The following is a 72,089-nucleotide window of genomic DNA, read 5'->3' as shown; positions in this document are numbered from 1 at the left end:
CATCCCGTACAGGTAAGACTCAATGATCTACCACAGCGCTCCACAGGGTTTGTAGTTAATTCAGATACATAGAGCTCTGTGTAGGAATTGCGTTGTTTTCAAACAGACAGCTAGTAAGGGGAACTTCTCCCTTTACTGCTGTCACAATAGTAGGTAGTGGGCTGCAGCAGCACTGGGAAGAACATGTTCCACCCTAAAATCAGGTGTACCATGTTCCCAAAGGTGAACTAGGCTGGGTTCGCACTATCCCCGCATACGACTCGCAGCAGGGGTACCGTGTGTCCTGGTTCACAGTTTCAGGTCCAAATTCGGACCTGAAATTGACCAAAAGACACACAGGGCTCCTGTGCAAAATTGCATCGGAGCCACATCTATTTCGCAATAGTGTGAGCCCAGCCTCAAAGTTGTAACAGAATTCTGAATGTTGTGTTATTTTGAAACGTGCCTGTTTTATAGTTGGTTGTTTTTCCACTAGGTGGCAACAGATGTCTTATGAATGTAAAATATAAGCTCTTCACCTCTATAGGAAGGGAACCCCATTATCTGATAAAGATGTGTTAGATTTGGAAAGCGAAGACCAGCAGTATTGCAGTGAGGCCTACTAAACGAGGGGATATATAAACGTTATGACATAATAGTAGTGAATGTGACGGTCACAGCATACTCGCCTGTGAATCATTCATCAAATGTATAGAACACATGAACAGCATAATGCAACATTGACCAACATCTCTTTTTTTTTCATGCCAATTGTATTATTTTCCATATATATAACCAGACAAATGAGACTTTCACTGTATATTAGCTGAAAACCTTTAAAACCAGACTTTAGACTTGTTAATGCGCTATGTAAAGGATTACGTACAATACGTTTGGTACAATATGTCTTTTAAAGTGGAACTTTATAACAACTTGATAAAAATAATGTTCTTTAGCAAGCAACATGCGTTCTACATTTGTAATTATGCTACCAAACTAGTGGGGGTTATTTATGAAAGGCAAATCCACTTTGCACTACAAGTGAGCTTTGAAGTGCAGTCGCTGTAAATCTGAGGGGTAGATCTGAAATGAGGGGATTTTGCAGATTTGATTACCAATTATGTGCAAGCTAAAATGCTGTTTTTTTTACATTTTCCTTGCATGTCCCACAGCGACTCTACAGCGACTGCACTTTCAGTGCAATTTCAAGTGCACTTTACACTTGTAGTGCGAAGTGAATTTGCCTTTCGTAAATAACCTCCAGTGTGTGCTGTAAATTGACTCCAGCATTGCCCATGTTTATTCTTGATGGAAGCTGCTGTTTTGCTGAAGCCCAGAGCCCCTAAGCAGCAGTAAATCTTTAGGCTGTTAGCAGATCGGCCTCATTTGACACAGTGCTGAAAAATAGAGCGCAACTGAGTATGTGCAGAGCAGGGTGAGACAGTGGGGGTTATTTACTAAAGGAAAATCCACTTTGCACTGCAAGTGCACCTGGAAGTACAGTCGCTGTAGATCCAAGGGGGGCATGCAAGGAAAATAAAAAACAGCATTTTAGCTTGTACATGAATGGATGATAAAATCAGCAGAGCTTCCACTCATTTCAGATCTACCCCTTTGATTTACAGCGACTGCACTTCCAAGTGCACTTGCAGTGCAAAGTGGATTTGCCTTTCGTAAATCACCCCCAGTGTATTACGGGATTTTTAACATCATGGGAACTTACTGTATTTTTAATGTTTTGCTTGGCTATACCTGCAAAAGGGGTCAGCATGAATGAAACCCAGGAGGACTTAATTCCCTGACTAAAGTTCCATTTTAAAGTGAACCTGCGCTCTGTCATGCACACTAAAGTATTTACATAGAACAAGTCCTAAAAGCACTTTCAGGGCCCATGCATGCTTAAGGGTGTATTTATAAAAAAAACAATTGCCTAGCTCAGTGATGGCGAACCTTGGCACCCCAGATGTTTTGGAACTACATTTCCCATGATGCTAATGCACTCTGCAGTGTAGATGAGTATCCTGGGAATTGTAGTTCCAAAACATCTGGAGTGCCAAGGTTCGCCATCACTGGCCTAGCTACTCATCCTGTGAAATGTTCTCATCTCGTGTACACAGCCAGGAGGAGGAGAAGCCATGGAGGAGAGACATGACTGCACTGCAAGAGCTGCACTACTGTTCTGAGGTCTGTGTATTGCTTACAGTGGAGGGGGACAAAGTAATCGGGGGGGGGGGGTTCAGATAACACTGATGCACACATGTATTGATGTGGGGGTAAGGGGATATGTGTTTGGGGGTTCTTTGGGAGGGGGGGTTCTGAGCCTCCCCCCACTAGCACATGTCCTCTTCCCTCCCAAAGAACCCCCTAGCATATATCCCTTTATCCCGCCCTCTCTCCAAAATCAATCTTTTTTCCTCATGCGTCCCTCTCTTTTTTTCCTCATGGCGTCCCTCTCTGTCCCCCTCTCACGGCATCCCGCTTCCACTGCATCCCTCTCTGTCCCCCTCCCATGGCGTCCCTCTGTCCTCCTCCCATGACTTTCTTCTGCCCCTCCGGCGTTGTCCCTCTCTGTCCTCCTCCGGCGTTGTCCCTCTCTGTCCTCCTCCGGCGTTGTCCCTCTCTGTCCTCCTCCGGCGTTGTCCCTCTCTGTCCTCCTCCGGCGTTGTCCCTCTCTGTCCTCCTCCGGCGTTGTCCCTCTCTGTCCTCCTCCGGCGGCGTCCGTCTCTGTCCTCCTCCGGCGGCGTCCGTCTCTGTCCTCCTCCGGCGGCGTCCCTCTCTGTCCTCCTCTCATGAAGATGACAGGGCATGTCTTAAAGAGGAAGGGATGTGGCCTTGACAGGAAGAGGTGGGTCATATTTAAGTTAAGGGGTGCGCGAGTGTAGTCAGGCCTAGGGCAGCGCAAAAGGAAGGGCCCCATTACACTGGTGATGATTGGAGAATGGCCCATTTGATTGGCAGAAAAGGACCTCCTTAACTTGGTGTAGAAAAAGGACCTCCTTACATTGGTTGGCAATTTAGGAAGGACACCATTACACTTGTGGTCATTAGTAAGAATGCTCTTAACTTTGATGGTGAGTGGAAAGAATGCCTTTTATAGATAGCGAAAAAAAATCATTAGTGTCAGTGGTCACTTATTTGAGAGGCAGAGGTTGCTCATTTTACAGGAAATCCCAAGGAACCTTTGAAGGAACTCTAGTCTTCCACAGAACCCTGGTCGGAGAAGGCCACTTTAAAGTATGCAGTGTCAAGCAATAGCTTTGTTGAATGCAGGCAGTGGTGTATTTTGGTTTTTCGCTGCCCTAGGCAAGACTAAAACTAAATTTATCTCAACCTAGCGTTGGTATGCTGTTCTTGTCTCAGGATCTGATGAGAAAGCTGCAGCCGTTTACATTGAGATATGATTTGTCCAAGTGTCATATATAGAATTACTGCTCATGATCTGACGTTCGCGGTGATACCTCACATGTGTGGGACGATCGCTGTTTGCATGCGTGCCCGACCAACACAAGCATTTGCCTTTGTGCGCAAGGACGGGAGGATGGGGGCACTTTAATTTTTTATTTTTTTCCATCTATTCATTTATTCGGGTCTTGAAGTGGGATGGAGGAGCCAGAGCTGCGGATGGCCACGGGTGGGGGCATCCCCTCCCGCAGCTTGTAATAGCAATCGAGCAGCTAGTAAGCTGATCTGATTGCTATTACAAGAGAGCAGACTGCCGGCTCTAAAAACTATACAGCTATGGAAAGGATTGGATGTGGTTAAAGAGCTGCCTCTGCCCTTCAGACACAATTTCACAACCACCTTTGCCAAAACGACAATTTTACACATCAAAAATCAAATGATGGTGTCCTCTATCTCTCAATGACCCCAAGTAGAACATAACTCCACCAACAAATCCAACTTATACAGAGTTTATTTTACAAACTTTAACAAAGATTCTACAAAGTAAAGTTAAGATGTCAAACTCTCATGATAAGGATATTACAAATAAGTGGGGAGTTGATGTCATTACAGTCTTGTGGAGGTGGTGGAGACACATATCGCCAGGAGGACTTGTTGCCAGCAGAATCTTCAAAAGGACATCAGAAGCTGTTAGGGGATTTAAACTCACTGAAAACTGAAATATTAGTTCACCTTTAAGCCCCCCGTTCACACCAGAGCGACTTGTGATGCGATTTAACAGGTAAAATTGCATGACAAGTCGCAACCTATTGTCGGCAATGGCAGCGTTCACATCGGTGTGATGCCGACTTTGCGGTGCCGCATTGATATGAAAACGTAGCCCATTTTAGGCCATTTCTGATGCGACTTTCATAGACATCTGTGCATGAACCCGCACACATGTCTTCCAAGCCACAGTAACATACGGCTTTCAAATTGTGCAATTTCAGGTGAAGTTGCAGGATTTCAATGTGAATGAGGGCTAACAGTTCTCTAAGTAATGAATGAGCAGTCTTAGCCAGAGATATTTTAAAAACGTGGGTGTTTATTCATTTTAATTGTAGCGGTACCCCCACAGGGGCTGCTGAAAATGTATGTTTGTCTGTCACCCTGCCCAGCCCAACATTCGATCTCTGGCACATCAAGACACAAAACAGTCAGTAAACTTTGTTTTTTATTGAGGGGTATAACTTGGATGTGGATAGGAGATATGGGATGCCCAGCGTGAATCAAAAGCAATTCATCTTGGGACAAACTATGTACTCCCTCTACATACTCCTTCAGCTTCCTCCTGTATAGGCTTGCTAGAAGCTTATTACTCCCAACTCCTCCAGCACATCCCTTGCTGCAGACTGTTACTCTTATGCCGCGTACACACGTAGCGGACTATCCGGCGGATTTCCCGCCGGACTTTCCGAACGGGCTACTTGCCCACACATGGCACTTTTTCAGCGGACTAATACGGCGTACTAAGTCCGCCGGACTATCTGCCGTACTTTTGAAATGAACGGACTCGCCCACACACGCGGAGGAAAGTGCACTCATTTTGAGCGCGTCTCCAGGTAGGCGGGGCCCGCAAAGGAGGCGTCGCTGGCCCCGCCACCTGGTGTGAACATAAAGGGGAACCCCAGCGCCGAAAAAATCGGCGTGGGGGTCCCCCCCAGGTCAACATCAGACCCTTGTCGGAGTACGCTACCCGGCCGGCCAGGAAAGGGGGGGGACGAGCGAGCCCTCCTGAGCTGTACCAGGCTGCGTGCCCTCAACATGGGGGGTGCCTTGGGGAAGGGGGGCCGCGCACCCCCCCACCCCAAAACACCTTGTCCCCATGTTGATGAGGACAATGGCCTCTTCCAGACAGCCCTGGCCATTGGTTGTTGGGGTCTGCGGGCGGAGGGCTTATCGGAATCCGGAAGCCCCTTTTAATAAGGGGGCCCCTGGATACCGGCCCCCCACCCTATGTGAATGAGTATAGGGTACAATGTACCCCTACCTATTCACCTGTGGAAAAAAGTAAAAATAAAACACAACACCCAAGGGTTAAAATAGTTTATTGCACAGCTCCGGGGGTCTTCCGTCTTCGGGGGTCTTCTCGCCGGACTCTCCGCTATCTTCTGCTAGCTCTTTTGCTAGCAGAGGAGCCCGGCTTTCTTCTTCGCCGCCGCCGCCCTCTTCTTCAGACTTCGGGGGTCTTGTCCCCCGAGCAGCACCAGAAGTAAATCAGCACAGCACAGGGATGGTGTGAGCCCCTCATAATAAGCAGCCCCAGGAGTAAGTCAGCACAGCACAGGGATGGTGTGAGCCCCTCATAATAAGCAGCACCAGGAGTAAATCAACACAGCACAGGGATGGTGTGAGCCCCTCATAATAAGCAGCCCCAGGAGTAAGTCAGCACAGCACAGGGATGGTGTGAGCCCCTCATAATAAGCAGCACCAGGAGTAAGTCAGCACAGCACAGGGATGGTGTGAGCCCCTCATATTAAGCAGCCCCAGGAGGATGTCAGCACAGCACAGGGATGGTGTGAGCCCCTCATAATAAGCAGCACCAGGAGTAAGTCAGCACAGCACAGGGATGGTGTGAGCCCCTCATATTAAGCAGCCCCAGGAGGATGTCAGCACTGCACAGGGATGGTGTGAGCCCCCCATAGTAAGCAGCACCAGGAGTAAGTCAGCACAGCACAGGGATGGTGTGAGTCCCTTATAATAAGCAGCACCAGGAGTAAGTCAGCACAGCATAGGGATGGTGTGAGCCCCTTATATTAAGCAGTACCAGGAGTAAGTCAGCACAGCACAGAGATGGTGTGAGCCCCTCATAATAAGCAGCACCAGGAGTAAATCAGCACAGCACAGGGATGGTGTGAGACCCTCATAATAAGCAGCCCCAGGAGTAAGTCAGCACAGTACAGGGATGGTGTGAGCCCCTCATAATAAGCAGCACCAGGAGTAAGTCAGCACAGCACAGGGATGGTGTGAGCCCCTCATATTAAGCAGCCCCAGGAGGATGTCAGCACAGCACAGGGATGGTGTGAGCCCCTCATAGTAAGCAGCACCAGGAGTAAGTCAGCACAGCACAGGGATGGTGTGAGCCCCTCATATTAAGCAGCCCCAGGAGGATGTCAGCACAGCACAGGGATGGTGTGAGCCCCTCATAATAAGCAGCACCAGGAGTAAATCCGCACAGCACAGGGATGGTGTGAGCCCCTCATAATAAGCAGCCCCAGGAGTAAGTCAGCACAGCACAGGGATGGTGTGAGCCCCTCATAATAAGCAGCACCAGGAGTAAGTCAGCACAGCACAGGGATGGTGTGAGCCCCTCATATTAAGCAGCCCCAGGAGGATGTCAGCACAGCACAGGGATGTTGTGAGCCCCTCATAGTAAGCAGCACCAGGAGTAAGTCAGCACAGCACAGGGATGGTGTGAGCCCCTCATATTAAGCAGCCCCAGGAGGATGTCAGCACAGCACAGGGATGGTGTGAGCCCCTCATAGTAAGCAGCACCAGGAGTAAGTCAGCACAGCACAGGGATGGTGTGAGCCCCTCATAATAAGCACTGACTGATTAGCAGACTGTACGTCAGTCCCTATACTGCTGAAGGACTGCTGCAGTATAGGGCAGCGGTCAGCAGTAGTGCACCTCAACCCTATGTATTGTGGACCGATACCAGTCCTTATAGAACAGCAGACTGTACCTCACTCAACCCTATGTACTGTAGCACCCTAAACCAAGTTACCAGTCCTGATAAAGACCTTTGTGGACCAAGTAGGTTGTGTGTGACTGATTAGCAGACTGTACGTCAGTCCCTATACTGCTGAAGGACTGCTGCAGTATAGGGCAGCGGTCAGCAGTAGTGCACCTCAACCCTATGTATTGTGGACCGATACCAGTCCTTACAGAATAGCAGACTGTACCTCACTGAACCCTATGTACTGTAGCACCCTAGGCAGACCAAGTTACCAGTCCTGATAAAGAGCTTTGTGGAACAAGTGAGTTGTGACTGAATGGCAGACTGCAGCAGAAGGGCAGCAGTCAAGTATAATATTCTTTCTATATTTGGAAGAAAGAATATTATACGTGTACAAGCCTATTACCATACCAGTCCTGAAAAGAACCTTTGTGGAACTAATAGTAACAGCTACTGTTTAAACTGACCCTCACTGCCTGACACACTGCTTCCTGCCTGTCCCTATATAAACTGGCAAAACAGAGGCTGCTGGAACAATAACTGGTTACTGGGATAGCACTTTTGTGGACCTGATAGTAACAGCTAATGATGATGATGACTAATCTGGCTGTCCCGTCAACAGCAGCACACAGCGCCCTGTCCCTTTCACTAAACTGACAAAAGACACTCAGGCTGCTGCAACAATCAGTAGCACAGCAAACCTATATACACCTAACACCTATACCAGTCCTGAAAATAACTTTTGTGTACCAAATAGCTAGCGTTTTGTCTCTCCCTACTCCACACAGCAACCTTTCCCTATAGTGACAGAAGAAAGAATGTAAAATGGCCGCCGGATCGGGTGTATTTATAAATTAGGGGGAATGTCCAAGTGTCCATGTGCTGTAATGTCTCAATTGGCTGTCCTGTACCCCCATGATGGATGACTCATCAGGTCAAAGTTCCTTTACACAGTAAAAACACGGAAGTCCGCCGGGCGAACGGCGCCAATAGTCCGCTGAATTGGCGGACCGCGAACAGCCGAAATTCGCCGCGAAACGACCGCCGGGCGAACTGTTCGGCCATCACTAGTAGACAGTACAATGCAATACAATTCAAGACAAGGGAAATCAGAGGGCCCAGCTCGTTAGAGCTTACAATCTAAGATTATAATGTTTTTTAACGTTTTTGCATTAGCGTTTATTAGCGTGTTTCATGTTTTCCCGTATTAGCGGGGTTTTTTTTTTTTAAAACATTTTCAACGGATCAAACGTTTTTGAGCATTTAAGAATGTTTATCAGCGTTTATGAGCATTTGCCATTTTTTGTGGTCAAAAAACGACCCCTGAACGCAATTTTATGGCGTTCAGAAAACAGACCATAAACTCCACTGCTGATAAACATCCAAAAACCAGGAAACACTGCGAATCCTGTGTGTTTCCCACATCGCATTGCAATCACATGGTGTCCATGTGTTCTGCGGCTGTGTTAATATTATCTTAGCAACAGCCCAAAACAGATCACAAAATGCAGTGCGGTTGCCAGAATCGCATTGCATGGGTGTGAACACCCATACAATGCAATTCAGGTGCAGGGAAAGAAAGGGTCCTGCACCATTTTGGTGCGAATGTGATGCAATTTCAGCCATACAAACCGTATGGCTGAAATCGCACAGACATCGCATTTGATTTGCACAGGAATGCGTTGCGAATCACATGCAATGTCTGCAATGGCACCAGTGTGAATCTAGCCTTATACCTGTGTGTGGCCAGCAGAGTTCTGCTCACCTTTCAGGGTGCAGAGCCGCAGGGCAGAAGCCAGGAGGCAGAGAAAGTCTGTACAGAGAAAGTCCTCTCCTCCTATAAATGCTGTGGGCAGGGCAGCATGTTATTAGTGGCTAGGATTCTGGTTATACTACCGATCATGTGACAGATGTGCATGCCATGGGCATGGCGATCATGTGACCATTGTGATTAGCAGTCACAGTGGTCACATGATTGGGAAGTTCCTAATCGCAAGTATTCATTGGGAGCTTTACGATACCCATTTTATACAGTGCTTTGAGCACTCTGGGTAGAGCCCATCCGCTCAGAGCCCTCATACGTGCACCAGGTTGGTGGGAAGGGGTTAAAGGATAAGTTCACTTTAAAAAAAAAAAATGAATGCCCATGTTATTGGAGGTAAAAAAAATAAAAATACACATTTACTATTTATTTTTTGTGTAGGAACCTGGAAAGCATTGCATCTGCAATAAGCAGGTCGTGCATGTAATGTAGGACTCCTACAGACGGTCAGAATAATGCCGCGTACACACGACCGGACTTTCCGGCAGACTAGGTCCGACGGTCTTCCTGACGGACTTTCCGTTCGTTTAGCCCACACATGATCAGATTGTCCGACGGACTGATTCCGTCTGACCTAGTCTGCTGGAAGGTCCGGTCATGTGCACCCCTGCACTCCTTTCAGCTTTGGGTTCACAGGCAGATCAGTGGCTAACACCGCTCAATTTGACAGTTGGTAAAGTGGTGTGTAACAACGGTGCCAATCTGCTTAGCGTATTGAAACAGGACAAAATTACACACGTGCCATGCATGGCACACGTCTTAAACTTGGTCGTGAAGAGATTCGTTGGCAAATACCTTGGGGTCCAGAACATCTTGCGGCAGGCAGGGAAAATCTTGGCCCATTTCAGAAGATCTTGCATGGCCATTTCTTGCCTTGCTGACATTCAGCGGAGACACAATCTGCTGGTCAGACGTCTTATTTGCGATTGCCCGACGCGATGGAACTCAACCTTCTATATGCTTGATAGGCTGCTCCAGCAGAAACGTGCAGTTAATGACTACCTGTACGAACTCTGCGGCAGAAGAACAGGTTCTGGAAGCTTGTTTTTTTTCACCGCTCCAGTGGCTGCTCATGTGCGACGCATGCAGACTTCTGAGGCCATTTGATGAGATCACCAAACTGGTCAGTCGCAGCCATGGCGCCATCAGCGCCACCTTATGCCTTCTTTATGGAGCGTGCATTGCGTTGTGTCATTGATCAAGCTGCGGAGGAGCAGGAGCAGGAAGATGAGGAAGTAGCAATGCTGGATGAATTCCAGGGGGGGGGGGTGGGTGGCTACTCTATCTGAGACAAGTCAACAGTCTGAAGAGGACTCAGAGGAGGATGGTGCAGGGGCGGATGAGGAGGAGCAAGAAGAGCATGCTTTAAACCTTTCTGGGATCCCTGTTGTTGTCCGTGGATGGGGAGAGGAGAACAAGGAGGATGACATTATCCTGGATGATGAGCAGGAGCCAGGCCACCACACCACTTCCAGTTTAGTGCAAATGGGGGCCTTCGGGCTCCAGTGTTTAACAGGGAACCCCGTATAAAAAGCATAAAGGTCAAGGACCAGTACTGGGTGGCAACGTACTTAGACCCCGGTACAAACACAAAATGGCGGAAATGTTACCATCATCACAGAGGGCTGTCAGAATGGAGCACTTACAGGCCTTGCTTCGAGAAATGTTGCATTCTGCTTTTGCATGCGCTGGCAGAGGAATTCCCACTCCCAGAGAAGGAGTTGCGGGTACCAATCCAACAGCGCCTGCAAGAAGAGGGCGGTTTGAAGATGTGTTGGTCACTTCTGATATGAGATCATTCTTCCAGCCGACCCATCGACAGGTCTCATCCAGATCCAGCATCAGGGAACGCCTAGACCGACAGATGTCTGACTACATCAGGTTAACGGCTCTGAGAAGTGATGAACCCCTTGACTACTGGGTGGGCAGGCTTGACCTCTGGCCAGAGCTTGCCCAATTTGCACTGGAACTGTTGGCTTGTCTCTCGTCCAGTGTCCTGTCCGAAAGGACGTTCAGCGCAGCAGGGGGGGATTGTGACCGATAAGCGCACTTGCCTAGCTCACGACAGTGTTGACTACCTCACATTTATAAAAATGAATGAGGCATGGATCTCGGAGGAATTCAACACATGTGACCAGTAGACCATGTATATGCATAACTCTATAAACGATTTATATAATCTAGCACACAGACCTTTTTTCTACCTTTGGCTCACTTCCTTGTACAAAAAAAGCACACCATACTATATGCCCATACCCTGTTGTTTGAAGAGGTTGAGCGGTGTCATATTTTTGGGTCCCGCAGCGAGTTGCTGCTATCAGTGCTGGTGTCAGTGCTCTCTATCTCGGTGCTGGTATGGTGTCAGTGCTCTCTATCACGGTGCTAGTGCGGTGTCAGTGCTCTCTATCTCGGTACTGGTGTGGTCTCAATGCTCTCTATCACGGTGCTGGTGTCAGTGCTCTCTCTCTATTTTGGTGCTGGTGTCAGTGGTCTCTCTCTATCTCTGTGCTGGTGTCAGTGCTCTCTCTCTATCTCGGTGCTGGTGCTGGTGTCAGTGCTCTCTATCACGGTGCTGTGTCAGTGCTCTCTATCACGGTGCTGTGTCAGTGCTCTCTATCACGGTGCTGTGTCAGTGCTCTCTATCACGGTGCTGGTGTCAGTGCTCAGTCTCTATCGTGGAGCTGGTTTCAGACAGTGAGGGAGATAGCTGCAGAGAAGCCAATCAGCTGGCAGTGCCAGCACCATGGCTGAGGATAAGCACTGCACTGGCACCTCCGGACCACCGCAGTGGGGCCCTGCATAAGTGGGGGTAAGGGCCGGGCAGAGGGAGGGGCTCAAGCACAGGTTGGTACACTGGGACACTGGCACAGGACTGCGCTGCCCTGACTGTGGCACTGATCATCTCCTACACCCCCTTCATAGCCTGCCCTGACCTTGCCTCTCCTCCATGGCCTTCATGCGCTCCTGAAATGTCAAAATTTCACAGATAAAAAAAGAATGCTTGTTGTTGGCGATCCCAGATTCACTTAATACTTTTGTTATGTCAGTGTCCATGTTGTGGGACTATGTGTGCAAAGCTAGTAAGTATTTTGTGGCTGAAAATATCACCTGGAGGTTTTTAAGGTTCACCTGCCATTGAAGTCAGTGGGGCCCATAACGAACCTTGTGGTTCGCAAATTTTTGGCCACGTTCGCGGTTCGCGTTCGGAAGTTCGTCCACCACTAGTGATTGACTGCCACATGATCGAATGGCTACTTTCTGTTAACTGTTCCGGTAACTGTGCTAGGAGTGGGCAGGGCTTGTGTTGGCAAACTGGTATGCAAAGAGGCAGGGGCGTAACTATAGGGGGTGCAGCAGTCGCAACCGCAACTGGGCCCTGTGATGCAGGGGGCCCATGCAGCCCCCTCTACATATGGCCAGCAGCAGCATAGGCAGCTAGCACACACTATTACATACCCCCTCCATATCCCCCTGGGGACAGGGATCCCTTCTCATGTGGGGATAGGGACCCCTTCTCACCTGGGGGTAGTAACTTCATCTGCCTTGGAGAAAAGGACCTCATCTCTTCTGGGGACGGGGACCCAATCCTGCCTAGGGACAGTCCCCCAATGGGGCACCTAAAAATGTAAAAAAAAAATGTAAAAAAAAAAAAAAAACTACTGATACCAGTGGTGGAACTACAGGGCTCACAAAGGTCATACCTGTGACCACGCCCTGGAGTTCCACCGACGGACTCGGAGGGAAGGGCCCTGGCTGGGGTTCAGGGGGGCCCTTCATGGTTTCTTGCATCGGGGCCCTGAGGGTTCTAGTTACGCCACTGCAAAGAGGGACCAAGGTCCAAATAGTCGTAAAGGTCTTGCAAGCTACCAAATCAAAGATCCCCTATCTTATAATAGTATGATGACAGCTGCTAGCACTAATCATGTCCCATACTAATGTGTGAGAATCACTGATAAACAAAAAAATCTAAAAAAATCATGTGCTGCCCTATCCCCTTAATGATCTGCTGAATCTGCACCAAAAAACCTAAAAAACGAAATTAACTATAATTATGTGCCTATAAATTCAATCCCAAGAATAACAAATATATATATATATATATATATATATATATATATATATATATATATATATATATATATATATATATATATATATATATATATATATATATAAGCGACTGTTGACGTCATACAGCTTACAACATCATAGAATAAAAAAAATATATATAAAAAAAATGGATTCCAGGTCAGGTTGCACGGTCCAAATACTGCTCAAAGTTGTGGCATCCTCATATATAAATATCAAAAAGAGACTTCCATAGTGTAATAATGCATTAAAAGATTTTATTTAATGCAAACAAAGCCCTATTATAGGGTAGTCACATGGGTCTGGTGCGTTAGTGCACCGCTCTATACTAACTGCTAAAACCAACAGCCAGTACTCCATACTCCTACTACTTGACCTCTCTGTGGCCTTTGATACTGTTGACCACCCACTCAATAAGCTACATTCCCTTGGCCTCCGAGATTCTGCTCTATCATGGTTTTCTGCCTATTTATCACAGCGCTCATTCAGTGTCACCTACGACTCTGTCTCCTCCTCTTCATTGCCCCTTTCTGTGGGGGTCCCCCATGGCTTTGTTCTTGGACCCCTTCTCTTCTCTATCTACACCTCCTCCCTTGGTCACTTGTTAACCGCCCACGGCTTCCAATACCACTTATATGCCAATGACACCCAAATCTATCTGTCTTCTCCTCACCTCACTCCATCAGTCTCCTCTCACATTACTAACTAACTAACTGACATATCAGCATGGATGTAACACCCCTCCCTAAACAAAATCTCTCTAAAACTAAGCTATTAATATCCCCCCCCCGCCCCTCCCTCCCTGACTTTTCCATCAAAAATCAACAATGCAACCATCAGACCCTCCCCTCACGCCAGGGTACTCAGTGTAATCCTAGACTCTGACTTGTCATTTCAGCCTCAGGTCCAATCGTTGCCAAAAGTTTGTAGAATTCACCTCCGTAACATCTCTAAAATTCGCCCCTTTTTAACAAATGAAACCACCAAGCTCCTCATTCACTCCCTCGTTCGCCTTGACTATTGCAACTCCCTTCTCATTGGCCTGCCTCTCCATAGGCTATCCTCTCTTCAGTCTATCATGAATGCTGCTGCCAGACTTATCCACCTTACCAACTGCTCAGTATCTGCCAACCCTCTCTGCCAATCCCTACACTGGCTCCCAATCACCCAGCGAATTAAATTCAAAATACTAACCACCACATACAAAGCCATTCACAACTCTGCCCCGAGCTACATCACCAATCTTGTCTCCAAATATCACCCAAATCGTCCCCTCCGCTCTCCTGAAGTCCTCCTACTCTCAAGCTCTCTCGTCTTCTCCTCTCATGCTCATCTCCAGGATTTCTCCAGAGCCTCTACCATCCTCTGGAACTCGTTACCTCAACTGGTCTGGCTATCCCCTACTCTTGCTACCTTCAGACAATCCCTGAAAACTCATCTCTTCAGGAAAACCTATCACGTCAATCTTTTACCACTTCCATGATCTTGTTCCCCACAGTTACAACCTTTTGTACCATCTGACCCACCCTATTAGATTGTAAGCTCTTCTGAGCAGGGCCCTCTTAATCCTCTTGTATTTTATTGTATTATAACTGTATTTTTTCCCTTTTATATTGTAAAGCACTGCGTAGACTGTTGGCGCTATATAACTCCTGTATAATAATAATATAGTATGCCTTAATAGCGCCAAGCCGTTGATGAGATTGTGTTCTCCTACTCCATAAGACAGACCAGCTGCCTCCTGCGCCGTCCAGTCCCTTCCCCTTGTCATATGGAGTAGAAGAACACGATCTCATCCACGGCTTGGCGCTATTACGGCATACTATAGAGCGGTGGACTAACGCACCAGACCCATGTAAGTACCCAATAATAGGGCTTCGTTTGCACTAAATAAAATCTTTTAAAGAGTTATTACACTATTGAAGTCTCTTTTTGATATTTATATATGAGGATGCCACGTCTTTAAGCAGTGTTTGGACCTTGCAACCTGACCTGGAATCCATTTTGATGATTCAAAAGTGGGTACTGACCAAACTTAATTGCAAGGTCACACGCTCTGAGGTGAGCGGCCATTACCTTGGGGTGGGGGGCACTTGAGTGTAATCACTGCTGAAGATCGCTATATTCACGGTCACCTATCAAGTTTATTATCTTTAGATTAAGGATGCTGAAAACTGACCCTGGATGGTCAGAGCATCACGGACCTATATGCACCTGAGCACTTTAAGGATCACTTTTGTATCAATATTTATATTTTATGAAATGTGTATTCACACTATATGATGTAAGCTGTGTGACAACAGTCGCTTATATATATATTTTTTATTCTTGGGATTGAATTTATATATATAGGCACATCACTTTAGTTAATAATTTAGTTAATAAGACTGCATATTTGCGTCCTGTCTGCACAATGGGGTTAAAGAAGAAGCATTCAAATGTACAGTGTCTAAATCCAAAACTCTTGCTAGGTTTTCATAGCTCCCAACTGTTCCTGCAGTGCATACTAGCTCATTATGCCTTTTACCTTGCAGGTCTAAAAAAAAAAGAAAAAAATGTCAGCGGGTTTACTCCCGCTACCGTTAACCAATAAATTTTTTGGAACAATGCTCCTTTAAGAGGGGCATGGTGGGGGTGTGTCCTATACTGACCTTAGAACGAGCCCCGACATCTCGCCTGCTCCAGGAGATTTCTTTCTGGCAAAGTCCGGCGTCTGCCGGGCTTTCAGCCGAAAATCTCCTGTGTGCATGCGCCGCTGCAGTCAGCGGCTCATTGCGAGGGGAATATCTCCTAAACCATACAGGTTTAGGAGATATTTTTTTACCTACAGGTAGGCCTTATTATAGGCTTACCTTTAGATAAAAGTAAAAAAAAAACCTATACAACTGCTTTAACCGCTTGCCAACCAGCCGCTGTCGTTATACAGCAACAGGTCGCTGTATGGCGGCGACCTGATGCATGTGGCCGCGATGTTAGCTGGTCACCCGCGATCAATGTAAACAGACAGATTCTGACAGGGGAGTTAGAAAGAGATCTGCTGTTCCTAGTGATTAGGAACAGCGATCTCTCTCCTCCTCCAGTCAGCCCAGCCCCCATACAGTTAGAAACACCTCCCAGGGAACACACTTAACCTAAGGTGACCAGCTTTTTAAAATGAAATACGGGGACATTGTTTTTTTACTAGTAATGGCAACAATCAGCGACTCTCTGCCCATCGCCGCCGCCTAGGGTTGCCACCTTTTCTTCAAGCCAAACCCGAACACTTTAGCGGCGCATGGCAAATTTTTTTGTGCTATACTCTATAGGATTTTAAAGACCAGGAGGAGAGCAATAATGCGTTGCACGTAACACTCCGCGGCGAACAGTTTGTGTGGCCAATTTTATCAGGTGGCAACGGATTGGTGTCCAACTATCTTGGTAACTTGCAAAGCCACAGTCCCATCTGAATAATGTGACTGGGTCTTAGGCAGAAATTCAGACACGATTGAAAACCTGAGCTATTCAAGTGGACCCCACACAGGTGGCAATCCTAGGCGACATAATACAGGGGTCAGTATCACCCCCCCTTTTCAAGACAGGGGTCAGTGTTAACCCCCATAACACAGGGTCAGTGTCACACACTTAATATAGGGGTCAGTATTACACCCTCCATAATACAGGGACCCCCATAGAGGAACCCATTAGATCAGAATCCCTTTATATCAGTCCTCACCTTAGAGACCCAAACATTTTTTAAATTGAAACAAAATGCAGCACAGCCTCAATAATTGTGAATGATGGTGGAAACCCCCAAGGATAATCCAAGTATTAATACACTCCAATCTTTAAAAAAAAAAAAACATACGTATTGTTCATTTCCACACACATACAATAGTGTATGAATAATGGTGTAAATCCATTCCACAATGTGTTGTGCTAATATCCAATTTATAAACACCTTTTGAATTGGATACGTTGGATATTAGCACAACACCTTGTGGAATGGATTTACACCACTATTCATACACTATTGTATGTGTGTGGAAATTGAACAATATGTATGTTTAAATAAGATTGGAGTGTATTAATACTTGGATTATCCTGGGGGGTTTCCACCATCATTTACAATTTATTTTTTCACATTTGAATTAATATAATTATAAGGGGAGGTTGCACTGCATGTTTTATTATTATTTTTTTTTTTTAGATCAGGGTCCCCTATATCAGATTCCCTTTAGAGACCAGTCTCAGAGGAGAGGGGGGTCTGGCAGAGAAGAGAGGGGGGTCTGAGAGAGAAGAGAGGGGGGTCTGGCAGAGAAGAGAAGGGGGTCTGGCAGAGAAGAGAGGGGGGGGTCTGGCAGAGAAGAGAGGGGGGGTCTGGCAGAGAGGAGACCAGTCTCTAAAAAGGAGGTTGATATAAGGACACACTGATCCTTATATCATAATGTGGGTCTCTAAAGGGGGTGCTTATATAAAGAGAGTTCCCCTTATCTAATAGAGGTCTCCAAGTAGGGGGAGGGGGTGCTAATATAATAGGGGGTCTCTAAGTGGTCAACAGCAGTCAGAACCCCCCTCCCCACAGACTCCCCCCATTAGCTCAGATTCCCCTTCCCTTATATCGGTCCCCCCCTTGATAGATCAGGGATCCCCACATCAGTGTCCCCTGCCCTTAAAGACCCCCATTAGACTGCCTTACCGAGAGCTGCTTCGAGCCAGGAAGTGTGGGAGCTGGAGCATTCACTCACAGGCTGCTGTTAGAAATGATTAGGGCCCCCATCACCTGAGGAGGGAAAGAGGTGGGGGGAGGGAGGTAAAAAAGGGTCAGGAGAGAGATAGAGATACAGGAGAGAGGGGGGTCTGGCAGAGAAGAGAGGGGGGTCTGGCAGAAAGGAGAGAGAGACAGGAGAGAGGAGAGGCGGGTCTGGCAGAGAAGAGAGGGGGGTCTGGCAGAGAAGAGAGGGGGGTCTGGCAGAGAAGAGAGGGGGGTCTGGCAGAGAAGAGAGGGGGGTCTGGCAGAGAGAGAAGAGAAAGAGACAGGAGAGGGGGATCTGGCAGAGAGGAGAGGGGGTCTGGCAGAGAGAGAGAGAGACACACACACATACACACACACAGGAGAGGGGGGTCTGGCAGAGAGGAGAGGGGGGTCTGGCAGAGAGGAGAGGGGGGTCTGGCAGAGAGGAGAGGGGGGGGGTCTGGCAGATAGACAAGAGAGGGGGGACTGGCAGAGAGGAGAGGGGGGGTCTGGCAGATAGAGAGCCAGGAGAGGGGGGACTGGCAGAGAGGAGAGGGGGGTCTGGCAGAGAGGAGAGGGGGGGTCTGGCAGAGAGGGGAGGGGGGTCTGGCAGAGAGGGGAGGGGGGTCTGGCAGAGAGGGGAGGGGGGTCTGGCAGAGAGGAGAGGGGGGGTCGGGCAGAGAGGAGAGGGGGGTCGGGCAGAGAGGAGAGGGGGGGTCTGGCAGATAGAGAGACAGGAGAGGGGGGACTGGCAGAGAGGAGGGGGGGTCTGGCAGAGAGGGGAGGGGGGTCTGGCAGAGAGAGAAGAGAAAGAGACAGGAGAGGGGGATCTGGCAGAGAGGAGAGGGGGTCTGGCAGAGAGAGAGAGAGACACACACATACACACACACAGGAGAGGGGGGTCTGGCAGAGAGGAGAGGGGGGTCTGGCAGAGAGGAGAGGGGGGGGGGTCTGGCAGATAGACAAGAGAGGGGGGACTGGCAGAGAGGAGAGGGGGGGTCTGGCAGATAGAGAGCCAGGAGAGGGGGGACTGGCAGAGAGGAGAGGGGGGTCTGGCAGAGAGGAGAGGGGGGGTCTGGCAGAGAGGGGAGGGGGGTCTGGCAGAGAGGGGGGAGGTCTGGCAGAGAGGGGAGGGGGGTCTGGCAGAGAGGAGAGGGGGGTCGGGCAGAGAGGAGAGGGGGGTCGGGCAGAGAGGAGAGGGGGGGTCTGGCAGATAGAGAGACAGGAGAGGGGGGACTGGCAGAGAGGAGGGGGGGTCTGGCAGAGAGGGGAGGGGGGTCTGGCAGAGAGGAGAGGGGGGTCTGGCAGAGAGGAGAGGGGAGACTGGCAGAGAGGAGAGGGTGGTCTGGCAGAGAGAGAAGAGAAAGAGACAGGAGAGGGGGATCTGGCAGAGAGGAGAGGGGGTCTGGCAGAGAGAGAGAGAGACACACACACATACACACACACAGGAGAGGGGGGTCTGGCAGAGAGGAGAGGGGGGTCTGGCAGAGAGGAGAGGGGGGTCTGGCAGAGAGGAGAGGGGGGGGGGGTCTGGCAGATAGACAAGAGAGGGGGGACTGGCAGAGAGGAGAGGGGGGGTCTGGCAGATAGAGAGCCAGGAGAGGGGGGACTGGCAGAGAGGAGAGGGGGGTCTGGCAGAGAGGAGAGGGGGGGTCTGGCAGAGAGGGGAGGGGGGTCTGGCAGAGAGGGGGGAGGTCTGGCAGAGAGGGGAGGGGGGTCGGGCAGAGAGGAGAGGGGGGTCGGGCAGAGAGGAGAGGGGGGTCGGGCAGAGAGGAGAGGGGGGTCGGGCAGAGAGGAGAGGGGGGGTCTGGCAGATAGAGAGACAGGAGAGGGGGGACTGGCAGAGAGGAGGGGGGGTCTGGCAGAGAGGGGAGGGGGGTCTGGCAGAGAGAGAAGAGAAAGAGACAGGAGAGGGGGATCTGGCAGAGAGGAGAGGGGGTCTGGCAGAGAGAGAGAGAGACACACACATACACACACACAGGAGAGGGGGGTCTGGCAGAGAGGAGAGGGGGGTCTGGCAGAGAGGAGAGGGGGGGGGGTCTGGCAGATAGACAAGAGAGGGGGGACTGGCAGAGAGGAGAGGGGGGGTCTGGCAGATAGAGAGCCAGGAGAGGGGGGACTGGCAGAGAGGAGAGGGGGGTCTGGCAGAGAGGAGAGGGGGGGTCTGGCAGAGAGGGGAGGGGGGTCTGGCAGAGAGGGGGGAGGTCTGGCAGAGAGGGGAGGGGGGTCTGGCAGAGAGGAGAGGGGGGTCGGGCAGAGAGGAGAGGGGGGTCGGGCAGAGAGGAGAGGGGGGGTCTGGCAGATAGAGAGACAGGAGAGGGGGGACTGGCAGAGAGGAGGGGGGGTCTGGCAGAGAGGGGAGGGGGGTCTGGCAGAGAGGGGAGGGGGGTCTGGCAGAGAGGGGAGGGGGGTCTGGCAGAGAGGGGAGGGAGGTCTGGCAGAGAGGGGAGGGAGGTCTGGAAGAGAGGAGGGGGGGGGTCGGGCAGAGAGGAGGGGGGGGGGTCGGGCAGAGAGGAGAGGGGGGTCTGGCAGAGAGGAGAGGGGTTTCTGGCAGAGAGGAGAGGGGGGGTCTGGCAGATAGAGAGACAGGAGAGGGGGGACTGGCAGAGAGGAGGGGGGGGGGGTCTGGCAGATAGAGAGCCAGGAGAGGAGGGACTGGCAGAGAGGAGGGGGGGGGTCTGGCAGATAGAGAGAGAGAGAGAGACAGGAGAGGGGGGTCTGGCAGAGAGGAGAGGGGGTCTGGCAGAGAGAGAGAGAGAGAGAGAGAGAGAGAGAGAGAGAGAGAGAGACAGACAGGGGAGAGGGGTCTGGCAGAGAGCAGAGGGGGGGGGGGGTCTGGCAGAGAGGAGAGGGGGGGGTCTGGCAGAGAGGAGAGGGGAGTCTGGCAGGGAGGGGGGTCTGGCAGAGAGGAGAGGGGGGGTCTGGCAGAGAGAGAGAGAGAGAGAGAGAGAGAGAGAGAGAGAGAGACACAGACAGGAGAGGGGGGTCTGGAAGAGAGGAGAGGGGGGACTGGCAGAGAGAGAGAGACAGGAGAGGAGAGGGGGGTCTGGCAGATAGAGAGCCAGGAGAGGGGGGACTGGCAGAGAGGAGAGAGAGACAGGAGAGGGGGGTCTGGCAGAGAGAGAGAGAGAGACACAGACAGGAGAGGGGGGTCTGGCAGAGAGGAGAGGGGGGGGGCTGGCAGAGAGGGGAGGGGAGTCTGGCAGAGAGGGGAGGGGGGTCTGGCAGAGAGGGGAGGGGAGTCTGGCAGAGAGGGGAGGGGGGTCTGGCAGAGAGGGGGGGGTCTGGCAGATAGAGAGACAGGAGAGGGGGGACTGGCAGAGAGGAGGGGGGGGGTCTGGCAGAGAGGGGAGGGGGGTCTGGCAGAGAGGGGAGGGGGGTCTGGCAGAGAGGGGAGGGGGTCTGGAAGGGAGGGGAGGGGGGTCTGGAACGGAGGGGGGTCTGGCAGAGAGGAGTTAGGGGGGGTCTGGCAGAGAGGAGTTAGGGGGGGTTTGGCAGAGAGGGGAGGGGGGTCTGGCAGAGAGGGGAGGGAGGTCTGGAAGAGGGGGGGGGGTCGGGCAGAGAGGAGAGGGGGGTCGGGCAGAGAGGAGAGGGGGGTCTGGCAGAGAGGAGAGGGGGGGTCTGGCAGAGAGGAGAGGGGGGGTCTGGCAGAGAGGAGAGGGGGGGTCTGGCAGAGAGGAGAGGGGGGGTCTGGCAGATAGAGAGACAGGAGAGGGGGGACTGGCAGAGAGGGGGGGGGGTCTGGCAGATAGAGAGCCAGGAGAGGGGGGACTGGCAGAGAGGAGGGGGGGGGGGGTCTGGCAGATAAAGAGAGAGAGAGAGAGAGAGAGACAGGAGAGGGGGTCTGGCAGAGAGGGGAGGGGGGTCTGGCAGAGAGGAGAGGGGGGTCTGGCAGAGAGGAGAGGGGGGGTCTGGCAGATAGAGAGACAGGAGAGGGGGGACTGGCAGAGAGGAGGGGGGGTCTGGCAGATAGAGAGCCAGGAGAGGGGGGACTGGCAGAGAGGGGAGGGGAGTCTGGCAGGGAGGGGGGTCTGGCAGAGAGGAGAGGGGGGACTGGCAGAGAGGAGAGGGGGGACTGGCAGAGAGGAGAGGGGGGTCTGGCAGATAGAGAGCCAGGAGAGGGGGGACTGGCAGAGAGGAGAGGGGGGTTTGGCAGAGAGAGAGAGAGAGAGAGACAGGAGAGGGGGGTCTAGCAGAGAGGAGATGGGGTCTGGCAGAGAGAGAGAGACACAGACAGGAGAGGGGGTCTGGCAGAGAGGAGAGGGGGGGTCTGGCAGAGAGAGAGAGAGAGAGAGAGAGACACAGACAGGAGAGGGGGGTCTGGAAGAGAGGAGAGGGGGGACTGGCAGAGAGAGAGAGACAGGAGAGGAGAGGGGGGTCTGGTAGATAGAGAGCCAGGAGAGGGGGGACTGGCAGAGAGGAGAGAGAGACAGGAGAGGGGGGTCTGGCAGAGAGAGAGAGAGAGACACAGACAGGAGAGGGGGGTCTGGCATGGAGGAGAGGGGGGGGGCTGGCAGAGAGGGGAGGGGAGTCTGGCAGAGAGGGGAGGGGGGGTCTGGCAGAGAGGGGAGGGGAGTCTGGCAGAGAGGGGAGGGGGGTCTGGCAGAGAGGGGGGGGGGTCTGGCAGATAGAGAGACAGGAGAGGGGGGACTGGCAGAGAGGAGGGGGGGGTCTGGCAGAGAGGGGAGGGGGGTCTGGCAGAGAGGGGAGGGGGTCTGGAAGGGAGGGGAGGGGGGTCTGGAACGGAGGGGGGTCTGGCAGAGAGGAGTTAGGGGGGGTCTGGCAGAGAGGAGTTAGGGGGGGTTTGGCAGAGAGGGGAGGGGGGTCTGGCAGAGAGGGGAGGGAGGTCTGGAAGAGGGGGGGGGGGGTCGGGCAGAGAGGAGAGGGGGGTCTGGCAGAGAGGAGAGGGGGGGGTCTGGCAGAGAGGAGAGGGGGGGTCTGGCAGATAGAGAGACAGGAGAGGGGGGACTGGCAGAGAGGGGGGGGGTCTGGCAGATAGAGAGCCAGGAGAGGGGGGACTGGCAGAGAGGAGGGGGGGGGTCTGGCAGATAAAGAGAGAGAGAGAGAGAGAGACAGGAGAGGGGGTCTGGCAGAGAGGGGAGGGGGGTCTGGCAGAGAGGAGAGGGGGGTCTGGCAGAGAGGAGAGGGGGGGTCTGGCAGATAGAGAGACAGGAGAGGGGGGACTGGCAGAGAGGAGGGGGGGTCTGGCAGATAGAGAGCCAGGAGAGGGGGGACTGGCAGAGAGGGGAGGGGAGTCTGGCAGGGAGGGGGGTCTGGCAGAGAGGAGAGGGGGGACTGGCAGAGAGGAGAGGGGGGACTGGCAGAGAGGAGAGGGGGGTCTGGCAGATAGAGAGCCAGGAGAGGGGGGACTGGCAGAGAGGAGAGGGGGGTTTGGCAGAGAGAGAGAGAGAGAGAGACAGGAGAGGGGGGGTCTAGCAGAGAGGAGATGGGGTCTGGCAGAGAGAGAGAGACACAGACAGGAGAGGGGGTCTGGCAGAGAGGAGAGGGAGGGGGGCGGCTGACAGAGCGGATGAGAGAGACAGACGTGAGACAGACACACAGCGCGGGTTAGGACTCCGGAGCATGCAGGGCTGTCACGATAATCCAGACACAGTGCAGCCCTGCATCCACATGTGACCAGCAGCTACGGCTTGAGACAAATTCTTCAGGGACCTTCATGTTCCCCATCCGGTCCGTCCCACACATGACCTGCAGCCTACTCGGCCAATCACAGAACACCCGCTGCTGCCCTTTGCTGAGCTGGGCTCAGACTCGGAGCGCAACGATGTTTGGGTAGTGTGAACTGAACATTGATGTTTGTTGCGGCCGCGACGGCCGGAGCCAGAGATCCAGCTGGCACAGGATGGTTGATGTGTGCCCGGGTTTCCGACGGGTGGAAACCCGGGCACATGTGTCCAAACCCGGACTGTCCGGGTCAAAACCGGACAGGTGGCAACCCTACCGCCGCCTGCCTCACAGCCTGTCAAGTCTTACTCTCCAGGCTCTGGCTACTACTGGGTGGGGAGCGACGGAAGATCACTCCACCAGGGAAGGCAAGAAGATAAGCAGGCAGGGCCGGGACTTGAGCCAAGGCAGAAGAACATGCAAGCGGAGCTGAATGGGCATGCGACCGAAACTGAAGAAATATTCCTTCTGCTCCGATCAGCACAGGATCATCAGAAAGGGGCACAGATCATGAAAAAAATACACCCCCTAAGCTAGTAGGAATGGTGGGGGGGGGTCATTTTTTTTATTCTGCACTGACTGTCTTTGAAATTGCCCCATACCCTGTTCAAATCCAATCCAGGGACAAAACCGCAGACAAACTTGGTCTGGGGACAGTCTCCTTAATCCAGGGACTGTCCCCAGAAACTGGGGATGTCTGGTCACCCTAACTTAACCCCTTGATACCCCCCTAGTGCTCATGAGGTGTGCAGGTGTTTCGTCAGATTGTGCGACTAGTCAGATGAAGTGACATTATCAACAAAAATTGCTTACTGAGCCTGTGCAATGCGTTTCTATTCTGACAGGCCACAAAGGCGGCAGCAGCCATCTTGTTATTCCCAGATCTTGTTACACCCAGACAAGTCTGGAATTTCACACCCGTTTTAGCAGTAAAGTCAGCTTATATAGTGTAATACAGTATTTCACATCTGTGATAGTGTTTTTATGTTAAATTAGAAGACCATCGAGAAGGCTGCAATCAGAAAGTGGCGACAGCCATCTTGCTACACCCTGCACTGCTCAGCTCCAAACTGATAGTTATAAGGGACAGATGATATTTTTTTACACCCTCATTCAGACGCCTTGATGTACTGTATTTCACTATATGTAAGCTGAGTTTAATGTTAAAATAAGTGTAGTTTTCAAGATTTGCGTGGGTTTAACAAGATGGCCGCTGCCGCCTTCTCGTTCTGTCTGAACAGGAAACCTATCGGAGCGCATAGTGGTCTTGCTTGAATGCATGGCACATGTGCAGTAAGCAATTTTGTTGGTAACCTAATTTCCTGCGTTTCCTCACATTCGGCTACCCATCACATTTTGTACGGAAGTGACGTTCCCCTAAGAAATTACACACTGCGTGTGTATAGCTTACCCATATGCGTTACAAAGGTTTTTACAACAATACAGAGCAGTGAAACTTCTTCTGTATAATTATTGATTGTAAGACACCACTTTGCAACAGGGCCCCTTGCGGGCTCGCTTTGTTCACCATGCTTTGGGCATGGCCATGCTTCGCTCGCCATAATTATATTGTAACTCTATGTCCACTTGGCTGGTGGGGCTTGAACCTGGATTTGGGGTTAGAGCCACATACTGCTTTGTCCTAAAAGTGTTGGAATGCATATGGCGGAGTTTGCACATGCGCACTCCAGTGGGTAGCCAAATGTGATGGGTTGCCATATGTGATGATACACTGGACCATTAGCAAACCTGACGGGTCACCTAATCTGATGGAACACTGGGGCTGCGCTGTTTTCTTTTTTTATTCTTCAAATACCATGGAATGCTGGTGCTAATGGTGATTTATAACAATAAATAATAGGTCTTCTACTTATTTGTACCAGTAAAGACTGATAGTTTTCTTCTTTCTCTAGATCAACTCAAATGCTAACACAGTTTTCCAAAGCATGTCCGAATATAATTCTTTAGGCTGCCCTTAATAAACATGGCCACCTTGGGATTTGACGCAAAGCCATACGCTTGCGGGCGTTCACTTCCGCTTCTGCGCTACACGCTTTCATTCGCCACACCCACCCTTCTTTCCAGCCCCAGCTCCCAGCTCCTCCCCCAGGCTTCTGAATGCCCTCTCCTCTAGCTTATAGTTGCGAAACCCCGCCTCCTCAAAAAAAGTTCCCTTTTCTCCCGCCCTCTAAAGCCTCACAACCCCGCCCTTTCTTTGCATTCTTGTAGTTGATTGGACTGTAGCAGTTCGCGCCAACTCGCGGTCCAATCAGAAGTTTAGTAAGGTAGCCGGTTTGGCGGGAAAGCTAGAGTTTTCGCGCCAGTGAAGGTGGTGGAAGAAGGACGTGGTTGGTATTGTTCGCACAGAGCTCCAGAATCACAGGAAGACATGGCCGCCCCGGGGATCGCAGACATGGAAGATCAGGAGCTGAGGGAGGCTCAGAGGGAGTATCTGGACTTCCTGGACGATGAGGTGATGGGACTGGGAAGCATGTGCTGTTTCTCCCCGGCACTGGGTGGAGGGTGGACTTGTACCGCATTGGGGTTCATATGATCCAAACTCTTGAAGTTGTTCACGTGTTCTGATTCCAAAGTGACCATACACTGTGCAATCTGATCGTACGATCTGCCAACATCTGTGTGCTACAAGAGCCTGCCTGATTAAAGGCAACATGAATGGCTTAGGTCTGTCCGCCTTCGTTATTAGCGCTGGTAAAGCTGAAACTGTGTACAATCCGGTTGTATAGTGTATGGCTGGCTTAGGGTGAAACATTGGGTGTAGATCCAAGGCCGATCGCACGCTATCCAGTCGGCTTGCAGGTCCAAGGCCGATCGCACGCTATCCAGTCGGCTTGCAGGTCCAAGGCCGATCGCACGCTATCCAGTCGGCTTGCAGGTCCAAGGCCGATCGCACGCTATGCAGTCGGCTTGCAGGTCCAAGGCCGATCGCACGCTATCCAGTCTGATTGTATAGTGTGGGTGTGTAATCAGCCTTGGCTCTACAAATTGTAGATCCCAGGCCACGCACATTATACAATCAGATTGTATTGCGTGTGATCCACCTTGGTTCTACAATCAGATTTTACAGTGTGATCAGATTCTAGATCCAAGGCTGATCACACACAATACAATCTGATTGGAGATCCAAGGCTGATCACACACACTATAATTTCAGATTGCAAATATAAAGGAGATCTTACAGTCAGCTATCTGATTGTCTAATGCATGCATTGTTTAGGTTTTGTCCCTACTTTACATAGTATCTAAAAGGAAGCAGATTGCTTGATCAGATTGTATAGGGTGGCTGCACTGGAGGAGATTAATCAGATTGTATAGTGTATAGGTGCCTTAAAGGGGAAGTAAACCCTGATGAGTTTACTTCCTCTTTCATTCCCTGCAAAGGCAAAGCATAATGGACTACTATGCATCGCATAGTAGCCCATTATGTGTCACTTACCTGACACAGGAGCCAGCGAAGTCGCCACTGTCCCCTGTAGTCCGCCGCATCCATCTTGTTGGTGGGGTCGTGCAGCTCTGCCGCTGTCATTCAGCGAAGCCGCGATGACGTCACTCCCGCGCATGCGCACGGGAGTCGACACGCGCGGCAGCTACATTCTTGGAAATGCCGCGCTCAGTACGCCTGCGCGCCGCTGTCTAAGGCGCATGCGCCGTAGATAGCGGTGCCCGTTTTCGGGCAAATATCTCCTAAACCTATATGCTTGGACCTACAGGTAAGCCTTAATCTAGGCTTACCTGTAGGTCAAAGTGGTTTGTAAGGGTTTACAACCACTTTAAAGCGGAGTTCCAGTCAAAAGTGAAAGTTGCTCTTTAACCACTTGCCCACCAGGCCAATTCTGACACTTCTCTTCTACATGTCAAAAGCAATTTTTTATTTTTTGCTAGAAAATTACTCAGAACCGCCAAACATGTTTTTAGCAAACACCCTAGGGAATAAAATGATGGTCGTTGCAACTTTTTTTTTTTTTTTTTTCTTGCATGGTATTTGCACAGAAATTTTTAAATAGCTTTTTTTTTGGAGGGGGGGGGGAGTTTCATGCATTAAAAAAAAAACTCAGTAAAGTTATCAGCTTATTTTTATTTTTTGCATAATGTGAAAGATAATGTTATACAGAGTAGATACCTAACACGTCATGCTTCAAAATTGCTCCCGCTTGTGGAATGGTGCCAAACTTTGGAATTAAAAAATCCTTCATAGGCAAAGCTTTAAACTTTTGTATGGGTTACCACTTAAGAGTCACAGAGAAGGTCTAGTGCTAGAATTATTGCTCTCGCTCTAACTATCACAGCGATACCCCGCGTGTGGTTTGAACATTGTTTACATATGCTTGAGTGTTCACATGGGGATGCTTTTATTTTTCTAGTTTGATACTTTCCTTTTACTTTTTTTTATATCACTTATATTTCTATTAAAAGGAATGTAAACCTCCCTTTATAATAGGATTAGTGCACGACAGGTCCTCTTTACAGTGAGATCTGTGGTCTATAAGGCCCCACATTGTCGCTTTCTCTCCCCCTCCCTACAATCTTCTGGGACATGTCACAGGTCCCAGAAGATTAATCGGCCGTTCAGGTCACGCAGCGCAACTTGCGCATGCACAGTTTGCACCCGGCTGTGAAGCCGCAAGCTGGGTGCCCACACTAGCGATGGAGAGGAAAGAATCGAGGATTTGGGCAAATGGATCCTGGGACGGGTGAGTGTTTATTAAAAGTCAGCAGCTACACTTTTTGTAGCTGCTGACTTTTAATAGAAAAACAAGTGGGACTCGGCTTTAAGCTGGCTGTATATGGATGGCAGTTCAGCAGGGACCAGCCATATTTTGATACATCAATGGGCTGGCTGGTTGTACAGAAGCTGCTCTCTCAATTTCCCTGTTGGAAATGTTTCTCTTATTTCAATGGCAGGAAAGTCTCTCCGGCTCAGCAGGACTCAAGTCTGTTGATGGGAAATTGATGAATTTTCTTGAAGAAAAAAAAACTCCTGTATGGCCTGCCTTAGACGAGATTGCATAGAGTGTGACTACCTTAAAGCGGTAGTAACCCGCTGTATTAAAAACAAAACAAAACTGCAAGGCAATGGTTACTCACCTTAGAATGAAGCCCCTGCAGCGGAGTCCGGTCACTGCTGAGGGGGCTGACCTGTTTCTTCCAGGTTCATAGGCTCTGGCGCTGTGAGTGGCCAGAGCCGCAATATCTCCTCGCATGCATGGGGGAGCCCTTGGTTGTGGCAAGATGCTCTGAAGTTCTGGCACCTTCAGATCGCAGGCACCACTGACGTCGGCGACTGCATGCAGGGTGGATATCTCCTAACTCAGTGATATGCAATTAGCGGACCTCCAGCTGTTGCAAAACTAGAAGTCCCATCATGCCTCTGGGTGTCATGCTTGTGGCTGTCAGTCTTACTATGCTTCATGGGACTTGTAGTTCTGCAACAGCTGGAGGTCCGCTAATTGCATATCCTTGTCCTAAATGGTGCAGGTTTAAGAGAGATTAATTTTACGCACAGATAATAGACTTACCTGTAGGTAAAAATAAAAAAGCGCTTTACTACTGCTCTAAGCTCACCCCAAACATTACAATCTCCTTTCAACCTTCCAACAACTTTGTAGTGCAAGGTTCTGTCTGCGAACAGCTTGATTGGATCGCTTCTCATATTACATTGTTTTGGTAAATCCAATGTTCATTGTACAGATTGTATGGTAAGATTGTAATGTGTATTGGAGCCTAAGGCCCCTTTCACACTGGGGTGGGAGGTGCGTCGGCAGTAAAGTGGCGTTATTTTTAGCGGCACTTTACCATCTGACTTGCGGCACTATTTATTTATTTTTATGTGAAGATGCAGTATTGTGTACTTTTTTGAAATGCACATGAAATCCCCACAATAGTTTTCCTTGTCTGTGTTTGCACAGCGCCTGCTGTAAACGAGCCCCCCGGGGTTGTTGAAGTCAGATTATAATGAGGATTCATTTTTACAGGTCATCTGGCACGGTGTGAATTGCAGCAGCAGGAAATCGTGTTTTTCTACAATATGCATTACTAAGGTTGTACGGATACCAGTATCGGTGCCGATACTGATCATTTGCACACGTCCTCATTCAAATGCTCCAATGCTTAAAATACCTTTTGTGATGCACTTTTAGCCCATACAAAATGAATGGGTTCAAAATGCACTGCAAAGAATCAAATGGGATTTGAACAGGAATATGGTGTGATTCCTGTCCAAATCACATGCTGTTTCCTGCACTGCTCCTTCTAATGGTGACTTCAGCCTGGTTTCACACAGGAGCGGTCGGGGGAACCGCCAGTGTTTTGGAGAGGAATCGCCAGATTCCTGTTCAAATTCGCATGCGATTGTTTGCAGTGCAATTTGAGCCCATTCATATTTGTGTGGGCTCAAATCTCACCACCAAGGTATTGGTACTTGGTGTTGGCGAGTACTCAACTAAAGGTGTCAGTGCTCGTAGTCACTGGTTAAAAAAAGCTTCGGTACAACCTTATTCGTTACCATCATATTGCAGGACGTGTTCAGATTGAGATTATGGTCATCTTAAAGTGTTACTAAACCCACAACACTAAAAGCAGTCTGTATATGCAGCATAGCATGCTTGTTATACTCACTGTATAACACAGAGCCTTCCCTCCTGCACTATGAGGGGAAGGCACAGGCAATAGCCAACCTGCACATGCTCAGTTGTGTCTCCTATACTGGAGAGAACATTTCCATGTTCTCAGAGATAGCCAGGTCACATGATATTGACCTCACACATGTGGGTGTGTATACAGGCTGTAGTGGAAATCTCCTCCTTCCTGAACTCTCAGCACTGGAGAAACTGCAGTTTATCATGCAACTGTGGTATACAGATCATCCAAAAAGGTATATAGTGGCAGTATTTTAATGTAAAAAGAGTTATAAGCTGTGGGCACGGCGGAGGGAGACACAGGTGTTAACTATTTTCAGATTACTGGGTTTAGTAAGAGCCCATTCACACAGGGGCAACACGACTTGTAGGCGACTTGAGTCAGGCAACTTGGACACGACTTGAGTTAAGATCACAGCGCGACTTGGGACGACTTCAAAACGACTTGTGATGACTTCAAGCCCGACTTGGGACGACTTACAAGTCGCCCCAGGCCAGGCGACTTTTGCCGAGGCCAAGCAGAGAATGAGCTCAAGGGGGAACTCCACGGCAAATTTCTGAAAAAAATTTGGCGTGGGTTCCCCCTCCGAGAGCATACCAGGCCCTTAGGTCTGGTATGGATTCCAAGGGGAACCCCCTACGCCGAAAAAACGGCGTGGGGGTCCCCCCCAGATCCACACCAGACCCTTATCTGAGCACGCTACCCGGCCGGCCAGGAAAGGGGGTGGGGACGAGCGGGCGGCCCCCCCCCTCCTGAGCCGTACCAGGCCGCGTGCCCTCAACATGGGGGGGTGCCTTGGGGGAGGGGGGGCGTGCGGCCCCCCCACCCCAAAGCACCTTGTCCCCATGTCGATGAGGACAAGGGCCTCTTCCCGACAACCCTGGCCGTTGGTTGTCGGGGTCTGCGGGCGGGGGGCTTATCGGAATCCGGGAGCCCCCTTTAATAAGGGGGCCCCCGGATACCGGCCCCCCACCCTATGTGAATGAGTATGGGGTACAATGTACCCCTACCCATTCACCTGTGGAAAAAAAGTACAAAAAAAAAACACAACACAGGGAAAAAATATTTTATTGCACAGCTCCGGGGGTCTTCCATCTTCGGGGGTCTTCTCGCCGGACTCCTCCGCTATCTTCTTGTAGCTCTTTTACTAGCGGAGGAGTCCGGCTTTCTTCCTCCCCGCCGCCGGCCTCTTCTCCTGACTTCGGGGGTCTTGTCCCCCTCTTCGGTTCTTCTGCCGGGCCACCGCGCCTTCTTATAGCTCTTTTACAGGCGGTGGCCCGGTCTTCTGTCGTCGCCGCCGCCGCCTTCCGTTCTTCTTCTTCTTCTTCTCCAGGAGATGTTGACACGACGCTCTCTCCGGCCGGAATGCCAGAGCCGCCCTGCGCTGCCACTTATATAGGGACAATGGGGCGGTGTCACATGGGTTGATGTCACATGGGTTGGTCACATGGGTTGATGTCACATGGTGACCCCGCCCCCTTACCATGTGACATCAACCCATGTGACCAACCCATGTGACATCAACCCATGTGACACCGCCCCATTGTCCCTATATAAGTGGCAGCGCAGGGCGGCTCTGGCATTCCGGCCGGAGAGAGCGTCGTGTCAACATCTCCTGGAGAAGAAGAAGAAGAAGAACGGAAGGCGGCGGCGACGGCGACGACAGAAGACCGGGCCACCGCCTGTAAAAGAGCTATAAGAAGGCGCGGTGGCCCGGCAGAAGAACCGAAGAGGGGGACAAGACCCCCGAAGTCGGGAGAAGAGGCCGGCGGCGGGGAGGAAGAAAGCCGGACTCCTCCGCTAGTAAAAGAGCTACAAGAAGATAGCGGAGGAGTCCGGCGAGAAGACCCCCGAAGACGGAAGACCCCCGGAGCTGTGCAATAAAATATTTTTTCCCTGTGTTGTGTTTTTTTTTTGTACTTTTTTTCCACAGGTGAATGGGTAGGGGTACATTGTACCCCATACTCATTCACATAGGGTGGGGGGCCGGTATCCGGGGGCCCCCTTATTAAAGGGGGCTCCCGGATTCCGATAAGCCCCCCGCCCGCAGACCCCGACAACCAACGGCCAGGGTTGTCGGGAAGAGGCCCTTGTCCTCATCGACATGGGGACAAGGTGCTTTGGGGTGGGGGGGCCGCACGCCCCCCCTCCCCCAAGGCACCCCCCCATGTTGAGGGCACACGGCCTGGTACGGCTCAGGAGGGGGGGGGGGCCGCCCGCTCGTCCCCACCCCCTTTCCTGGCCGGCCGGGTAGCGTGCTCGGATAAGGGTCTGGTGTGGATCTGGGGGGGACCCCCACGCCGTTTTTTCGGCGTAGGGGGTTCCCCTTGGAATCCATACCAGACCTAAGGGCCTGGTATGCTCTCGGAGGGGGAACCCACGCCAAATTTTTTTCAGAAATTTGCCGTGGAGTTCCCTCTTGAGAGCTGATAATTCTGTCAAAGTCGCCTCCGTATAAACGGAGATCCGACTTGGAGGCGATCTCCATTGAAATCAATGGGTACCAGTCGCCTACAAGTCGGATAGAAGTAGTACAGGAACCTTTTCTGAAGTCGGAGCGACTTCAGTAGTGTGCATTAAGACGGCTCTCATTCACTTACATTGATTTTTAAATGTTGTCCGACCTGAGGCGACTAGGGGCGACCTGAAGTCGGATCAGGAGTTGCCCCTGTGTGAATGGGCTCTAACGCTTTAATACCAGCTATCAAGGCAACAATGTATCTGGAAGAATGATCATTGTGAGGAATGTAATTTGCGGTGACTACATTGAGTAAAGGAAGGATACTTAATGTTCCAATGTATTTCCCTCCTATTCAGGAAGATCAGGGGATTTATCAGAGCAAAGTCCGAGACATGATCAGCGATAACCAGTGTCGGCTCATTGTCAATATTAATGATCTCCGGCGGAAGAATGAGAAGAGAGCCAGTCAGTGAGTACAGCCTGGAAATTGGGTACCTCTCTGGCAAATGGGGGGCAGCGGGTGGGGGGTTGCTCTGACATGCTGGGACATGTGATCGATAAATTGTCAGCAATCGTCATGCAGAGCTGATTTCTATGTACGATCATCGGGTATCTATTGCACTTCTCAAACAGATGCAACCTAAATGCCAAGGCGGGAGTTGGGCCTTGTTATGGACCATCCCATGCATATATACTGCAGCAGGGCGACCCTCCTGTGCAAAATCTGTCTTCCCCCAGTGAAAGCGTCCCCCACACAGTTAGAAAGTACTCCCCCCCCCCCCCCCAGGAACACATTTAGCCCTTTCATTGCCCCTGATGTTAACCCCTTCTCTGCCAGTGTCATTAGTACAGTGGTCACCAAAAAGTGTCAGATTCATCTGCCACAATGGTGCAGTTCTGCTAAAAATCACTGATCGCTGCCATTACTGGTATAAAAAAAAACAGAAATTCAATAAATGTATCCCATAGTTTGTAGACGCTATAACCTTTGTGCAAACCAATCTATATACGCTTCTTGCAATTTGTTAGCCTTATTCCAAAATGGATTCAGTTTCCTCAAAATTCTACAAACAATACACCATAATGACAACATGAAAGAAGTTTGTAATATTTAGCAAATTTATAAAAAATAAATTAAAAAAAATAACCCCATGTTCATGGGTATTCAAAGCCTTTACCATAACACTCAAAATTGCATCCTGTTTCCACTAATCATCCTTGAGATGTTTCTACAACTTAATTGGAGTCCACCTATAGAAAATTCAGTTGATTGGACATGATTTGGAAAGGCGCACACCTGTCTATATAAAGTCCCACAGTTAGTGGGGCATGTCAGAGCACAAACCAAGCCATCAAGTCCAAGGAATTGTCTGTAGACCTCCAAGACAGGATTGTATCAAGGCACACATTTCAGGGTACAGAAAAATATCGCAGCATTGAATGTCCCGGTGAGCACAGTGGTCTCCATCATCCATACATGGAAAAAGTTTGGACTCTTCCTTGAGCAGCTGCCTGGCCAAACAGCAATCGGGAAGAAGGGCCTTAGAAAGGTGACCAAGAACCTGATGGTCACTATGACAGAGAGGAGAACCTTCAAGAACAACAACCAGATGGTTCTTCTGGAAGGTGCAGCACTCCACCAATGAGGCCTTTATGGTAGAGTGGCTAGACTGAAGCCACTGCTCGTTAAAAGGCATATGACAGTGCTCCTGGAGTTTGCCAAAAGGCACCTGAAGGACTCAGAGAATGAGAAACAAAATTCTCTGGTCTGATGTAACAAAGATTGAGCTCCTAGGCCTGAATGGCAAGCGTCATGTCTGTAGGAAACCAGGCACCGTTCATCGCCTGGCCAATATCATCCGTACAGTGAAACGTGGTGGCAGCATCATGCTGTGGGGATGTTTTTCAGTGGCAAGAATGGGGAGACTAGTCAGGATCAAGGGAAAGATGAATGTAACAATGTACAGACATTCTTGATGAAAACCTGCTCCAGAGCGCTCTGGACCTCAGACTGGGGTGAAGGTTCATCTTCCCGCAGGACCACGACACTAAGCACACAGCCAAGATAACAAAGGAGTGGCTATGAGATGACTGTGAATGTCCTTGAGTGACCCAGCCGGAGCCCAGACTTGAACCCGATTGAACATCTCTGGAGAGATCTGAAAATGGCTGTGCAACGACATTCCCCATCAAACCTGATGGAGCTTGAGATGTTCTACAAAGAAGAATGGAAGAAACGGCCCAAAAATAGGGGGGCCAAGCTTGTAGCATCATACTACAAAAGACTTGTAATTGGTGCCAAAGGTGCTTCAAGAACGTATTGAGCAAAAGCTGTGAATACTTATGTACATGGGATTTTGTTATTTTTAATAAATTTGCAAAGATTTCAAACTTTTCACCTTGTCATTATGGGGTATTTGTAGAATGTGGAGGAAAATGTATTTAAGATTTGTGTGTGTAAAATATATATTTATATTGCAACGCACAAATTTATCCAGTGAGCTCTTCTTTAAAAGTGGCCCTAGCATGTTAACCAGTTAGAAACATAACATTGGCATATAAGCACTAAGTAGTACTTTTTTCATAACTACACGTGGCATTTAATGTCTCTTTAGCTATGCATCCCTATTATATACATGTTCTAACTTTCTGACTTCTCCCCCAGGCTTATGAATCAGGCCTTTGAGGGGCTGATTGCCTTCCAGAGGGCTCTGAAGGATTTTGTTGCTTCTATTGATGCAACGTACGCCAAGCAGTACGAAGACTTCTACATCGGCCTGGAAGGAAGCTTTGGTTCAAAACATGTTACGCCACGCACCCTCACCTCACGATTTCTGGGCTCTGTTGTCTGTGTGGAGGGTATCGTTACCAAGTGTGAGTTTATGGATTTATATTTGTACAGAATATTTATATACTTGTAACTGCTTTTAAAAAACTGGACTCCATAAAATGGCTAAATTCATACGCAGGAGCTCTTTTACCTGTCAAGGAATTTTGTATTTTTATTCTTGCGTTTCTGAGCTTGAGTGTTGAGACGGCAAAGTCACTCCAGGGTCCTTTTTGTCTGCTGCCCTTTAGGTAACAGAATAGTTGCCTCAGCCTGTGATTGCATAAGAAGCTGAAAAGTGATAAGCTCATCTGTCACTCTGCTCTCTCCTATCGGAATGTTGCTCCTTTAGTACATGAGCTGTGGTGCAGTTGATTATCTGATTCAGTTATTTTCCACCGCAGACTGAAAACCAGAGAGACTAACACACATCAGCATAGTATGTATAATCACTAATGTCTGCCAAAAAAATAAGCACATTCTAACATTTGTCTATATTTTTAGGTTCTTTGGTACGCCCTAAAGTGGTCCGCAGTGTTCACTACTGTCCGGCCACAAAGAAGACCATCGAGCGCAAGTATACAGACATGACCAGCCTGGATGCTTTTCCCTCTAGTGCTGTATATCCCACTAAGGTAAGTTGTCAAGAAGTGAAGCCTGGGTGTGTCTGTTACAATCATTTATATAGTGCAGACAGCATTGTGCAGGGATTTACATACTGTACACTTGCATTATTTCCTACACTCAAGGAGCTTGCAGAGGTCTAAGGGCCCTAATTCATTTGTGAGATGTATGTATGTGTGTGTGTGTGTGTGTATATATATATATATATATATATATATATATATATATATATATATATATATATATATATATATATATATATATATATATACACACTAAAATGCAAGTGGAAAATGAGGGCTAGTGAGCGTGGGCTGCCTGGGAGCTCTTCTCCCAGTGATCACCCAGAGGAAGAGAGAAGAGTGAGCTGGTCAGAGCACGGAACATCACTGTAAAGGCTTTCATTTCAATTGCTGTGTGTTCCCCGCACTCACTGTCATACATCCCCCGCCACCTGGCCCAGGGACTTTGATAGACAGAACTCCCAGGACGTGTGACATATATCAAAGTTCCCGGGCCAGGGGACAGGGATGTATGTGATGGCAATTGAAATGAAAGCTGTTAGAGCGATGTTCCTCAGCGCTCTGATGATCTGGCCCGGAAAGCCTCTTCTTTGCCTCTTTTCCCCCGCACAGGGAAGTGGCATTGATGGGCACAGGTAGGCTGCACTGATAAAGTTGTTAAATGTTTTATGCAGACGTTATAAGAATATTAAGTATTTCATGAGATAATTTTGATGGCAGGGTAGGGGTTGGGTGGGGCAACTGGTGGCGAATAAGGCCTGGCTAGTAGCTCAGGACTTAATTTTTGAGCCGTGTGTGTGTATAAAATAAAAAAAAAATATATATATATATATATATATATATATATATATATATATATATATATATAGCCAATTAACCTACCAGCATGTTTTTGCAGTGTGGCGGGGGAGCCCATGCAAGCACAAGGAGAATGTGCAAACTTCATGCTGGGGTTTGAACCAAAAATCCCCTGTGCTCCCCTGGCTATTGAAATGTATTACATGTATTCAAAGCCTGATTTCTATTGTCTGTTTACTAAAGAGGGCTCCTAGCCTGTGAAGCAGGAGATAGCATAATGGCATTCTTGGGCATCTGGAGACAAAAAAAAAAGAAAAGAAAACCGTTATATAATAGTGCAGTCGTTTTCTGATGTCTTTCTGCTCTTGATTGCAGGATGAGGAAAACAATCCGCTGGAGACCGAGTTTGGGCTCTCCCTGTACAAAGATCATCAAACGATCACCATCCAGGAGATGCCAGAAAAGGCCCCCGCTGGTCAGTTGCCACGCTCTGTGGACATCATTTTAGATGATGATCTTGTTGACAAGGTGAAGCCTGGGGACCGCGTGCAGATTATTGGAACCTATCGCTGTCTGCCTTCCAAACAAAATGGCTACACTTCTGGCTCTTTTAGGTAATGGAATGTCTTTATGCTTTAGTTTCCTTTTTGGGTATATGTTGAATTCTTGTGCTTTGGTTGGAAGATTATTTTTACTTGTATAGCACTGTCAATTTTTGCAGCACTTTGCACATTCATTGAACATTCACATCAGTCCCTGTTCTCATGAAACTTAGTCTGAGGTCCCTAATTCACATTCATACACATACTAGGGTTAATTTAAACCAGGGCCAATTAACCTACCAGCATGTCTTTGGAGCATGGGAGGAAACCCGCACAGGCAGAACATGCAAACTCCATGCAGGTAGCAATGTGGTTGGGTTTCGAACCGATGACCCTAGTGCTGCCAGGCAGAAGTGCTAAACACTCATTGTTTAAATGAAGTAGTGGTGATTTTTGTGGACACACATTTCTGTTTTTTTTTAATTGCCTGTTTTTCTTTGTAGAACAATTTTGATTGCTTGCAATGTGGCTCAGATGAGTAAGGAAGTGTCACCGGTCTTTTCAGCAGATGACTTGGCTAAAATCAAGAAGTTCAGTAAAACTCACTCTAAGGTACTTGTAAAAACATAGCTTTGTAACATTGCTTCATATTGTATGTTTTTTTGAAAGCCTGTGGCGTGCAAAACACACTTAAAAACCTCACCCGGTGCTTAAAAAAAATGTGCACACACATAAAGAGTGACAGTGTCATGCTTTAACTCTACCACCTGCTATTTATGAAATCTGTTTTACAGCGACCTGTCCTTATTCTCTAAAGCCTGCCTTTTAAGAGCAACTCGTAGGGATTGATTTACTAAAACTAGACTAGATTGCATAATTTGGCACAACTCTGCATATAAACCAGTTGGCTTCCAGGTTTTATTAAGTGGATGTATAGAGAAAATAGACTTTAATGTCATGACTCTTAAATGGTTGAAATGTAAAAAGTTTTATGTGTACAAAAAGTGATTAACCACTTCCCACCTGGCCTATAGCAGAATGACGGCCGGGCTTGGGTTCAGTTATCCCGATGTCTTTCAGGATAATAGCCAGCACACACCTGTGGGGGCATGCGGTGCTGTGTGTCAGTCCGAAACACCGCAATGCCGATCTCTGTAAATGCCGATCTCTGACGGAGTTTACCACAAGGCCAGCCGTGTCCAATCACTGCGATCAGTGTATACAGGAAAAGCCGTTTATTGGCTTTTTCTTACTCGCATCTTGACCTATTCAAGTAGAGGAGAGCTGCTCTCCTGACAAGGGGGGTCTGCGCTGATTATCAGTGCAGTCCCCCTGAGGGTGCCCACACTGAACCACCGGGAAAGCCCACAATGGATGGCCACCAGGTATGTCGCCCTGGACCACCAGGGATGACAATGCATAGATGCAAATCAGTGCCCATCAGCAATGCCTGCCAGTCCCATCAGTGATGCATATATTGGCACCCGTCAGTGAAAGAAAAAAGTATTTACAAAAATGTATCAGAAAAACTTATTTCCAAAATTTTGGGTGGTAATCAAATGCCACCAAAAGAAAGCTGTTTGTGGGAACAAAATGATAAATAATTTGGGTACAATGTAGCATGACTGCCCAATTGTCATGTAAAAGGTGACAGCGCTGAAAATTGGCCTGGGCAGGAAGGGGGGGGGGGGGCAATTACCCACTGTATTGAAGTGGTTAAAAATTACTTGGTTTCAACAATATTTTACGATGTATTAAAAAAAACATATAATTCCAGGTTTTATTGTCAAAGCTTAACTGAACAAGGTGAAGCCGATTGGCTACCGTGCACAGCTGCACCAGATGTTGAACGCTTCAGTTTTAGTAAACTGCTCTGCCAGTTTAAACCCCATAACGTTTAGAAACATACATGTTAACTCACAGAGATGTGTATTTTGTGTAGCTCCTGCTTTGCAGGTTGTTGTACAAATTTGTAAAATTCTAGCTAAAATGCAGCAATGAGTTGGTGGTCCTATATATTCAGTTATATTCAGTTAAGCTGGTGATCTTGATGAATGAATTTTAGGATTGTTATAAGATGGCTATATGACTCCTAACAAGCCATGTAAATGATTGTTCGAGTTACATTTTATAATCGTGTGCCTTCTCTCTGCAGGATGTGTTTGAGCAACTGTCCAGGTCTCTTGCTCCGAGCATACACGGACACCACTACATTAAGAAGGCCATCCTCTGCATGCTGCTCGGTGGTGTGGAGAAGGTGCTAGATAATGGGACTCGTATCAGAGGAGATATCAACGTTCTGCTAATAGGTTTGTTGATTTGCTTTTTTTCATGTTCTTTAGGGTTGATATGCAGTCTACAGATTAACCTACACCTTGAACAGCAAGTTTTGGCTTGGCAGGTTTTTAGCCTACACAGTAGGTCCTTGTTATTGGAATTCCAGCAAACGTGTACCCCACTAACTCCATTGTAAGGAGAGTTGGTTTCCCATAACCAGATTTCCTGGTCCTTCCCTCTTGTGTAGCATAGTGCCAAACAGCATTTATTTGCTATTTGTAATTAAAGTATATATGCATTAGAACCTCTCAAGCATTCATTAATGATGGTACTGCCATAACACTTTTTTTTTTTTTTTTTTTTTTTATTTGCATCAAATGTGCAGTATATATGTAAAATCATTTTTTGTTTTACTAGGTGATCCCTCTGTAGCCAAGTCTCAGCTTCTACGATATGTGCTTTCTACGGCACCCCGTGCCATCACAACTACAGGCCGGGGCTCCTCTGGGGTGGGTTTGACTGCTGCTGTCACAACTGATCAAGAGACTGGTAAGTTCGACATAGGAGGCTCAGATGACTTAGAAGCCTATTCCAGCCAGCTGTGTGTAAAATGTGTACATGAAGATAGCCAAGATTTAGGGTTAAAGTGGATGTAAACTCTCACATATACCCAGTGAATTGACTGGCCTCAGATGATAGAGCTAAAATCACCTTACATAATTTTACTTGTTTATCATCAATATTCCCATCTACACACCCCGTTAAATGCGCAAATCGTGTTAAGTCTTCATCTGTCTGCAGCACAGAGAAGAGGTTGCCGTTGCACTGTGAGAGCTGACTGGAGGAAAGGGACACAACCCAAACCTCCTCCCCCCCCACATAGGCAGAGGAAGGATATAAAATGCAGAACTGTACTGTGAACAAGCCCTGTGCTTATCTCCTTCCCCGACACATTTTAGCTCATGTGTTTTCATGGAAAACTCCTGAGGCGTGACTTGTGCTGATAACCGCGGAAAGAAGCATTGGAGAGAAACCACACTTAGTTTTTGTGAAATGACTTTACATGTATCCCATGCAGATATGCTGCCATTAATGAAAGTGTAAGTGTTAAAAATGAATAGGGGAAATAAGCTTTTCTGGCACTGCAGCTGTGCGGACGCATAATCCCCCTGTGCTGGCCAGCCTTGGTCTTTGCAGAGAAGTGGGAGGGGGCTGAGATTCCCCGCTGCTGGCCGCCTGATGTCACAAGGTAATCTCCGCCCTTCCTGCTTCTCTCTATATAGAGTGAGCCTGGCCAGCACAGGGGATTCGTGATTGCACGGCTGCGGTGTCAGAAAAGGTATCTCCCCTATTTCTAACAAATACTTTCTTTAATGGCAGCATATCTGTATGGGATTCTTTTCCTGTGTGCTGCGATATGCAGCTGAATAGGGGCGGGGAGGAAAGCAGTCACATGACAGGGAGGGAGGGGGAAAGACTTGTCAGAGGAGAGAGCAGGGCTGCAGATGACAAGGTACATAAACTGACCACGGTAGTCTGGGCTCAGCAGCCATGATTATAGTGGTCGGCAGGGGGACTCGAACTGCAGGATCAACCAGGTTTATTACCAGTTAGGAAGAGAAGAATTTTACAGCACAGGCACTGTGCTTTTATGCATGCATTAAAGTAAACCCATCCATAAAATGGTTTCGCTTCCGACACGTGCCGGAAATTTAACACTCCCATTGGTTATGCTCTCAACCAAACTGTCAAACCATCCAATGGCTGGTGTCAGAACTGATCACGTGCAGCATATTATGGCAGTTGTAGATTAAACAGAGGCAAAGATGGCAGCTTCCTTGGCTGAAAACAATAGGAGGGTTTACTTAAGCCCCATACACACTATCAGATTTTCTGCTGATTTTTGTCTTCAGATTTACCAAAACATGTAGTGCAAGGGCCTGCCTGACTGCATACAAATTGAAATTCCTAAGGTTTGACCTCATATTATATGGTTTTGGTAAATCTGAAGACTAAAATCAGCAGAAAATTTGTTAGTGTGTATGGGGCTTTAGACTTTAAGGAACCGGACTTTCGTTTTTTTTTTGTAGGTTTACAACCACTTTAAAGCTTAGGGGAGAGACGAACGCTACAAATATGTGCTTATTTCGAATTTCATGACTAGTGTTTACAACCACTTTAAAAAATATGTAAAGGATGTTTTAAAAAAACACTCCCCCAAAGAACCACCCACCAGTCACCACTGGCCTTTGATCTCGGTTACAGAGCCTGCAATGGGTTGAGGTGTGGTGCGTACTTTGGTATAAATCTTTGTGTGTGAAACTAAATGCAAGCCCCTCTTCAAATTAGAGTTCTTTAGAGACCCGGTCACCAACTTAAAACATTTCAAGTAAACACATAAAAATATGCACTTGCATACCTCCCCACATACATCTACTGCCTCGGGACGGCAGCTGTGTGCTGGATCACGTATCTCGTACGTAATCGGCTGTTTTGGGTAAGGCACGTGCCTGCTGCTCTGGCTGTGATTTGTTGCAACACAAGCCAATTAGTGAGTCTTGGGAAATGATCGCCATGACCTGCTGATTGCCTTTATTATTCACTGAAGCTGCTGTATTGGTAAACACAGAGCTTGGTTCACAATGGGGCGACATGTCAGGCGACTTAGCTGCCTGACAAATCGCCCTCCATTCAGTGCAATATAACCATTCTAATTGGATCGACTCAAGTCGCTCTGACTTAGAAAAAATTTCTGTACTACTTGGCAACTTTGCAGTGGCTTGCAGAAGTCGTTTGCAAGTTGCGCTGTGCGTGACGCCTTCAGGGTTGGGCGACTTTGAAGCCATCTCAGTGTGAACAGAAACGGACAGGCAAACTTACTATTTTTAATTTTTTATTTTATTTTATTTATTCCCTGCAAGGCAGAGGGGGAAAAAAAACAAGATTGCTTAGTGAAAGCCGCACATATTAAATATCTATTGTTAAGCACAAATTTAATCGATTTGCCTTAGATGTTAACCACTTCCCAGCCAGTGTCATTATTACAGAGATGAGTGTATGTTAGCACTGCTCACTGTATTAGTGTCACCATTCATGTTGGTCCGTGTACCCCCCAGCTAGTGTCAGATTATCTGCCACTATCAGTCCCACTATGAGTCGCTAATTGCTACCCTTACGTGTGTTAAAAAAAAAAAAAAGATATGATTACCACCGAAAGCTGTGTGTGAAGAGAAAAAAAAAAGATAAAAATGTAATTTGAGTACAGCATTGCTTGACCGTGCAATTGCCAGTTAAACTAGCGCAGTGCTAAATAGCAAAAAATGTCCTGGTCTTGAAGGTCCAGATGGCACTAGAAAATGTGACCACTCCAAAAGTCATTTCTATAGCACAGCTCCCTTCACCTTCCTATGTAACCTTTAATGTAGCTTCAGGGGGAGTGTAGGGATTACTGTGGAGTTAAAGCTCTGACATCACATCCAAGATGGTGGTGCCCAGCAGCCTTCTGGGCTTTTGGATGTGCACACAAGGGAGGCTTTAATACAGGTAGATAACAGCATAAAATATGTAAAATGCACATGTAGTCTGGTGGGAAAATTGCTGAAATAAATGGTCTAGCAACAGGTCTATCTTAAAAAAAGGAGCTCCACACTTCCATTCCTTGTAGAAGCTGGCCATTTCTGCTCTCAAGGTTACCTGTCATGTGATAAATCCAGTATATGTTTACTTTTGGCAATGCAAGTTGTATAGCTTTTAAATTGATCAGTCATTAGACTACCCATCAGGTGTTCTGATTTGCATTCTTGGTCCACGTTGGGTTTGGGTTTTCTACAAATAGTATATAATTTTGACGGAACATTCTTTCTTTTTCTAGGTGAGAGAAGACTGGAGGCTGGTGCCATGGTGCTGGCTGACCGCGGTGTGGTCTGCATTGACGAGTTTGACAAAATGTCTGACATGGACCGCACAGCCATCCATGAGGTCATGGAGCAAGGTCGTGTCACCATCGCCAAAGCCGGTATTCATGCCAGACTGAATGCCCGCTGCAGTGTGTTGGCTGCAGCCAATCCAGTCTATGGAAGGGTGAGTGATTCTATCATTCTAAAGTGCCGTGTGTACAAAATAAGGTGACCTGTGCATTAACTTTGCACATCATGCTGGCTTTTTACAGTCTACCTTTTATACTGCAGCTTTTCCTTTACTTTGCACAGCTGATTTTAATTCAATATCTATGACATGGTATTGATAAGAACTATTTTATCTAAGAGAAGTTCCCAAAACGTGGCCTGTTGGGGGTACTTGAGGACTAAGGTTGTGAACTGGTCTAAGGCTGCTTTCACGCGGAGGCTGGCGGTAAAGCAGCCCTATTTTTACCTCCACTTTGCTGTCATTTTAGCTGTGCCATTAGGCCACTAGCGGGGGGGGGGTTTAACCCCCTGCTAGTGGCCAAAAAGGGTTAAAAACGCTCACAAAGTGGCGGTTTGGCGTCGCTGCCCCATTGTTTTCAATGGGTTTGGGGCGTTTTAGGAGCTGTGAATACAGCACTGCAAAGATGCTGCTTGCAGGACTTTTTTACTGTCCTGCAAGTGCACTGCTCCATTGTGAAAGCACAACAGAGGCTTTCTACAGGCGCTATTTTTTTGTAAGGTGCCTCAGTGTGAAAGTAGCCTAAAGGTATTCATTTTTGAGGCATTTCTCTTCTCTTTATTGCACAATCATTTTATAATGTGCTCCTTGGATTTTTTATAAAGTTACAACAAAGGTGAATTTAACACTTGAACATTGTTGCTTCTGAGTCCTTGAGCGATGGTGTATGATTAGGTGTGCCAATGGCTGTCAAAAGTGAAATGGATTTTAGATTAGAGTAGGGCTTGTAGAGCAAACAATGGTTTGATCTAATTTCAATGCTTCTTTGTTTTCCAGTATGACCAGTACAAAACTCCTATGGAGAACATTGGCCTCCAAGACTCTTTATTGTCACGTTTCGATCTGCTGTTCATCATGCTGGATCAGATGGACCCAGAACAGGACCGGGAAATCTCTGATCATGTGCTGCGCATGCACCGCTACAGAGGTGCAGGAGAACAGGATGGCGATGGTGTGTTTCATATTTTTTTTAATTTTTTATTTTATGAATGATTAACAAACCCTGTATGATCCACTTGGATTGATGCCCATTGTCCTGTAGAATTGTATAATGAATACTCCTTGTTACTGTGCTATCTTGAACAGTGAGTAATTTCTGCCTTTCAGATAAGTAATTGATGACACTGAACATTTATAGCTACCGTAAATGTAAGGGGGGCATTATTCCCTCTCTCAGGTCTCTAGTGGCTCTTAGAGACCTGAAGTTTGTAGGGTTCCCCAATGTAGCTTGTTTTGGCGAATAGTGGTGCACCGAATGGAAATTTTGGTGCTAAAACCAAGTATATTGAGGATGCACTTAACTGAAGCAGATTTTTATATCTAATTGTTTAAATTTTTAAATATCATGAATTTTAAATATCAATATATTGTTGGCTATTGTTGGCACCTTTTTAGCGCAAGAAAAGCTCAAAAATGTATCCCTTTAAATTCTATGTATGTCTTCTTACTGGTCCGTTATTTAATATTACTCATCGATTTACAGTATAAAAGGGAGACAGTAGTTATAATACAAGAGGATTAGGAGGGACCTGCTCAGAAGAGCTTACAATCTAATAGGGTGGGACAGGTGGTAAAAAAAAGATATTAAGAGCTCCATTTTAGAGACATTTAGTTTAAGGAATTGGTACGACATCCATGCTGATATATTGGTAAGTTGGTAATGTGAGAGGAGACTTGAAGGAGTGAGGTGAGTAGAGAGATTTGAGTGTCATCGGTGTATAAGTGGTATTGGAAGCCATGGGCAGTTATCAAGTGACCAAGGGAGGAGGTGTAGATGGAGAAGGGGTCCAAGAACAGAGCCTTGGGGGACCCCCACAGAAAGGGCCAATGGAGGGGAGGAGACAGAGTTGTAGGTAACACTGAAGGAGTGCTGTGATAGGCAGAGAACCAGGATAGATATCCTTACTACATTTTTGGTCCGTTCAAAAAAACACACCTCCCTGTTAATGCATTGAAATGCACCTGTTAAATTTTTGATGCGGTTTTTGAGTCACGTGACCTATGAAAAACACACCATAAGCACAGTAAAAAAATGTGGCTCGTGTGCGTTCTCTGCGTCATTAGCGGCACCCTTTTCTCTATTGGTGAAATGCCGAAAACACCATTTCGGCCGCCTACATTTCGGTGCATCTCTGTTGGCAAATGCAATCTATTTTCTTTAATTCACTGAAGCACTCGGCTCCATTATTAAGACCTTAGAGATTTCAAAAGTGGACTATCTGGATGACTTGCTCTTATAAGCCTGGATCGAGATGTTGCAATCATGATTCAAACACGAAGGTCTCTTTCTAATGATCCACAACAGTGGAACACAACAGTGTTGTTCAATGACCTCCAGACAAAATAATTTTACGGTGTGTACAAAAACCTCAATTTCAGTCCCATCTGTCTGGTGCTCCAAAATAGCTCTGAATAGTGTCTGGTCTCACCTGTAAGACAAGGACATTGATTGTATTATGTAAGGTTCTGTACCTATATGTTAATCTGAAATCTGTCACTCTAGCCATGCCACTGGGAAGCTCAGTTGATATTCTGGCCACTGAAGACCCCAATGTTACCCATGAGGAACAGCAAGAACTGCAAGTGTATGAGAAACACGACCACCTTCTGCATGGAGTCAAGAAAAGGAGGTAAGTGTTCTCACTCTTTAGTTTTTTGTTTCTTTTTGTTTAAGGCCATGGTCCTAAAATAAACCTTGTCCTTTTTTCAAACTGAACACTAGACATAAACATGCACCTTTCAGTACTACTGCACAGGGTTAATAGAGCTGAGATTTTAGCAGCTGAAGTTCTGGGCAGATCAACTTATAAGGCTGACCTCTTTTGGTACTCTATGCAGTTCATGGACCCGCAGGCCAGAGTAGGCTCATAAAGTGGTTGGTTTATCAGGAAGTTGAAACTTTTTTTTGTTTTCCCTTGTCTCAGTCTACTGATGGTTTTAATAGGCACTTTTTCACTGAAGATCTCTTCCTGTCCAGTGCTTTATCTTGTACTTAGATTTTTGACAGGCTTAAAGAACAAATCAAGTTGGCTTCTGGGGCCTGGAATATTGTTTAGCCGATTAGCTGACATACAAAGCCCGTGTACCTACCCGCTTATAAAGCAGTCCTAGTCTGATTTGGGCCACTTTCTTAAAAGGATAATTCATCCACAAAACTTCCTATGCAGATAAGGGGCACCTGTAGATAAAACTTTACAACTCTGAAGACTATTAATACCTTTAGCTATTTGTGTAGGCCTTTTACATTCCTTATGAATCCTGACTGGAATACTCCCAGGACTTTGCTAAGTGAGGCCTAGTCATCACTGTTCACCTCCACCATCACAGGAGTGAGCTCTTTCCCTTCCTCCGATGCAGTAGCTCTGAGCTCAGAATTTGAGAGCTCATTTTGGTTTGGTGGAGGTGAGTTGTGACGACTAGGCCTCACTTGGCAAAGTCCTGGGAGTGTTCCAGTCAGGTTTCATAAGATGTAGGCTAGTTACATACCTTATGAAACCTGACTGGAATACTCCCAGGACTTTGCTAAGTGAGGCCTAGTCGTCACAACTCACCTCCACTGAATAAAAGTGAGCTCTCAAATGCTGAGCAGAGCTACTGCATCGGGGGGAGGAGAAGAGTATGAGAGTGGATTTGAATCGGGGAAAGAGCTCAATCCTGTGATGGTGGCGGTGAGCAGTGATGACTAGGCCTCACTTAGCAACGTCTTTTGGATTTTTCCAGTCAGGATTCGTAAGGAATGTAAAATGCCTACATATATAGCAAAAGTTATTAGTCTTAAGTCAGAGTTGTACAGTTTGTGTTTTTACACAGGCTTTATATATCGGCTAATCTGCTAAATTGAATCGGGGAAAGGGCTCACTCCTCTGATGGTGGTGAGCAGGATGTTTCTAAGTGAGGCCTAGTCATCGCGACTAGGCCTCACATAGGAACGGCCTGGGAGTATTTAATTTCAGTCACAGCTGCAGTTTTTTTTTTTTTTTTTTTTTTTTTTTTTTTTTTAATATATATCTACAGATGCCCCTTATCTGCATAGAAAGTTTTTTGTGGTAAAGCTGAACTATTCCTGTAAGGAAACTGTTGCAAACCTTCCCTGTCCCACTATCACGTTTATTCGGGTGTGTCAGGCGCTTGATCCTCAGCTGCCTGCTGTGGTTCCATCTGTTGAGTGTAACATAAATGGGGATGGTGTCAGATGCTGTTGACTTCAGCTAGCATAGCTCTACCACCCTACCAGTGACCTGTGGCATGGTCAGTGGGACAGGCAAGGCTAAAGTGCGCACGCAGAAGTTTTTTTTCTTTTTTAAACAACCCAGCCATATTAGCCTGCCGCCAATTGTAAACCTTCCACCGGCTCTTTAGACTGCTGCTGAGAACTGATTTAGTTGTAGCTTACACTTTAGGACAATACTGAAGTTAAATCGGGCCCATTTTAAAACCAATGACATATCAGGAGTCCTGATGCCAGCAAGAAATTGGAAACTGGAAAAGTGATTTTGGCTTTTTAATTGTTTGTAATTTCAGGTATATTTTCATGTTGAAAAAACTGAAACCAGTCACAATTTTAATTTTCTATTGTGACTACAATTAACAAAGTGATTGTAAAGCTTTAAACTTTTTATTTTAATAACCAATCCTGTTGTACTTACCTGCTCTGTGCATTGGCTTTGCACAGAGCAGCTCAGATCCTCCTATTTAGGGGCCCCCTGCCAGAGTTCCTGGCTCCACCCACGTGGAGGGTCCCATTTTAAGCTGCTTGCTACGGGGGCACTCGTGCAAACTTAATCCTCAGCTGTTTAAGTCTATTCAGACACGCAGCCTTTGACCACAGCTTTTGAGAGCAGCAGGAGCCAATGGCTCACAATTCTCGCAACTAAGCCTGTAAGAATGGGGAGCCGTGAGAAGAGCTGCTGCAGATGTACCCAACGCTGGATCAAGATCTGACATGGGCGAGTACTTAAAGTGGTGTTGCCACCTGGAAAAAAAAAAAGCTTAAAATTCATGAAAAATAATTGGGAAAAAATTATTTTTTTACTCACCTCTAAATGCCTGTTGCTAGGGGGTCCCTCGTAGTCTGTCTCCTTCAATGCACAGTCACCTGGGACCTGTCACGTGTCCCAGATGACTGTGCGGCATATCACGGCGCCGCTCATGCATGCGCAGTGGGTGCCCGGCTGTGAAGCCACAGCCGGGTGCCCACAGTAAGAATGCCGGTGCTGCGAGCGGAGAACGAGGGGGGCCATCGCTGGACCCTGGGACAGGTAAGTGTCCGATTATTAAAAGTCAGCAGCTGCAGTATTTGTAGCTGCTGACTTTAATTTTTTTTTTTTTTTTTTTTTTTTTTTTTTAGGGGTCACCCCACTTTAAGAGGTTCTGGAGGGGGAGCTACTATTAAAAAAAAAGTACAAAAAAATAATTCACCTTTAATGCAGAGAATGCATTAAGGTAGTAAACATTTTACCTTTGTAACCACTTTAAGGATGTGAAGCTGGGTTTTGGGGTAATCTTAAAACTGTGGCATTTCATAAGACCTGCTGTGTCTCTTCAGCAAAGAAACAAACTTGCCTGGCTGTTTGCAATCTTTAATATGTATACTAAGGCGTTGCATGCACAGCTCAGTGTATCTTCTCAACAGACTCTAACCCATGCATTGACGTGGGATTTGTCATTGTGCCCCAGTTAATGAATATGGCCAAAGAACCAGCAAAGGCTGGGGTTAGATGCTGGCACAGGTGAGGGGAGGCAAGTAACGTTTAGCTACCTGTGATTTCTCTTGAAGTCCTAATGTTGTGGGCTCCTTGAGGGTAGGGACCAATGTGAGTGTGCAATGTATAGGGGTAGACACTCAGGTTGAACTGGATGGAGTAGTGTCTTCAACCTTACTATGAAACTATGACTTTGTCCCACACAGAGAGAAGACCGTTAGCAAGGAGTTCATGCGGAAATACATCCATGTGGCAAAGCTGTTCAAACCCCTGCTCACATCAGAGGCTGCCAATTACATAGCTGAAGAGTATTCGCGTCTAAGGAGCCAGGATCAGATGAGCACTGATGTGGCCCGGGTGAGTCCCAGTATTATCGCTGCTTGTTTTAGTTTCCCTTGCAGTGAGCACATTCTAGCTGCAGGTCTGTTCTCCTGGTAGTGTGACAAGTGCAAAACTAACCATTCTGCTTTTTGCTTCCAGACATCTCCTGTAACAGCTCGTAGTCTGGAGACTCTGATCCGTCTGTCCACAGCTCATGCCAAAGTGAGGATGAGCAAGACCGTACAGCTACAGGATGCCGAAGCTGCTGTGGAGCTCGTCCAGTATGCCTATTTTAAAAAGGTGACATTGCTGAATACATTAAAGTGCACCTGTTGGGACATGTAGGCTGCCATTGAGGAGTTCATCTTCTGAGAGTGAACTTCTTTGCTTTTCAGCTTTTTTTTTTTTTTTTTTTTGCCCATCTAACCTAGAGCGATTAATCGTAAAAAAAAAATCGTGATCTCTTTTAAACCACCCTCACGATCTTAAAGCGGAGTTCCGCCAAATTTTTTATTTTATTTTTAAAGTCAGCTACAAATACTGCAGCTGCTGACTTTTAAAATATGGACACTTACCTGTCCAGGGCTCCTGCGATGTCGGCACCCAAAGCCGATCTGTCCCTCAGGTGGAGGTGCCGGCATCTTCGGTAAGGGAATCGGGAAGTGAAGCCTTCGCAGGCGGGTTCCCTACTGTGCATGCACGGATGGTGCTGCGCATTCCCACTGGTCCCTGCTGTCTTCTGGGACCTGTGTGTCTCCCAGAAGAAAACAGAGGGGATGGAGGAGGTGCCAGATATAGCATAGATAGTCACAGTATCCGTGGATATCTATGCTATATCTATGCCCAGAAGTGGGAGCAAATACTTGGCTTATATGGGTATCTGCTCCCCCATGAAAGGTGCCAAATGTGACACTGGAGGGAGGATTCCGAAAAGTGGAAGTTCTTTTTTTTTTTTTTTTTTTTTTTTTTTTTTGTGGAACTCCGCTTTAATACACAATTTGCCTGATTCAGTGCAAAGAGTTCTCTACTCACTGCTGACAGCTGTCAAAAAAACAGGCAATCTGCAAAGTTTATCACATTTATCAGTGCTGGGAGATAACTATAAGTATAATTTTAGTTCTTTTTAGATCAAAGGGATGAATGTTGGTCTGTAAATAAGCTTGGTTTAACCACTTGGGCTTAATGTACACTTCTGGTAAATGTATGTTTAGGAGCAGTTTTTTTAGCTGCCCCTGAACTTTCCTCTGTTATGTTATCGGTACATGTACACGGGGTTATTTCTAGGCAGTTGCGTTTAGAGGCATATTTTGGAAAGCAAAAAGCATTCAGAATAGATGTTCAGAGGCATTTGAAATGCCAAATGCCTATAAATGTGGTAATTCGCATTTAGCTGCATTTTGTTTACACGCGTTTTTTCTATTTTTTTTTTTTTTTTAAATGCTCCATTTAAACACGGTAAAACTAGTTTTTTTTTTTTTTTTTTTTTAAACTGTTACTGTCAAGTTAAATTGTTCAGGAGAGGGTTTTAAAATCTCCTGTCTACATCAAGCCTTAAAGACTAAATCTTTTTCTGACAAGTTAAAATGTATTGTTTGCTAGAAATTTACTTGGAACCCCCGAACATTATATATAATTTTTTAGGAGAGACCCTAGAGCAGTGGTAGGCAACGTCGGTCCTCCAGCTGTTTTGAAACTACAAGTCCCATGAGACATTGCAAGACCCTGACAATCACAGGCATGACTCGCAGAGGCATGATGCGATTCGTTGTTTCGACACAACTGGAGGGCTGTGTTTGCCTACCCTTGTCATAGAACAGTGATTGCAAACCTTGGCACCCCAGATGTTTTGGAACTGCCTTTCCCATGATGCTCCAACTACATTGTACAGTGCACGAGCATCATGGGAAATGTGGGTCCAAAACATCTGGGGTGCCGAGGTTCACCATCACCTAGAGAATAAAATGGCTGTTGCAATATTGTCACACGGTATTTGCGCAGCGGTCTTTTAAACATTTTTTTGTCAAAAATACACTTTAATGAAAAAAAACTAAACGGTATATATATAATATATATATATATATATATATATATATATATATATATATATATATATATATATATATATACCGTATTTTTCGGACTATAAGGCGCACGTAAAAGCCTAAATTTTCTCATAAAATCGACCGTGCGCCTTATAATCCGGTGCGCCTTATATATGACCTTCGTGGAAAAAGCCACCCGGTCTCTTACCGTAAACTGACGTACCGTAAACCTCTCTTAGGTTGTTCTACTGCGTGACTGATAGCGATGAGTTTGAAATCCGCTTCGTAAGCATGTCTCTTAACAGGAGCCATTTTTGGGGCAGCGGGTATACCGTAGAAAATGAACGAATGAATGCGCACACCTCCTGACTAAGATGGCCGTAATGCCCAATCCAAGCAGTGCAGCTTCGTGAGCATTACGGCCATCTTAGTCAGGAGGTGTGCGCATTCATTCGTTCATTTTCTACGGTATACCCGCTGCCCCAAAAATGGCTCCTGTTAAGAGACATGCTTACGAAGCGGATTTCAAACTGAAGGCTATCAGTCATGCAGTAGAGCATGGAAATAGAGTAGCTGCGAGAGAATTCAACATTAATGAATCAATGGTACGAAAGTGGAGGAAGCAAGAAGATGCCCTGCGCCAGGTAAAGAAGACCAAACTGAGTTTCCGAGGAAACAAAGCAAGATGGCCACGGTTGGAGGACAAAATTGAACAGTGGGTTATTGAACAGAGAACCGCAGGTAGAAGCGTCTCTACTGTCTCTATTCGACTCAAAGCAACAGCGATCGCACGCGACATGGAGATCAACGACTTTCGAGGAGGTCCCTCTTGGTGCTTCCGTTTCATGAAAAGGCGGAATCTCTCTATCCGCACAAGAACCACTATGTCACAGCAACTGCCAAAGGATTACGAAGAAAAGATGGCCATTTTCCATACCTACTGCAAGAACAAGATCAATGAACAGAAAATCCGACCAGAGCACATCACCAACATGGACGAGGTCCCCCTTACCTTTGATATCCCTGTAAACCGTACTGTCGAGAGAACAGGGACCAGTACGGTATCTATACGCACTACAGGAAACGAAAAGTCATCCTTCACTGTAGTTCTCGGTTGCCAGGCTAATGGCCAGAAACTACCACCCATGGTAATTTTCAAGAGGAAGACTCTGCCAAAAGAAAAGTTTCCGGTTGGCATCATCATCAAGGCTAACCCGAAGGGCTGGATGGACGAGGAGAAGATGAGTGAGTGGCTGAGAGAGGTTTACGTCAAGAGACCGGGCGGCTTTTTCCACGAATCTCCATCCCTATTGGTCTGTGACTCCATGCGCGCCCATCTGACAGATACTGTCAAAGCCCAAGTGAAGAAAACTAATTCGGTGCTTGCCATCATTCCAGGTGGATTAACCAAAGAACTGCAGCCACTAGATATAGGTGTCAACAGGTCGTTTAAAGTTAAACTGCGAGCTGCGTGGGAGCATTGGATGACAGAAGGCGAACACACATTCACCAACACAGGGAGGCAACGCCGGGCGAGTTACGCCACTATCTGCCAGTGGATCGTGGATGCCTGGGCGAAGGTATCAGTCACCAGTGTAATCCGAGCTTTCAAGAAGTCCGGAATTATCACTGAACAGCTAAGTACCGGTACCGATGACAGCAACGAGCCTGACTCGGATACTGATGAGAATGATGAGAGGGATACGGGCGTGCTTGATGCCGAAATCGCCCAATTGTTAAACTCAGACACTGAAGATGAAGAATTTGATGGATTTGCGGGAGAAGAATAAAGTGAAAAAGTGAGTGTCTGGTTTTGTACGGTATTCACCGGTAACTGAACAGTGTTAATAGTTATTGAAGAATAAAGTGAAAAAATAATTGTCTGGTTTTGTATTTAATTGAACAGTGTTAAGAGTTATTGTTATAGACCATTTTATGGTTATTGCTAAAGAGTTGAATAAAATTTGACTTACAGTACCGCATCCGAGTTGTGTTTCATTAAATGCGCCTTATAATCCAGTGCGCCTTATAGTCCGATGCGCCTTATATATGGAAATATCCATTATATTAGCCGGTCGTTGCTAGTGCGCCTTATAATCCGGTGCGCCTTATCGTCCGAAAAATACGGTATATATATATATATATATATATATATATATATATATATATATATATATATATATATATATTTTTTTTTTTTAATTATGAAAGATGTTACTCTAAGAATCATGAACTTTATTCTAGGAAAAATTGTGATTCTCATTTTAGCCAGAATCTTGCAGCTCTAACCTTTTTATAAAGATTTCATCAAGTGCAGTAAAGGGAGATTGTCAATCTTTATAATGAAGTAGTTGACGTCAGGGCAAAATTAAAAATGCAGTATCTCTTCAATGCATGCACAATTGTCCACCGTATTCCTATTGCTCAACTCTGGGAAACAGAAATGACTCCTGTTGTCACCAGAACAGGACATAATGGGAATTTTCCTTAATATGGCTATAAACAAAAGGTTGAAGCGCACTTGGCTCAGTAGGTTCATTACAGCTGAATTCATAGGGTATGCATTAATACACAAAGAAGTCTCATTAAATCGCATATCTGCGCACACACTAATGCATGTAATCAAGCATGTCAACATGTAGAGCAATGCACTTTAAAAATGCGTGCATAGGTGTATCTAGCTCCAGAAAGTCGGCCTGAGAAACTAGCCACTGTTGTGGTCTGAATAGCATGCCAGAATTCCTTTCAATGTTCTTTTTGAGATGGAAGGTGGTGGTGAAATTCTTATGCACTGCCACTATGTGTCGCTGTGCAGCAGCTGTCAGCGCTCAGTTGTGGATTTCAGCATGCTAAATGTTTGGGTTCTTTTACTTTCGTTTGCTGCTGAGGTGCTCCAATGCATTTTCAGGAATCTATGCTTTCTACTTGATTGGGTGTGTGTAAAGGCAACCAGTCAGTCATTTTTATTTAACCTCTTCCTGACCAGCCTATAGCGGATTTAAAGAGGAAGTAAACCCTGATGGGTTTACTTCCTCTTTCATTCCCTGCAAAGGTAAAGCCCATTATGTGTCACTTACCTGACACAGGAGCCAGCGAAGTCGCCGCTGTCCCCTGTAGTCCGCCGCATCCATCTTGTTAGTGGGGTCGCACAGCTCCGCCGCTGTCATTCGGCGAAGCCGCGATGACGTCACTCCCGCGCATGCGCACGGGAGTCGACACGCGCGGCAGCTCCATTCTTGGAAATGCCGCGCTCAGTGCGCCTGCGCGCCAGACAGCGGTGCCCATTTTCGGGCAAATATCTCCTAAACCATATAGATTTAGGAGATATTGCTTGGACCTACAGGTAAGCCTTAATCTAGGCTTACCTGAAGGTCAAAGTGGTTTGTAAGGGTTTACAACCACTTTAATGCTACAGGGCTGCTGCACATAATCACACGTGTGGTATATATGTGTTTCTGCACCCTTGGGTTTCGTGCATGAGCAATTTTTTTTTTCTTTTTTTCTTGACACAGCAGGGGCTGATCAGCGGTTCCCGTGGACCCAATGTCCGCGGGGGGCCCACTGAAGTGTTTTACCCAAGTCTGAAAATGGCATAATACAAATGTGAAGCATTTCATTGATACAAAGTGACAAACATTGCTAACAAATGAAATTTATTCTGATCTTATAACCATAATTTAATGAGCAAAGTTGCCTTATACAACTAATGAAATACAGGTAGCTGTTCAAGCAATGTATTTGTGATGCAAACATCAAAAATAAGGCATGCATCAAAATGTTAATGTTCTTTTGCAAACATTTCTCTAAAATCCACACAAGTGAAACTCACAGAACACGAGTTGCATCGAGATATTTGGGGATATTCTAGGGTGGGAGGTGACCAGTTGCTAGGAATCCAATGATGTCGGTAGCTTGACCTTGCTGTCTCATTTTTAGGTTCTGGAGAAGGAGAAGAAGCGGAAGAAGAAAGATGAGGGTTCTGATACTGAGGAAGAAGAGGGGCAGACTGAAAGGAAGACCAGGAAGAAAAGGTCAGTAACCTTCTACCATCTGTAGTGAGTGGTTGTATACCTTGTTCATCAAAGTGACATTGTAGGTGGACAGCTAAGTACAGTATTACAGCCAAGGCCAGAAGTTTTGAGAATGACACAAATATAAATTTTCACAAAGTCTGCTGCTTCAGGGTTTTTAGATCCTTTTTGTAAGATGTTACTATTGTATACTAAAGTATAATTACAAGCATTGCATAGGCGTCAACGGCATTTATTGACAATTTAAGTTTATGCAAAAAGTCAATATTTGCAGTGTTGACCCTTCTTTTTGAAGACCTCTGCAGATCCCCCTGGAATGCTATGAACTTCTGGGCCACATCCTGACTGATGGCAGCCCGTTCTTGCATTATCAATGCTTGGAGTTTATCAGAATTTTTTTTTTTGTGTTCACCCGCTTCCTGAGGATTGACCACAAGTTCTCAATGGGATTAAGGTCTGGGGAGTTTCCTGGCCATGGACCCAAAATTTCCATGTTTTTTTTCTCCAAGCCACTTATCATTTTTTCCTTATAACAAGGTGCTCAATCATGCTGGAAAAGGCATTGTTAATCACCAAACTATTGGATGGTGGGGAGAAGTTGCTCTCGGAGGATGTTTTTGTACCATTCTTTATTCATGGCTGTGTTCTTAGGCAAAATTGTGAGTGAGCCCACTCCCTTGGCTAAGAACCAACCCCACACATGAATGGTCTCAGGATGTTTTACTGTTGGCATGACACAGGACTAATGGTAGGGCTCACCTTTTCTTTTCAAGACAGTTTTTTTCCAGATGCCCCAAACAAAGGGGATTTATCAGAGAAAATGACTTTACACCCCAGTCCTTAGCAGTCCAATCCTACCTTTTGCAGAATATCAGTCTTTTTTTATTTTTTTTTTCCCTGGAGAGAAGTGGCTTTGCTGCCCTTCTTGAGACCAGGCCATCCTCCAGAAGTCTTCTCATGGTGTGTGCAGATACCCTCACACCTGACTGCTTTCATTCCTGAGGAAGCTCTGCACTGGTGTTTCCCTGATCCTGCAGCACAATTAACTGTAGGAGACGGTCCTGGCGGTTGCTGGACTTTCTTGGGCGCCCTTAAGCCTTCTTCACAAATGCAGTGGAAATGTCTTTTTATGGTATTACGTTATTTTCATGGCAAAGAGAGACTTTGCAATTGTAATTCATCTGATCACTCTTCATAACATTCTGGAGTATATGCGAATGCCATAAAAAAAAAAAATGGAGGCAGCAGACTTTGTGAAAATTTTCTATTTTGTTTCATTCTCAAAACTTTTGGCCAGGCCTATATGTTTATGTGAACTGTTCGGCCAGTCTTGTGTACTGATCAGCCTCATGGATAGGTAGGTTACACAGCTTTAGTAGGGAATAGTGGAGAATCTTGGCAGTAGAGGGGGGTAACTGAATCGCATGACTGGCCTAGCAAAGTTACAAATCTTTGCCTACAATATTTAGCCTGTCTCTGCCATGCCCTAATCCTTTTTGCTTCTACTGCATTGGCCCTTCATGTTCAAATGCAAGTTGCTTTTTCTGATTGTGTGTCGAAAGCAAATTGATTACTTGTGCTTTATCTGCTTTGATTTGTATTTTAGAAAATCCAGCACTGCTGAGGGAGAGACGCATGACCCCTACGACTTCAGTGATGCAGAAGAGGAGACCCCTGATGGTTAGTATTGTTTGATTTAAAGTTATTGTAAATTTTTTTTTATTTGTATTAAAATAACTGATTTTGCACAGAGCAGTCCTCTTCTTGGGTCCCTTGGTGAGTGCCCCCGTAGTGAGCCGCATGCTATGGTTTGTGGGGGCGAGCCCTACTGTGTGCATAAAATAGCATTAGCCAATCGCTCCCACTGCTGTACCTAAGCCAGTGAGGAGGGAGAGAACCTCAGCTCTCTCGCACATTGCTGGATCAGGCTTTGGTAAATGTTTTTGTTGGGGGGGAGCGCAGGAGTGTTTTTATTTATTTTTATTTTTTCCCTAGAATACATTAAGGTTAAAAAAAACTTTCTGACTTTGCAACCACTTTAACGTTGCTTGTTAATTGTAATACTTTTTTTTTTTTTTTTCTTCCCTCCCACAGTTCAGTCACATGCACCAGAGACCCCAGCAGAGAAAGAGAAGGAGAAAGAGACCGGGCTGTCTGGAGACAGGTGAGTCTGGTGTCTCGGCTGATACTCCCAATTACTTTCCATACTTTAGCTGAAGGGTCACTCCAACCACAAGTGGTATTTCAGCCTCAAGTGAGGTGGTTGTCCTCCTTGGAGGCTTCACTCTCTTGGATAGTCCTTCAGTCTGAGTTAGGGCAGGTTGAAGTACTCCAGGTGTCTGTGTCCTCTGGTTAACAGGAATTCATTTTTGCAAGTGATAGATTCCTATTGATTGCCATGACGGTTGTCATGGCATAAAAATTCAATGTTCCCGTGACCAATAAAAAGCAATTTAAAGTGACCCTGTCCCTGTTGTACACTTTTGAAAGCTTGCCAAATGTAGAAAGTGTATTTATCTGCTGCTTGAGCTGCCAGAACACTGATCCGATCTTTAGAAATCTCCTTTGAAGCAAAACCCAATGGTTTGGGATTGTCAGTTCACTGGTTCCTTCTGACCTCCATGTCATCACTATCTTTTATAATGAATGGAGGTCAGAAGGAAGGATCCAGTGAGAGCTGCAGAGAACCCAGGAGATAAATTGAAGTGTCTAGTTATACTTTAATCCTAAAATTTGAAAGAAAACGGGCAACATTTTTTTCTTTAGGTTCAGTCTTTCTCAAACTGTCCCACGTGAGATTAGAATCCCCCCCCCCCCCCCCGATTGCTAGCATTTTGAAAACTTGAACATATCGAAAAAATTGAATGTTAAATCACTTTTGCAAAAGTTAAAAAAAAGTAACCTATATAAAAACGCAATATCTATCAGTCTGTCATTCATTGGTTCCTTTCGTAACGTAAAACTTGTGTGAGATCTCGGGAGAACTTGATCGCTCTAATTATAATATATTAGAGACCGTTCCATTCCAACTTCAATGCTGATAAATGAAGTTTGTTCATTGTTTAGCGATGGAGAAATAATAAAAATGTGTGGCCATGTGCATATGTTTATAAAAAATTTGACAAATAAGCGTAAGCAGTTGATACCTCTCCCACAGCGCTCATGGAATCTTAAAATATTTTAACACAATATAAACAGCCTCTATAGCAATAAATCGATAATCCCAAAAATGTTACAGAAAACACTAACATAGCGCTAATCGGTCACAATGTAAGTGAGTGTGATGATAAAGTCCAATTATGTATATGTTATGAATAATGTCCATCAAGCCAAGTTCATGCGGGGTTAAATCCAGCTGAATACCATCACCATACCGTGTGTGCAATACTCCCCCCAAGGTGATGAACTTGCCAGACAATGAATTTTAAGCTTGTATTTTTAAAAAAATCACTTTCAGCAGGCACTGTGTCTCTCCATCTAGGGTATTGCTCACCGCAAGCAAAAGAAGAGTGCACATAGCATAATTGAGTAACATTTCTTGATATTAAAATATTTTACCCTTACAGATATGCACTTACAATGTTAAAAGGTAAAAAAGCATGTAAGAGGTATTGAAATCCTCAATATCTCATCATTATCTTGTCTACCTCTCAACGCTCTGCTGATTTCTCGCGCAGCAGTGTTCCCGGGATGGGGTAAACAGTCCGACGTGGGTTGCTACATGGTCACACACACTGACGTTTCGTCATCACTTCGTCAGAGGGCGGTGGCCACACAGCGCAGCCTTATCATTAAATACTCCTACAAGCCCTGTGGAATTAACCCTAGTCACGCTCGTTTGTATCCATTTGATCCACGGCGCCTGCCGCTTCTCATCCATAATACTTATGCCGTCTAATAGCTCCATGTTTAAACTTTCAAACAGTATATAATAATTAAATTAATCATTAAATGTCACAATGTTCCACCATTATATATGAGGGCAAATACACTAAACCAACCTCACTGTATTTTGAAATCGGATCAGTGAAAACACTCTCGATCTCAGCCAATTGTTACTTGTATGGTGACACTCCAAGAAAAACACAGATCAACGGTGAAACTGGGTGTTATGATTCAGATCCCAGTTCAATTCCACCATCAATAACATGCTCTTTCTATCACTATTCTTTTAGTTCACCACCACACATATCCGCTTTTTATGTGTACTGGATATATTGGATTAAGTAATGCCGAATAGATTGGAATTGTATAAAATATTATGTGCGTGTTGCAGTAAAAGAAGTGATAGAGCACATTATTGATGGTGGAATTGAACTGGGATCTGAATTGTAACACCCAGTTTCACCGTTGATCTCTGTGTGTGTTTAGTATTGCACTCTTCATTTATGACATGATATACAAATTCTTTAGCAATGTTCTTCTCCCCACCCAATCCCGTTTGTTGCTAAAATTCTACTGCTTTGTTCACAGGCTGAAGACTTTCAAGGCCGGTCTTTTAGATGCCTTTAAATCTGCCCACGCTCAATCCATCGCTATGCCAGCCCTCATGGATGCCCTCAACAAGAACAATGACTCTCCGTTCTCACCGGGCGAGGTGAAGGCTGCTTTGGAGTTTATGGAGGAAGCAAACCATATAATGGTTTCAGAAAACATTGTATTCTTGATCTAATGGACAATGGTGGACTTTAACTTGTGAAAGACCTGAATATGGATGTCTCTGGCTCAAATGACTTTACATCTTCCCTTCATGGGGCGGGGGAGCTCCAAGTAGTGTCTATCCTACATTTCTGCAAGCGTTTTATACTTCTCATCAGGGCTTATTTTAATGTACAATTTTAGAAACTCCTGCAACTTCAAAGATTTGTAGCTCACTTTTTATGCCAGACTGTAAATATACATCAAGATTGTATCATGCTTTGTCTTGGGTGGGAAAAGACTTTTAACGTGTTTTTATAGAGGTATTTTACCCCGTCAGACTGCTTTGTTGCAATGTTTAATTTGTATAGCTATTTACCCTGTTCATAGGGTACTTTCAATGTAAAGTTTACTTTGTTTTAAATATGTTGAATGTTGCTCCCTAATTTTACTTTGATAAACATCTTATGCCTATATGTAATATTGGAAATTAATGTTTTTATTCATTGTAGTTTTTATCTAATATTGCTATTGAGGTGTTCAGACGTGAAAGCAGAACCCAGGCAGGAAAATACACAGGCATGTACATTCTTAGATTTTTGTGTTCATTTCTTCCAGATTTGTGCTGTAATCCAGTGTGACTTTACCTCCTGCAGGATCTTCCTGTAATAATGTCTTATCTATATTCCTATCACACATAGTCCTGGCAAATAAGGCTCACAAAATGGTGGGTGCTGCAGTGATCATCTGGGTCATGGAAACATCAAGCAAGTGTACATATTTACCAGCACACCATGGATCAACAGTCACTGTCCAAAGGTTTCTTTTTTTTTTTTTATTATTGCAGAGATCACATCAGAGACAAGTGCAATGTTTTGGAGCCACGCAGGACCCCTTTGTCAGGCATGTGATCACATGCCTGACAAAGTGGTCCTTCAGAACTCTGAAACGTTGCACTTATTGCAGAGATCACATCACAGAGACAAGGAAAAAAAAAAAACATTTGGACAGTGATTGTTGATCCATGATTTGCTGGCAAATATGTACAATTCCTGTAATAAAGACCATTCATTGGTGCTCTTTCTCCTTGTGCAGGTTGACTGATTTCATATCTGTCCCTTTATGACGTTTCCTGCAGGCAGCCTGTAGTGGATGCGGACTACTGGGTCCCTCCCATGGCTCTGCATAGTGATGTCACCACTATATTTTTAAGGTAATATCTGGGTTTTTCATCTGTTTGGGGCACATAGTGGATATACACTCACTGGTCGCTTTATAAGGGTACACCTTGCTAGTACCGGGTTGGACCCCCTTTGCCATGAGAACTGCCCTCATTCTTCGTGGCATAGATTCCACAAGGTGTTGGGAAACATTCCTCAGATTTTGGTCAAAATTGACATGATAGCATTACACAGTTACTGTAGATTTGTCGGCTGCGAATTTCCTGTTTCCACCACATCCCAAAGTGGCTCTGTTGCAGGGATATGCAATTAGTGGACCTCCAGCTGTTGCAAAACAAGTCCCATCATGCCTCTGGGTGTCATGCTTGTGGCTGTCAGTCTAGTAAGCCTGACACCCGCAGGCATGACACCCAGAGGCATGATGGTGGGACTTGTAGTGCAACAGCTGGAGGTCCGCTAATGCCTCATGGGATTTGTAGTTCTGCAACAGCTGGAGGTCCGCTAAATGCATATCCCTGCTTTATTGGATTGAGATCTGGTGACACTGGAGGCCATTGGAGTACAGTGACCTCATTGTCATGTTCAAGAAACTAGTGGTGAGATGATTTGAGCTTTGTGACATGGTGCATTATCTTGCTGGAAGGAACCATCAGAAGATGGGTACACTGTAGTCTTAAAGGGATGGACATGATCGGCAACAATACTCAGGTAGGCCGTGGCATTCAAACAATGCTCAATTGGTACTAAGGGGCCCCAAAGTGTGCCAAGAAAATATCCCCCACACCATTGCACCCCTGCCAGCCTGCATTGATGATATAAGGCAGGATGGATCCATGCTTTCATGTTTACACAAAATTCTGATAATACCATCTTAATGTTGCAGCTGAAATTGAGACTCATCAGACCAGGCAATGTTTTTCCAATTTTGGTGAGCCTGTGTGAATTGTAGCCTCAGTTTCCTGTTCTTAGCTGACAGTAGTGGCACTTGGTGTGGCCGCCTGCTACTTCAAGGCTCAATGTGTTCAGAGATGGTATCCTGCATACCTTGGATGTAACAAGTGGTTAGTTGAGTTACTGTTGGCTTTCTATCCTCTGGAACTAGTCTATTTTTTTTTTCCTTCGTCCTACCATACATACTCTCCTTGCATCATTACATGCAATTGCCAGAAGCAGTTAGACACCGGGCCCTTTTGGGTCTAGGTGAGCATGTAACTTGTTTCCCCCAGGTAAGTGCCATGTGGTTTGGCCCTGTGATAGTACATGGAGTGCAATGGATAAAATGAGTCCAAAGCCCTGTGTAAGTACTGTCAAGTCAGTGTGGAGCTTACGTAGACTTTACAGAGATGTCCTCAGTCCAAGCAACAGCTGAGCACTGTGGGAACATAGAAAGGCGAGTGTGTTCTCAGCTGGAGACCATTAAATCCCATCTCGTGGGGGGGTGTGTAACCTTGCGATTAGGCTGCCCCCTATACTACAAAGGTTACATTTTTGTGTAGGTCCAGAGGAGCAGTTTTTGCACAGGCACAAATCCCCTTGTTCTGAGGGCTCAGGTGGAATTACTCAAACTGAAATATCCCTTTCAGAAGTCATCTTAGACCCAGCCCAAAAGCGGAAATCATTTATGGCATGACGCCGGACACAATCAAATCGAAAGTGATCTTCAGAACAAATGCCTTGCTTTGAGACCTCGTGTAGAGTTGGTCTGAACTCTGACAGACCTCTCAATCTGCTTATGCAAGAGAATTCTGGGAAAGATGGTGGCTTTTTTTAAAGGCAGTTCTTTGTGCCCACTTTCATTCCAGCCCACTCCCCCTTGACGTCTTGTCAATGTGGAACAGGAGCATGCAGGTCTTTGATTCCTTGAGGGAAGTTACACCCCATAATGAGACTGTTAAGACTGATGGATTTCTTCATGGTTGCTTGAGATGGGGCAAATTGTGCTACCCTCTGTCCTTGAGGGTCCTAATGATGGATGCCAGACTGGTGGGCAGAGTTGGAGTTCTGGACAGTCTCTCACTCCTGCAGTGACCAAGTTCCCTGGACTGAGTGTTGCCCTGAAAATCCTGGAACTGAGTGCTTTGGAGCCCTCCCTGTAAGGGTTTGGTTCAGTTATATCATCAGGCGGTGCAGGAAAAAGTGGATCTCATCTTGTCTTAGGTGGAACTTCGTGCCCTCACCTTGTCTGCCATCCACATCCCCACTGTAGAAAATAGGCAGGGTTATGGTCACCCAGAAGCGATGACCTGACATTACGTCTGGTTTACTTGGCTGTAAACGGTGCCATTTTTAAAAATAAAAGCATTTTATCACAAAGATTTTGGTGTGATCAAATGGTTTTAAGAGCAGAGGAAGGATTTAGAGCTCTCCCTAAAGAGTACCTGTCACTGCCTATTGCAGTCGCAATGGAATTTTACATTTCTTGCGGCAGCAATAAGCGTTTAAATGTTTTTTTAATTCTATTTTTTTTAAGTGCCTCCGCCCACCTGTGCTTGAGTGCAAAGGAGGATGAACGTTAACAGTAACTAGCACACATGCAAGGTATCGCCACGAGCCTCAGATCATGGCCCGGTAATTCTAGCACCTGACCACCTGTGTAAATCTAAAGTGTAAAGGCTTTTAAATCTTTACCTAAGAATAGTAAATGTAACTTTGTTGCCGTTAGGATTTGATATTGTGAGAATTTGGTACTGTAAAATACAATAAAATGGTGTTAAAATGAGACGTGGATGTTAGAGCAGAACATACACATACACATATATATATATATATATATATATATATATATATATATACACATACACACACACACACACATACATACATATATATATATATACATACATATATATATATATACATATATATATATATATATATATACACATACATATACACACATATACATACACATACATACATACATACATACATACGCATGCACACGCACTCGTACGTGTGTGAACCCACTTATAGTGGGATCAGAAAAAGGCGCGTGGATACTGATTTGTGGAGGTGAGGGCGGGGGGGGGGGGGGGGGGGAGGGGAGGGGGGGCGGCTAAGCAATTTTAAGTCTCATTAAAAAATCTCATGGAAAAAGTGTGATGGGTAAAAATTAGACAACTGAGTTGATTTCTATGTCCTCGTTGAGGCCTCCAGGCGTGAGGGTGTCTAACGTATATATCCAAAAAGTTTCCCTCTCGCAGAGACGTTTGAAACGTTCTGCGAGGGGGAAGGATCCAGGTATCTGTTCAAGGGCCCATACTTGCATGCCCTCTGTGGACCCTTGATGGTGTTCTTTAAAGTGTCGTGGGATAGTGAGATTGGAGTCCCCTTCTACTGATCGGCGGTGTTCGCCAAACCTTTTTCTTAGGGTACGAATGGTACGCCCTATATAAAGTAGATTGCAAGGGCAGCGGATTGCATATATTACAAACTCAGAGGAGCAGTTGTAGAACTCTTTTAGTTGGTATGTGTTGCCCTTTGTCGTAAAAGATTTTTGGCGGTGTTGGACAAATTTACAGGTGAGACGTTTTTGTTTCTTGCATTGGTACATGCCCTTCAGGGTGAGGAATGTCCTGAGTGGCTTTGGTTTGTTATCGGTTTTTAATTTGCTCGGGGCGATAAAACTTTTTATGTTGCGTGCTCTACGATATGTTATCTTGGGGGTATCTGTTATGGAGGTTTTTAACAGAGGGTCTTCTAGAAGGATACTCCAATGGTTTTTGAAGATTTTTTCCATTTTTTTGTGTTGGGAGTGATATTGAGTAATGAATCTGGTGCTGTGAGTTTGGGAATGGACAGTCGGTTTGTTCGGTGTGGTTTCATGTGGTTGGGGTGTGACCGGGTGTGTTACTGGCTGGGTGTCCAGGAATTTGGTGAAGGCTTCATCTACTAGGGTGGGGGGATAGCCTTTGTCTTCAAATTTTCTTTTAAACAGAGTGCCCTGCTCGATATAATCTGAGTTGTGAGTACAATTTCGTTTTAAACGATTAAATTGACTCTTTGGGATATTGGTGATCCACCTTGGGTGGTGGCAACTTTGGAAGTGTAAATATGAATTTCCTGCAGTGGGTTTTATGTGGTTTCTTGCGAAGATGGTTTTATTGATATGACAGAGTTCAAGATCTAAAAAGGGTAAGGTATCTGGACTGGATTCAAAAGTGAAAGATAGGCCTAGATCATTAGCGTTACAGTGTGAGACAAAGTGGTCTATGGGTGGTCCGGTGTTGTCCCATATGATGATAATATCATCTATATAGCGACCTATGTATATAATATGCTCTGTATATGGATTGTTGTTCCAAATGTAAAGAGTTTCCCAGAAGCCCATTGTCAGGTTTGCATAGCTAGGTGCAAAATTGGCACCCATAGCTGTCCCTTGGGTTTGTAAGTAGAATTTTTTATTGAAGGAGAAGTAGTTGTGGGTGAGGCAGAACTTTGTGGAATCTAAGATAAACTCTGCTTGTGCAGTTTTTAGGGATGGGTCTAGGGCTAAGAAGTGTTTTACTGCCTGAATGCCAACAGCATGGGGAATTGAAGTATAGAGGGAATTGACATCTAAGGACACCCATTGGTAGGTGGGCTCCCAGGAGTAGGTTTTTAGGATCTCTAGTAGGTGTGTACCATCTCGTATGTAAGTTTGGAGATTCTGTGCCAGTGGTTGCAGGAAATGGTCAATGTAGATAGAAAAGGGGCTGGTTATACTTTCCATTGCGGCAACAATTGGTCTCCCCGGGGGATTCTCTGAATTTTTATGTATTTTGGGAAGGTGATAGAAATAGGGAGTGTTATAATATGTTTTGGATAGAAAGGAAGCTTCTGCTTTTGTAATATTATCTCCAAGGGCTCGTTTTATGAGTGCTTTAGCTTCTATAGAGAAGAGGGGGAGCGGGTCACTTTTTAAGGGCTTGTATGTGTTATCGGAGAGTAGTCTGTTGGCCTCATTTAGATAGTCTTCCGAATTCTGGATTACTATGCCACCTCCTTTGTCTGCTGTTTTGATGACAATAGAGTTATTTTTTGCTAGACTTTGGAGAGCCCGGGCTTCTTGTGGGGTGAGGTTGTTCCTGTGATGATGCAGGGGGGAGGGGGGTGGCCTTAATTTACAAAGTCGTTTGATATCTGCATACACAACCTGGTAGAAACTTTGTATGTAAGGGCCTTTTGCCTGGCTGGGGTTGAAGATGGATTTTGGCCTAAGAGAAGTGTGTTTTATTGGGGGGGAATCTGGTTGATAATAAATGCAAGAAGTGTCTGAGAGACTAATGGTGGTGACGGCGGGGTCTTCATTCATATTGTATAATTCTTCCAAAATGGCTAGGCAGGGATCATCTTGGTATATATTTTTTGTACATAAAGGAGAGGTATTGTACATACTGGGTATTGTGGTATTGTTGGGATTTTCCTTATTGGATTTGATATTGAAAAAGCGTTTCACTGTGAGATTACGTATAAATTTGTTTAGATCCACAAATAAAGTGAAAGGGTTGGGCTGGCTGGTGGGTGCGAAGTTGAGTCCTTTATTAAGTAGAGAGATTTCATCTGGGACCAGGGTATGTGAAGAAAGGTTGTAGATTTTTATAGTTTGGCAAACTTTTCTTTGGGTTTTGTTTCTTCTCCCCCCTCTTCTGCCTCGTCTAGTTTTCTTTTTTGTGCAGGTTGAGGGGTTAGGACTAAAAAAGACTGGTCGTCTGTCTGTGTGGGAAACTCGAGAGGGCAATTTTGGACTATTTGTGAATAGGTTTTATATTGACCCATTGGAATGTTAGTATCATGTGTGCTTTGGAGAGACTGTTTTACAGGAACATCCGGAGTGGTTGTATTGGAGGTAGCCTGATTACTCTTTTTTGTGTGTCCTGGAGGGGTATTATCACCTCTATTGGTATTATTTTTATTACTATTTTTGTGTTGGTTGGGGGTGTTTGTTGGTTTGTTATTAATTGCACTGTCAATAGGAGTAGTGGTATATTTTCTATTTTGTAGGGTTTCTATATTTCTTTTTGGTTTTCTATACCGTTTAGGTTTTGGTTGTGAGGTGTGGGGGCTGTTCTCCCTTATGGGTTCTGGATTGTAGGACGATATGTGTTGTGTTGGTTGGTGTGTTTTGAGTATGGATGTTGGGAGGGATATTGGGAGGGAAGTATAGGAGGGTGGTGGGTTTTGAAGGGCCGAAAGGACGGTGGAAATTGGATCTGCATTAGAGGCACTGGAGCGTATTGTAATTTTATCCTTATTTTTACCTCTATTTTTATTGATTCTTTATATATTTTTTATATATATTTTTTTTATATATAAAAAATTTCTTTTTTATATATATATATATTCTTTATATGTATTTTTTCAATTTTTAACAACCTTCTTTTAATTCTTGCAAAATCCACTTCTATTTTATACCTTTAACAAGTATTTTCATAATTTTTTAAAACAATTTTTAAAACAATTAAATAAATAAAAAAGTTCCAACTCTTATCACTTTTTCCCACATCTTGTCCACACTATCCAACTTGTATCCACATACATTGATGGACACACACACAATAATCACATACAACCAGCCTGCAACACATGAGCAATCAACACCATGCTTTGGTCGGAACAGCTCCGCCCCATAAGGTGGAACCTAAACGACTAATTAGAACTGCCCCCTTTCCCTATTTAAACCACTCCAAACATAGTAACCCAGATGCCTGATGAAGGAGCACGCATGCTCCGAACGCGTGCAACGTAAACCACAACGAAACGTCATCGCAGTGCGCCCCTCAACATAACAACGAACGGACGAACGGACCTCCCTGACGCTGTTACACCAAGCTGTGCGACGCTGGGAACCACCGGCGCCACCGGACGAGAGATACAGCCGAACGAGTTACCGCTTCTCCTCGAGAGCCCTGCGATGCCCTCTAGATACATGATGTGCCTGAAACCTTCTGGTAGAGTGTGAGTGCATAACTTCACAAATTAAATGTCTTTGATTCAACAATACTGCACTTAGATTGGCGCTGTTTTTTCTTCTGTTTATGTCTTTTACAAAGTACCTTCTATCCTTGAACATGCTGCCTACCTGCCTGTGCTAAAGAAATCATCCCCTTTCTATGACTATTTCCACAACCAGTAACTGTGGACTATAATTTGTGATCCTGCCAGCTATCCATTACTTCTGCTGCATTTACTGACATACACAGCAAGGATTGCAAAACTCTGTGATAAGCAGACTTGACATCCCTAAATCCGCCACACCAATTTATCAACTTCAGCGTTTTTTTTCCCCCAAACCTTTTTCCCCTCCCCCATAAAAAAACCCCCTCTTTTTTCCTTCCTCACTCCCCCCATCCAGGACATATATAATCCAGCAGCGCAACGCACAAAAAAACAATTTTTTTAATAATGAGGCCCTAGTTACAACCTTTTTACATGGCCTCTCTGATAGAGTGAAGGATGAATTAGCAGGAAGATCCCTTCCTGCTGATCTGGACAGTGTCATCACCTTGTGTAACCAGATCGATATTCGCTTTCAGGAGAGGGCCCTGGAAAAAACACGCCAGCACTCCCCGTTCTTTAGGCAGCCTGAGCCTCCAGTCCCTTCTCTTCGATCCGAGGAACACCCCCTGCCTACTGAGGAACCTATGCACTTAGGCTGGAAGTTATCTCCCGAAGAACGTGCTAGGCGCAGAACTCTGGGCCTATGCCTATATTGTGGGACCAAAGGTCATTTCCGTGACACTTGTTCTCTTCGTCCGGAAAAACGCTCAGGGCTAATACATCTGGAAGGTGGAGTATTAGACCCTGAAATATCACTTTCACCTTCTCGTCTTCTCTTTTCTGTGTTGCTTCATGTCGGTGCTTCCTCTCGTTCGGTCTCAGCACATCTGGATTCCGGAGCTGCTGCCAATTTCATGGATTGGGAAACTGCATCCTCCATGAGCCTTACCCTTTTGCCCCTTACAACGCCATCAGTGGTCTTGACGATTGATGGCACTGTTCTCCCAGGGGGCCCTATCCACTTCCAGACTCTTCCTGTTAAGATGTCAGTAGGGACACTCCACCAGGAGTGGATATCCTTCCTTGTCTTACCTAAGGCTTCATCTCCTATCATATTAGGTCTTCCTTGGTTACGGCTCCATTCTCCACACGTTGACTGGTCTGCTGGACAGATCCTGGCTTGGGGTTCCTCCTGTTCCTCTTCCTGCCTACTCAAGGGTACCCCAAAAGAGAAACTTCCTGTTGCCACCATCCCAGTATCTTCTGCTCTTCCCGTTGTATATAGCGATCTCTGGGATGTGTCCTGCAATAGTCAGACTGGTGCACTCTATGGCTCATGTGGTACTCTGGATGAGGGGCCCACCTGTGAACCTGAGTCGATCTTTCACTCCAGTTTGCATAACCATTTACCCTTGCCTGTCCCTGATCTCCCTTGGACGCACAGCCAGGCTAACTTGTCTGCAAGTTCCAGAGTTGCTATGCCCTGTGATGCGATTGAGATGGTCGCTACACCTGACAATATTATTCAGTTGGCCTCTGCACCAGTTATGCCAGTCCAGCCCATGCCCAATGAGCTTCCTGCTTCTTGTTCAGGACCTTCTGTAACCTGGCCTCTCCCTACTGCTACTATGTCCGTTCAAACCCGTTTAAGAGGCTCAATCCATCCTTTGGATAGACTGCCTCATTCAGCCAGGTGGGGTTTTCAATCTTTTTCTCAGGGTTCTCTGCATTCTGTTTGTGTTTCAGCTATCCAGCCTGACTCTTGTGACATGTTACCTTCTAAGCAACCTGACCTCGGGGATCCATTGACCCCTGCCCAGTCTGGTGGTCCTGTGCTGGATCTCCAGCTCCTCTTTAAGGGTGTGGGGGACCCTGCTCAGGCTCCTGATCTTCTCATGCCCTTACCCATTCATAAAAAGCCTTTAGTCCTCTCGTCCTCTCCCTACCTCGGTTTCGGTCTCTGAGGATAATCTAAAATACGAGGTTAGTCAAGTTTTGGATTCCCGGCTCCGTAAAGGCATTCTTCAGTACCTCGTACATTGGAAAGGGTTGGGCCCTGAGGAGAGGTCTTGGATCACTGCATCTGAGGTCTTTGCTCCTCGTCTGTTGAGGAGGTTCCATCTGCAGTTTCCCTTTAAGCCTGGACCCAGGCGGGGGAGGGGGAGGCCTCGTAAGAGGGAGGGTACTGTCATGGTTATGCAGTGATCTTCTGTTTGCTTACCTCCCCTCGTGTGTTCAGACTAAGAGGCCAGCCACTTCCACCTGGTGGTTTTTATAACCTCTCCTCTAAGCATGGCTCCACCCCAGGCCCTATCAGGGAACCTTATATTAACCTGTGCACTGCAAGCCAAGAGTGCTGATCAACCATTGTGTATTCCTTTGTGTGTTCAGCTTCCTGTTTCCTGCCGTGTGCTCTTCTGTTGTTCCGTTACCGACTTTGGCTAGTCTTTGACTATCCCTGTTTGCCTGTGATCCTGACCTTTTGGCGTATCCCTGTCTATTTCTGTCTGCTTGTGGCCCTGACCTTGGCTTTGTCCCTCACCATCTGGGACCAGGGTATGTGAAGAAAGGTTGTAGATTTTTATAGTTTGGCAAACTTTTCTTTGGGTTTTGTTTCTTCTCCCCCCTCTTCTGCCTCGTCTAGTTTTCTTTTTTGTGCAGGTTGAGGGGTTAGGACTAAAAAAGACTGGTCGTCTGTCTGTGTGGGAAACTCGAGAGGGCAATTTTGGACTATTTGTGAATAGGTTTTATATTGACCCATTGGAATGTTAGTATCATGTGTGCTTTGGAGAGACTGTTTTACAGGAACATCCGGAGTGGTTGTATTGGAGGTAGCCTGATTACTCTTTTTTGTGTGTCCTGGAGGGGTATTATCACCTCTATTGGTATTATTTTTATTACTATTTTTGTGTTGGTTGGGGGTGTTTGTTGGTTTGTTATTAATTGCACTGTCAATAGGAGTAGTGGTATATTTTCTATTTTGTAGGGTTTCTATATTTCTTTTTGGTTTTCTATACCGTTTAGGTTTTGGTTGTGAGGCGTGGGGGCTGTTCTCCCTTATGGGTTCTGGATTGTAGGACGATATGTGTTGTGTTGGTTGGTGTGTTTTGAGTATGGATGTTGGGAGGGATATTGGGAGGGAAGTATAGGAGGGTGGTGGGTTTTGAAGGGCCGAAAGGACGGTGGAAATTGGATCTGCATTAGAGGCACTGGAGCGTATTGTAATTTTATCCTTATTTTTACCTCTATTTTTATTGATTCTTTATATATTTTTTATATATATTTTTTTATATATAAAAAATTTCTTTTTTATATATATATATATATATATATATATATATTCTTTATATGTATTTTTTCAATTTTTAACAACCTTCTTTTAATTCTTGCAAAATCCACTTCTATTTTATACCTTTAACAAGTATTTTCATAATTTTT

At 46.3% G+C, this 72,089-nt stretch overlaps 1 protein-coding gene across 1 annotated transcript; it reads left to right on the top strand.

The window, feature by feature from the left end:
• The first annotated feature begins 25,705 nt into the window (after window positions 1-25,705).
• Window positions 25,706-61,086, top strand: MCM3 (minichromosome maintenance complex component 3). Its single transcript, XM_077489020.1, has 17 exons — window positions 25,706-25,879; window positions 32,881-32,993; window positions 35,190-35,398; window positions 35,856-35,986; window positions 37,172-37,410; window positions 37,842-37,950; window positions 39,494-39,647; window positions 40,033-40,164; window positions 43,487-43,695; window positions 44,536-44,710; window positions 46,262-46,388; window positions 49,667-49,817; window positions 49,941-50,081; window positions 55,760-55,854; window positions 57,461-57,534; window positions 57,949-58,018; window positions 60,328-61,086. The coding sequence occupies exons 1-17, from the start codon at window positions 25,796-25,798 to the stop codon at window positions 60,524-60,526; spliced, it is 2,412 nt and encodes an 803-aa protein (XP_077345146.1). The 5' UTR covers window positions 25,706-25,795; the 3' UTR covers window positions 60,527-61,086.
• Window positions 61,087-72,089: the final 11,003 nt, after the last annotated feature.

The sequence above is a fragment of the Lithobates pipiens genome, unplaced genomic scaffold (genome assembly GCF_037356315.1).
Source record: "Lithobates pipiens isolate NorthernLeopardFrog02 unplaced genomic scaffold, aLitPip1_a1.2 Scaffold_18, whole genome shotgun sequence".
NCBI lineage: Eukaryota > Metazoa > Chordata > Amphibia > Anura > Ranidae > Lithobates > Lithobates pipiens.
Note: the sequence above shows the minus strand (reverse complement) of the source record. Positions and strands in the feature narration are given on the sequence as shown.

What these genes read in the sequence shown, in the direction of transcription:
- MCM3 (XM_077489020.1), top strand. Translation starts at nt 25,796, where the DNA reads ATGGCCGCCCCGGGGATCGCAGACATGGAAGATCAGGAGCTGAGGGAG. An exon ending in TACACTTCTGGCTCTTTTAG is followed by an intron (nt 37,411 to 37,841) that starts GTAATGGAATGT and finishes TTTTCTTTGTAG; the next exon opens with AACAATTTTGATTGCTTGCA. An exon ending in AGGAAGACCAGGAAGAAAAG is followed by an intron (nt 55,855 to 57,460) that starts GTCAGTAACCTT and finishes TTTGTATTTTAG; the next exon opens with AAAATCCAGCACTGCTGAGG.